The 69,632-nt window shown below is 38.2% G+C and overlaps 1 protein-coding gene and 1 non-coding gene across 3 annotated transcripts; one reads left to right on the top strand and one right to left on the bottom strand.

The window, feature by feature from the left end:
* Window positions 1-20,146: 20,146 nt before the first annotated feature.
* CUL4B (cullin 4B) lies at window positions 20,147-55,910 on the bottom strand. 2 transcript variants are annotated; one of them, XM_011229100.3, is made up of 21 exons: window positions 55,845-55,910; window positions 54,565-55,107; window positions 52,367-52,482; window positions 43,108-43,211; window positions 42,347-42,416; window positions 41,481-41,554; window positions 40,525-40,687; window positions 40,296-40,385; window positions 39,915-39,997; window positions 38,712-38,779; window positions 37,621-37,739; window positions 36,822-37,014; window positions 32,034-32,138; window positions 31,437-31,547; window positions 30,891-30,976; window positions 29,689-29,796; window positions 28,482-28,595; window positions 27,533-27,638; window positions 25,849-26,021; window positions 24,136-24,288; window positions 20,147-22,420 (listed from the first exon to the last, which is right to left on the bottom strand). In XM_011229100.3, exons 1-21 carry the CDS (start codon window positions 55,870-55,872, stop codon window positions 22,325-22,327), a joined length of 2,703 nt encoding a protein of 900 aa, XP_011227402.1. In that variant the 5' UTR covers window positions 55,873-55,910; the 3' UTR covers window positions 20,147-22,324. The 2 variants fall into 2 exon arrangements, with proteins under 2 accessions (XP_011227402.1, XP_011227401.1); XM_011229099.3 differs by having other exon boundaries at window positions 30,885-30,976.
* On the top strand, window positions 34,493-34,594 carry LOC117797545. Its single transcript, XR_004622558.1, has one exon. It is a non-coding gene; the product is annotated as a U6 spliceosomal RNA (small nuclear RNA).
* Window positions 55,911-69,632: the final 13,722 nt, after the last annotated feature.

Below are 69,632 nucleotides of genomic sequence, written 5' to 3' on the forward strand. Positions count from 1 at the left end.
TTCCCAATTTATTTGTAGCCTCTCTTGTCTCTTTTTTGTATGTGATCACTCAAAATCAATGGAGTATTCTAAAAAAACATATTTCATGAAACATAGATCTAGTCTTTTTCATTTTAAAAATGGAAGGCCCAATCGTGAGGACTTTCCCGAGGCCACACAGTAATAGTGGATTCATAGGCCTTGATCCTAGGTCTCCAAATCCTTGTGACTTTTCTCCTAGGAAAGGCATTTTGTATGTTATAATCTTTGTACCACGGATGTATTAATGCGGGCTATATATTAATTAGTAGCTGTATGATACCTTTGAAAGGACAAGGACAAGAATATTTTATAATAGCCAGAGGTTTTCTATCATAAATCTACTGCTTTAACAGCCTCCCATGCTCTCTGGGATCGAGGGTCTCTGCTCATAGGCCGGAGGAAGGGACCTTAGACCACAGTTAATGGGACGTTGTCTCTTGAACTTACACAAGATGAACGCCAGAGGGCGCACTTTCCTAAGGATAGCAATTCAGATTCACAGAGCCAGAAGGCATAGAAGCAGCGAGAACACTGAGGAAGACAGAAGACACTATCACTGTGGAGGCATGATGATGTTTAAGATATTAAAGTCATGGAGGACTAATTAGAAAAGAAAAGGAGGGGCGCCTGGGTGGCACAGCGGTTAGGCGTCTGCCTTCGGCTCAGGGCGTGATCCTGGCGTTGTGGGATCGAGCCCCACATCAGGCTCCTCCACTATGAGCCTGCTTCTTCCTCTCCCACTCCCCCTGCTTGTGTTCCCTCTCTCGCTGGCTGTCTCTATCTCTGTCAAATAAATAAATAAATAAAAATCTTAAAAAAAAAAAAAAAGAAAAAAAAATAATAGAAAAAGAAAAGGAATCCAAATACCACAATGTCAGTGTATAAAACTTCTGTTTCATAATCAACAAAACTAAGGTAAAAAATGTAACGTGAAAAAACGTGTGTATGTATGTATATTCATATGCAATATATACATATACCCTGTCCAAACCTATGACATCAAATCTTCAACAGCCAAAATATGTCAGCTTCACAGTAGAAGAAATAATATAGAAATAATTGCTAATGGGGAGCCTGGGTGCCTCAGTCGATTGGGCATCTGTCTGCCTTTGGCTCAGGTCATGATCCCAGGGTCCTGGGATTGAGCCCTACATCGGACTCCCTGCTTATCAGGGAGTCTGCTTCTCCCTCTCCCTCTAACTCTACCCCTTCTTGTGCTCTCTCTCAAATAAATAAACAAAATCTTTAAAAAAAGAGAGAGAGATAATTGCTAATATTTATTGAACACATATTATGCATTAGGTATCTTCTGGGCACTATCTCATTAACACTGAAACAGGCCTATGAGACAGATATTATTTGAATACTGTCCTCATTTTACACATGAGGAAACTGAGGCTTAAAATTTAAATAACTTGTTCAAGTTCATATTACTAAGTAGAAGAGACAGCTGAGCCTCCTAGCGTCTCCCTCCAGATCACCCAACTACTCCCTCCCTCCCCATGGCTTATGAGGCCCTGTGTGGCCTGGATCTCACTTACTTCTCCAGCCTGCCTTAACACAGTTTGTATCCAGCAGGACAGAAGTACTGTCAGCTCCCCGAACAGGCCACATTCCCTACATAGGCCCCTCTTCCCTTCATCTTTACCTGACTGAATCTTACTCATCCTTTCGGTCTCAGCTTAGACATCACTTCCTCCAGAAGTCTCTGCTCTCCAAGTCCCGGTTAGGTGACCTTGCTCTGTGTTTCTATAGCTCCCCCTCACTTCACCATACTGCAGGACAATTGCCCATCTCCTGATCTGTCCCCTCTGCTAGATTGAGAATTTGGGAAGAGCAGAAACTAGGTGTGTCTTGCTCTCCACTGCATTCCCAGCTCCTGATGCAATGCCTGGCATATAGTAAGTTCCCTATCCACAGAAACCTCTCTACTTGGGACATTTCTCAGTCATAAAGCTGTATGGAGAGCAAACATCACCAACTCTGTCTGCCACATGCAGATGGTTATTGACCATCATTTTGGTCTCTGGCATTGGTGTTCATCGGCATGTTTGCTGTGGTTTTGCTTAGGTTTGAACAGTTTAATGAACATTATTAACATATATCTGATACATACAAAAGCAGTGGGAGTGTTGAAAGCTCCAATGAGAAGTGATGTAGGGTTACAATAGAAATGAAACTAGAATATGAAAGTTACCAGGGTTGCACAAAAATGTACATAAAGAGTAGTGAACATTCTTTTTTTTTAAGTAGGCTCCACACCCAGCATGGAGCCCAACATGGTGTTTGAACCCACGGCCCTGAGATCAAGACCCAAGCCGAGATCAAGCCAGATGTTCAACTGACTGAGCCACCCAGGTGCCCTGAGCAGTGAACATTCTGATGGGTAAATACGAGATCATGCAATATGTGAAGTATGCTGTTCTTATGAAGAACCCCCTCCCCCCAGATCAAGAAGAACCATCTATCTCGACTGAGGAATTAAGTGTCCTAGGCTAATTCCCAGAGAACCTTATTTTGGGATGTGCGTAACGCTAGAGGTCTTTGCCCACCTTCCAAGAGTCTTTTTTCAATCCTTTTATGACACATTACCATCCCGAGCTTCTCTGAAAACCATTATTGTGAAATCTTGAATTTAAAGATGTTATAGCAATAAGCCAGGATAATCAATCTTTATAAAGAAGGTTCGCATTCTCTTAAAAAAAAAAAAGGCAGTGACTCCCTCCCATTGTTTATCCCCTTGCTCCATCCACATAGAATTTTACAAAATATTATCATCTAGATTTTATATTACCATTTTTGAGTGCCCATTAGCGGTCAGGCACTTCTTAACATTATCTCATTTAATCCTCACAATGTTCCTGTGAGACAGGTGTTATCTCCTTCTAGATTAGGAAACTAGGACTCTGAAAGGTTAAGTAACTTCCCCAAAGTCACACAACTATGAAGTGTTTATATTGTTGGATCCATCGTGCTCTTTACACTGCACCAGCCCGCCTCCCCTAAGTTCATCCTTACAACAATCATGTAAATGAAGGTACAAAAATTATTTCCACCCCCCCCACTTGAATGAAAGCAGTGAAGTCCAGAAATGCTTAAGGTTCCACTACTAGGTAGTGGTAGAGATAGAAGTAAACTCAGATATTCTGTCTCAGATCACCATACTTTTACTTTACTGATTCGTTAAAGGCTAATGGTCAGAAACTTTACAAGGAGGGGGTACCTGGATGACTCAGTCAGTTAAGCGTTTGCCTTCAGCTCAGGTCATGATCCCAGTGTCCTGGGATTGAGCCCTGAGCCCTGCATGGGCTCCTTGCTCAGCGGGGAGCCTGCTTCTCCCTCTGCCTGCTGCTCCCCCTTGCTTGTGTGCACTCGCTTGTGCACGCGCTCTCTGATATATAATTAAAAAAAAAAAAGCTTTACAAGGGCTGGACTTTCTTAATGACCAAGGAGTATGTGCCTGGGGAGAGCTGCGGGAGTGCAGGCTTACTCTGTTGGTGGGATGAGGAAGGGAACCAGCAGCAGTGGCTCTAGCCTGTGGATTTTGTTCCCCAGCTGCTAGGAGCTTCCCACTGCCCTGGCTTTTTGGCAACATTCCTAATCTGCTCAGTGGAAATTGCCCATTGCTGACTTTGACTCTGCGAAGTGCAATCCTGGCCAAACTGTGTGGGGCATGATAGGTTTTGTGTGTCCTTTCAAAACACTGTGTTCTGGATTAGGCCTTTGGACAATTGGTTTGGACAAATTGGTCTTGTATGACTAATTGCATCTTGTCCCATGAGTCTTTAGGGAAGTTGAACAGAATGACCCATTTGAAGATTAACTCTTCATGTGCTGTCCTGGAACCAAGGGCTGGCTGGGAGGGGCCGGGGTGCTAAGGGGAGATATTAAAACCTGAGGACAGATTCTGGTCAAATTTCCTGAAATGATTTCCCTGGGAGTTATAGGTTTTGAATTTTGATAAGATTGGACCCCCTTTCTGATGTGTATGTGTGTCTCTCCCTGTGGATTCCAAATATTACTATTGAGTTTAGCTTGCCATTAATCTAGTATTAAACATTTTTTAGAGTTTTTTTAAAAAGCATAACACTGATGCCAAGTGCACAAAGATAAATGTATGAAAATGTAGAGGACTTCCGCTTCCAGCCAAGAGGAAGTAAGTAACAGGGACTGGATTTACCCTTTGCCTGAAACAACCAACCAAAAAAAAAAACAAAAAACCATAGAAAATTCATGAAACAATAGTTTTCAAGACACATCAGGCAATGCAGGAAAAGTGATCCCTGAAAAATGGTTAAAAAGTAAGGTGAACCCTCCAACCCAGGCTGGATACAAAAGTTGTGGGGCTCAGTACAAAATTTAAAAAGTAGGGATCTGGGACACCTGGGTGGTTCAGTCAGTTAAGCGTCTGCCTTTGGCTCAGGTCATGATCCCAGGGTCCTGGGATCAAGCCCTGCATCGGGCTCCCTGCTCAGCGAGGAGCCCATTTCTCCCTCTGCCTGCCGCTCCCCCTGCTTGTGCTCTGACAAATGAATAAATAAAATCTCAAAAAAAAGTAGGATCCCTTATTCAAAATGCAGGAAAAAGTTTTCCTTTCTTCCAGTCTCTCAATCTGTCATGGTGATTTTGATGTGCTATTTAATGTCGCATTCCTTCAGGCATGAGACACTTTCAGGGCAAAGGCAGACCCTCAGAGGTGCCCGGAAGCTGCGCCCTCTGACAAGGCATGCATGCACTTGCTTACCGCATGCCCGCTGCTGTAACGGCGCCCCAGGAAGATGAGCAAGGAATTGGCACTTCCCATACATCTGACCCCCAAATGACTGTGGATGAGCAGCCCCAGGGGTACTGAAAACTCTGGGCCAGGATGATTTGGTACCTGTGTAAACGTAGGCAAGAGCTTCCTCCCTGTGGAATGTACTGCGCGGTGCCAGCCTGCCACAGGGATGGTTACCACCACAGGGACAGACATCTCATTCTGACTCTCCCTGTGCCCATGCTCAAGTTCCCACTGGAGACTAGAGGGGGGCGTTAGTTGCTGGGCAAGGAAAGAGAGGGGGAGGCTGAGGTGCCAGAGGGTGAGGGGACCTATGCCAGAGAAGCAGTGAGACAGAGGGGAAAAGGGCCATGTGTGAACCCCGGTCCCAAGACTTTGGCGCATGCTCTGCAGTCCCATGGGAATCTGCTTACAAAACACAAATTCAAAGATAAAATTATTAGGAATTTCAAGATGGTGACCATAGAGCATTAAATCCAAACATGGGCCTTTTGGAGTTTGGGGCCCTGTGCTACTTGCTTGGGCCACCAGTCGGTGAAGCTGTTCCTATTTACCAGGGAGGAGGAACCAAGACGGCCGGGCAGTCTTCCTGAATTCAGGAGACACGGCTGAGCATCTGGAGACGCCAAGGCAGCTAGAGCACGTAAGAAAGAACAGCAGAGAGGAGAGCCCTGCACAGATCTGCAGATGGTGCCCCTCAAATATTCCGCAGAGTACTAAGCAGTGCATTCACGTGAGAAAACTGCCTGAGACAGGGAAAGACCCATCTGAAAGAATTAGAGGACACAGTGCCTGGTGCACACATAAGGCCAGAAATGGGGCCTGATCCCACCAGCCAGAATGGAAAACCTCATGACTTTAGGGCATCAAGTAGAGTACAGAGAGGTCTTGCCTGAGTTGTGCCAAATAATACTAAGAAGCTCAAGAAGATTTCTAGAAATACAAAAAGATTCAAGACCCAACATCATGAAACTGACAGTGCCCGTATCCAATCGAAATCATAAAAGAGGCAAGGAAATACAACCCATAATGAAAATAATTTATCAAAAATAAAGCAGAAATGTTAGAATTAGCAGAAAAAAAATATTAAAACAGTTATAATTGTATTCCATATGTTTAAAAAAATTAAGTAGAGACATGGAAGGTAGGAAAAGGCAAGAAAATAAAAGATAAACAACTGGGACTACATCAAACTAGAAAGCTTCTGCACAGCAAAGGAAACCATCAACAAAATGGAAAGGCCACCTATAAAATGGGAGAAAATATTTGCAAATCATACATCTAATAAGGGGTCAATATAGCCAAAATATATAAAAACTCATACAAGTCAATAAGCAAAAACCAAAACTAAACAATCCAATTAAACGATGGGCAGAGGAACTGAATAGACATTTCTCCAAAGAAGACATCCAGATGGCCAACAGGCACATGAAAATGTCCTCACCATCCCCAGTCGTCAGGGAAATGCAAGTCAAAACCACACTGAGCTATCACTGTGTATTTATTAGGGCTATCATCAAAAAGACAAGCGATAACAAGTGTTGGGGAAGATGTGGAGAAAAGGGAACCCACATGCATTGTTGCTGGGAATGTAAATTTGTGCAGCCAATATAGAAAACAGTACGGAGGTTCCTCAAAAATTTAAAAACAGAACTACAGTAGGCCCCCCCCCAGTTAAGTCAGATCACCTGTTAACAAAGAAAAATGAGGCTAGCAGTAAATTCTTTAGCACAACAGAAGCTGGAAGACAGTGTAGTATCTTCCAAAAGCTGAGGAAAAAATAACAGGCGACCAAGAAATGTGCAGCTAGAAAACTATTTGAAGGCAAAAACATTTTAGTTAAGGAAAAACAAACTTACACACAATAGACTTACATCAAACAAATTCGTGAAAAATGTACGTCAGAAGGAAAAGAATTAACAACTCTGAGATGCCAGAAGGAATGAAGAAAAAAATTGGAAATATATAAACTATACATTGTATAAAATAATTTCTATATATACACAATATAAATATAAAATATATATAAATATGTATTTATATATAAATATATTTTTTATACGTTGTATAAAATAATTTGTTCATTTATTCGGCAAGTATTTATCACCTACTGTAGTAGATGGAATGTCTACTCAAGATAACAGATCCTAATCCCTAGAACCTATAAAATGTCACCTTATGTGGAAAAAGGGTTTTTGCATGTATCGTTAAGGATTTTAAAATGAGATTATTTTGAATTATCCGAGTGGATTTCAAAATGCCATCACAAGTGTCCCTATAGGCGAGAGGCAGAGGGAGACTGCAAAGAAAGCCAGAGGACAGAAGCAGAGTCAGAGAAGATGCTATGCTGCTAGCTTGGAAGATGGAGGAAGGGGCCAAGAGCCAAGGAATGCAAGGAGTGCAACACTAGATATTGGAAAAGCCAAGGAAACTGATTTTCCCTTAGAGCCTCTGGGGGGATGTGGCCTTCCCAACACTTTGATTTCAGCCCAGTGAAGCTGATTTCCAACTTCTGGCCTCTATAACTGTGAGAGAATTAGTTTCTGTGAATTTAAGTCACCAAATTTGTGGTAATTTGTTACAGCAGCCAGGAAACAAATGTGCCTATTATGGCTAGACACTGCTCTTAAGTGTTTGACATAATCAAGGAACAAAACAAAGGCCTCTCTCCTCATAGAGCTTAAACTCTACTCTAGTGGAGTAAACAGACGATATACCATAAGCATATTAAACAAGTAAACTGATATTTTAAATACAGTGGCTATGGTAAACCTCGTTGAAAAAGTGGTATCTGAGCAGACTTTTAATTTGTGTTTATTTTTAAAAAGAGGACAAAACTAAAATACTGGATACTACCATGTAAGTTGGGAAAGAGGTGATCAGTATCTAAAGTGTTCTAACACCCATATATTATTTGGAACGATCGATAGTAACTTGAGACTTTTTTAAGCACACATGCTAACATATCAAGGGTAATCAATGAAAGAACAGAAATAGAACAACTAGGGGCGCCTGGGTGGCACAGCGGTTAAGCGTCTGCCTTCGGCTCAGGGTGTGATCCTGGTGTTCTGGGATCGAGCCCCACATCAGGCTCCTCTGCTATGAGCCTGCCTTCCTCTCCCACTCCCCCTGCTTGTGTTCCCTCTCTCGCTGGCTGTCTCTATCTCTGTCGAATAAATGAATAAAATCTTTAAAAAAAAAAGAAATAGAACAACTAGAAGCATCGAACTTTACATCGGAATCTAGGGATGTACTGTATGGTGACTAACATAATATAATAAAAAATCATTAAAAAAAAGAATATAATAATTTCCAAATTAAGTACTGGGGGGAAAATGGAATAAGAAAATAAACAAAATTTAATTTTTTTTAAGCTGAGAAAGGAGAAAAAGCAAAGGAAATTAGAACAGATAGACAGCAACCACTAAAATGTTAGAAACAAATACAAATACAAATGTGACCACAGAGATGCAAATGAATGTAATTTGCCAGTTGAAAGAGACTGTCAAATAAGGGGCAGAAAGGGAAAATCCACCTAAAATGGAAAGACACCCCTAAAATATAAGAACACAGAAAGGCTGACAGTTAAGCATTGAAGAAATATACCAAGCAAATACTAGCCAAAAGCCAGAGTAGTTATATTAATGTAAGTCAAAACAGAATTTAAAACGCATTGCTTGGGACTCAGAGGGTCCCTGTAGCAGGATAAAGGTGGGGCATTGTAATGCTCTTTTCTCAATTTTTGATAGGTTAAAACTAAAGACAAAAAATTAATAACAATATAGAATATTCAAAGAACCTAGTTAACAAACTTGTTTGGAAACTGCTACAAATATTCACATAGAAGTCTTCTCATGCACATGGAGCAAGTTTCTCCAATGTGAGGGTGGAACTGCTTGATCGTAGGGTTTGTACAATTTTCATAAAACACTACAGATAGAATTCAAGTTCTGTGTACCCCTCTACCTTATTCTCCTTCATCCTCCCCCAAGAGATTACCACTGTCCTGGAAGTGGTGTTTACCATTCTAAGGCAATTTTAAAATTTACTAGTTCAAATGTTTATGTGTAGCCCTTAAACATTATAAAGTATTATTTATACTTTTAAATTTTAAATAAGGAATTTTATTTATTTTTTGTAAGTTATTTAAAATTTACATAAATGGGGGGCACCTGGCTGGCTCAGTCAGAAGAGCATGTGACTCTTGATCTCAGGGTTGTGAGTTCGAGCCCCATGCTGGGTGGAGAAATACCTAAAAAAAAAAAAGAACTTAAAAAAAAATAAAACTTATGTAAATGGGATCATACTGGCTGTGTACTTCACCTTGCATTTTTCACCATTGTTTTAGAGATTTATCTGTTGATGTAGTACTAATACATTCAACTGCTATATAACATTTATTATAAATCTTACACATTTATATATTTTATAAATTCAAAGTTTAAATGTTATATACTTTAAAATGTATCACAATTTATCCATTGTGCTGTTGAACAGTCTGTCCCAATTTTTTTTTTTTTACTAATTACAGATGCTATAGAAATATTCTTATGTACTTCTTTGTACATGATGTTAGAATTACTCTAGGATATGTATCTTGAATTAGAATTGCTCAGTTTTAAGATATGGGCACCTCTGACTTTACAAAACATCACTATATTGCTTTTCAAAGTAGTTGTACCAATTTATATCACCACCATTGAATTTACATTGCTGATCATAACTGTCATCTAGTACTGAGTCTTTTCCATTTTTGCCAACTTGATGCATGTGAAATTGTACCTGTTTTATTTTGCATCCCCATGATTAGACTGATCTTAAAAATTCATTGGCCATTGGGGTTTCCCCTTCCGTGAAATGCCTATTCATATTCTTTGCTCACTTTTGAGTCTCCTGTTTTTCTAACTGACTTATAAAGCTTGTAATTTACACACAGAGAAATTACTTTTGGTGTATACTTCCAAGTTTTAACAAATGCAAAGAACATTAAAATCTTAATGTTCCATTCCCTCCTGAGATTCCCTCTTACCTATCCCCTTTGTGGTCAAGTGCCTCTCCCCACATCAACCCATGTTAATTAATCTGTTTTCCATTCCTAGTTTTGCCTTTTGCACGATGTAATGTAAATGGAATTATACCATATGCAGCCTTTTGATTCTAGCTTTTTTCATTTAACATAATGCATGGGAGAGCCACATTGTTGAATGTACCAGTAGCGTGTTCCTTTTATTTTATTTTATATTTTATTTTATTTTATTTTATTTTATTTTATTTTATTTTATTTTATTTTATTTTATCTTAGAGTAAGCTCTTTACCCAACATGAGACTTGAACTCTGAATCCTGAGATCAAGAATCACATGCTCTACCAACTGAGCCTGAGCCAGCCAGGTCCCCCAACAATTTGTTCCTTTAAATTGCCAAGCAGTATTAGTATTCCATTGCATATACGTACAAACCGGTTGTTTATTCACCAGCAGGACAGTTTGATTGTTTTAAGTTTTTGGTAATTAGAAATAAAATTACTGTGTTTACATACAGGCTTTTGTGTGAACGTAAGTTTTCATTCCTCTTGGGCGAATTAGGAGTGGGATTTCTAGGCATCTTTAATTTTGATATGCATACTTAAGAGTCCAAAGTTAGTCTTTATCCTTCTTCTAAACAGAGGCCTTACTACATTTATATTCCAAACTCTTTCCATCTTCTAGGTTAGCTTGTTTAGTAGGTTAGTGCCAATCTTAAATTAGTCATTTTACTTTTAGTCCATGTTTATTTGAAATATGAACATTTCAACAATTTGATCACCATTGCTTCTTGCATCCCACTCATTTCTCCCAAAAAACACATTTTAATGATCTACTCTGGAATGATAAATTGGAAATTAAGTAAACAGAATGTTCTAGTATTTTGATAGAAACTGATATCCCCAAAATACATATTCTTGGATGATAGAACCTGATGATCTGTTTTACGTAGGATGCTACACATTGGTCCGGAACAACTGACTTTTCTAGTCCACTTCAGTTGTGAAGGAAAGGACCCTCTGTTTATTACTGCCTACATAAGAGTCGAGGGAGAGGCTAATAGAGGCCCCCACGGGCCTCCCTTCAAGATCCTTGAGGCTTTCATGCTATTCCTGTCTGTTGTTAAAACATTTGACTCGTGTATATCTAATTTCCTCTTAAAATAATCAAATGCAAAACCGTGTTAAGCAGAATACTTAATATTCCTAAACATTTTATGAATTAAGTATTTTAAGAATATGAAAGTCAGGGGCGCCTGGGTGGCACAGCGGTTAAGCTTCTGCCTTTGGCTCAGGGCGTGATCCCGGCGTTATGGGTTCGAGCCCCACATCAGGCTCCTCTGCTATGAGCCTGCCTCTTCCTCGCCCACTCCCCCTGCTTGTGTTCCCTCTCTTGCTGGCTGTCTCTATCTCTGTTGAATAAATAAATAAATAAAACCTTAAAAAAAAAAGAATATGAAAGTCAGACAAAAGAGGGAAATGTTTGTGCAGTAACTTTCTTCATCATAATCAAAACTCCTTAACTCAAAGAGTAATTAGAAACAAATCTTTGAAAAGTGCCAACTCCACGGCATATATTGCAATGAGTGTTTTAGGACAGATGTCATGTAGGTCTGATTCTAGGAAAATTTGCCTTTGCTTTTTTTGTGTGTTACCTTTTTAAAATCTAGCAAATTCCATACTGCCCTTTTAGATATATTAACCACTGTGAAGAATTTCCAATTATTTTTTTCAGACAATTATCTTTTAAAAATGTTTTCACAAGGTATTAACATACCAATGATTTAAATAAATTAACAATGAAATAGATATACTTAATAAAAACCAGAAAATGTTTTGTTTTGGTATATATACATACGTGTGTGTGTCTGTGTATATGTATGTATTTATATTTATCTATTTATCTACTTATTTATTTAGTAGGCTCCTCACCCAGTATGGAGCCCAGTGCGGGGCCTGAACTTACGACCCTGATATCAAGACCTTAGCTGAGATCAAGAGTCAGACACTTAATCAACTGAGCCACCCAGGGACCCCTGGAAAATGTTTTAAAAAATAATTTCTGGGGTGCCTGGGTGGCACAGTCAGTTAGGTTTCCTACTCTTGGTTTCCACACAGGTCATGATCTCGGGGTTGTGAGATCGAGCCCCACATTGGGCTCTGTGCTCAGCAGGGAATCTGCTTGGGATTCTCTCCCTCTGTCTCTTCCCACATCCTTGCACGTGCAAGTGCTAGTAATTAAAATCTTAAAAAAAATAACTTCTGACAAAGAGGAAGAAAATACCTTTATGCATAGCAGGGACTTTTTTTTATTATTATTAAGNAAAATCTTAAAAAAAATAACTTCTGACAAAGAGGAAGAAAATACCTTTATGCATAGCAGGGACTTTTTTTTTATTATTATTAAGTTTTTTTATTATTATATTATGTTAATCACCATACAGTACATCCCCGGATTCCGATGTAAAGTTTGATGCTTCATTAGTTGCGTATAACACCCAGTGCACCATGCAATACGTGCCCTCCTTACTACCCATCACCAGTCTATCCCATTCCCCCACCCCCTCCCCTCTGAAGTCTTCAGTTTGTTTCTCATAGTCCATAGTCTCTCATGTTTCATTCCCCCTTCTGATTACCCCCCTTTTCTTTATCCCTTTCTTCCCCTACCGATCATCCTAGTTCTTATGTTCCATAGATGAGAGAAATCATATGATAATTGTCTTTCTCCATAGCAGGGACTTTTAATCAACACAAAACAGTTAATTACCTGAAAACAATTCACTCTTTGATAATTATTTTCAACTTAATGCCTTACTGGCTACTTAAGACTGATTTAGGAAACAAAAAAAAGACATTACCTCTATGTTAAAGGGCATACAATGTATAAAGATATGATTTGTGACAATAACTACACAAAGGAGGAGGGCAGAGTTGTATAGGAACAATTTCTGTATACTGTTGCAGCTAAGTTGTTTACTAATTCATACTAGTTTGTTGTAAATTTAAGATGTCAATTGCAATCCCCTAATCACCAAGAAAATAACTAAAATGATAGAGAAAAAAGGAACGAGAAGGGAATCAATACACTATATTACAAAAAACATTCAAACACAAAAGATAGTAATAAAGGTGTTGAGAAACAAAAGATACAAGATATATAGCAAACAAATAGCAAAATGGCAGTTTTATCAGTCATTATTTTAAATGCAAATGGCTTAAACTCTCCAATCAAAAAAGGCAGAGATCGAAAGAATGGATTTTAAAAAAAACATTAATTATAGGCTACCTATAAGAGAGTCACTTCAGATCCCAAAACACAAATAGGTTGAAAGAGAAAGGGATAAAGATATTGCATGCAAATAGTAACCAAAAGAGAGCTAGAGTGGCTCTATTACTATCAGACAAAATAAACTTTTAAGTAAAAACCTGTAGAAGAGACAAAGAACTGTAATATATATTAAGGGTCAACCCATCAAAAAGATATAACAATCTATACATATAAACACCTAACAGAGTCCCAAATTACAAGAAGCAGAAATTTACAGAACTGAAGGGAGAAACAGACAGTTCCACAATAATAGGTGAAGACTTCAATACCCCACTTTCAATAATGAACAGAACAAGAAGGTCAATAAGGGAGCAGGACTTTAAACACTATGCACATTAAGTCCACATGGAGTATTCATTCTCCTGGAAAAATCTATGTTAGGCCACAAAACAAGTCTCAATAAATTTTAAAAAAAGACTCAATCATACACAGGATCTTCTCTGACCACAATGAAAAAACTAGAAATCAATAACAGAAAAGTGAACAGTTCACAATATGTAAAAATTACACAGCACACTCTTAAATTACAAATATATCAAAAAAGAAATCACAATGGAAATTAGAAAGTGCTGAGATAAATGAAAATACTGTACTAAAACTTAACAAGATGCAGCAAAAATAGTGCCAACAGGGGAACGTATAACCGTAAATGCCTACACTAAAAAAAAAAAAAAATCAAACAATAAGCTAACTTCTATACCTTAAGGAACTAGAAAAAGAGGAGCAAACTAAACTCAGAGCTAGCAGAGGGAAGTAAATAATAAATATTAGAGTGGAAATAACTGGAGAACAGAAAAACAAGAGAAAAGCAACAAAGTCAAAAGTTGGCTCTTTGAAAAGATCAAAATGGACAAGCCTTTAGCTACACTAAGAGAGTAAACTCAAATTACTAAAATCAGAAACGAAGGTAGGACATTACTACCAACCTTACAGAAACGAAAAGGATGAAAAAAACACACTATGAACAACTGTACACCAATGAATTGGATAACCAAGATCAAATAACAAATTGCTAGAAACAAAATACTAAAACTGCCTCAAGAAGAAACAGAAAACCTGAACAGGTCTATAAGCAAAGAGACTGAATGAGTAATTTAAAATTTCCCCATAGAGAAAAGCTCAGGACCAGATGGCTCCACTGGTGAATTCTATTAAATATATAAGAATTAACACCAATCCTTCTCAAAGTCTTCCAAAGAATAGAAGAGGAAAAAACACTTTTTAACTCCTTCTATTGAGAGAAAAGCCAAAGACACAAGACTACTACAGACAAGTCAATATCCCTTATGAATATATAATGCAAAAATCCTCATCAATGGGCGCCTGGGTGGCTCAGTTGGTTAAGCATCTGCCTTCAGCTCAGGTCATGATCCTAGGGTCCTGGGATTAATCGGGCTCCCTGCTCGGCGGGGAGTCTGCTTCTCCCTCTCCCTCTGCACTCCCCAGCTTGTGCTCTCTCTCAAATAAATAAATAAAATCTTTTTAAAAAATCCTCATCAAAATATTAGCACACCAAATGAAGCAACATATTAAAAGGATTATACACCATGATCAAGTGGGATTTGTCAGGAATGCAAGGGTGGTTCAACATATGAAAACCAATAAATGTAACACACCAATTTAATAGAACAAAGGGAAAAAGCCACAATTGTCTGAATTGATGCAGAAAAAGCATTTGACAAAATACAACATTCTTAAATGATAGACAGTCAGAAAACTATAAATAGAAGGAAACTTCCTCAACATGATAAAGGGTATTTATGAAACCCCCACAGCTAATATGATTCTCAATGGTGGAAGACTGAAAGCTCTCCCCCTAAGATGAGGAACAAGACAAGGATGCCTGCTTTAGCCACTTCTTTTTTTTTTTTTTTAAGATTTTATTCATTTATTTGACAGAGATAGAGACAGCCAGCGAGAGAGGGAACACAAGCAGGGGGAGTGGGAGAGGAAGAAGCAGGCTCAGAGCCTGACGTGGGGCTCGATCCCATAACGCTGGGATCACGCCCTGAGCTGAAGGCAGACGCCTAACCGCTGTGCCACCCAGGCGCCCCTGCTTTAGCCACTTCTATTCGACATTATAGTGGAAGCTCCAGAGAAATTAGGCAAGAAAAAGAAAGAAAACACACCCAAATTGGAAAGGAAAAAGAAAAACTCTCTCTCTTTGTAGACAACAAAGATGCTATATATAGAAAATCCTTAAAAATCCACAAAAATATATTAAAGCTGGTAAACAAATTCAGCAAAGTTGTTGGGTGTAAGATCAACACAGAAAAATTGTATATGGGGAGCCTGGCTGGTTCAGTCAGGAGAGCATGTGACTCTTGATCCAGGGTTGTGAGTTCAGTCCCATGTTGGGTGTAGAGATTATTTAAAAATAAAATCTCTTAAAAAATTGTATATGCTAGGGGCACCTAGGTGGCTCAGTCAGTTAAGCATCTGCCTTCAGCTCAGGTCATGATCCCAGAGTCCCAGGATCCAGACCCCGGTCAAGCCCTGTGTAGGGCTCCCCGCTCAGCAGGGAGTCAGCTTTTCCTTATTCCTTTACCCCTCCCCCTGCTCCTTCTCTCTCTCGCTCACTCTCTCAAATAAATAAAATCTTCAAAAAAATTGTATATACTAGCAATGAACAATCCGAAAAGTGAATTAAAAAAACAATTTAATTTGTAACAGTACTGAAAAGAACAAAATACATAGGAATACATTTAACCAGGGTGATATAAAAGACTTGTACAGTGAAATGTACAAAATATTACTGAAAGAAAATTTTTTTAAAGATTCATTCATTGCAGAGAGAGAGAAAGCATGTGCATGCTTGAGTGGGAGGAGGGGCAGAGGAAGAGAATCTTCAAGCAGACTCCCCACTGAACACAGAACCCCACCCAGGGCTCGATCCCATCACCCATGAGATCATGACCTGAGCTGAAACGAAGAGTTGGATGCCCAAACAACTGAGCCACCCAGGCGCCCCTACTGAAAGAAATTTCTTAAAGACCTAAAACAAGTGGTTTAAAAATGTAAAGACATTGGGGCTCCTGGATGGCTCAGTCAGTTAAGCATCTGACTCTTGATTTCAGCTTAGGTCATGATCTCAGGGTTGAGATCGAGCCCCGTGTTGGGCTCTGTGCTGCATGTGGAGGCTGCTTAAGATTCTCTCTCCATGGAGTGCCTCAGTGGCTCAGTCAGTTAAGTGTCTGCTTTTGGCTCAGGTCATGATCCCAGGGTCCTGGAATCGAGCCCCACATTAGGCTCCCTGCTCGGCAGAGCCTGCTTCTCCCTCTCCCTCTGCTGCTACCCCTGCTTGTTCTCTATCAAATAAATAAAATATTTAAAAAAAATTCTCTCTCCCTCTCCTCCTTCCCCCCCCCGCCCTCAATCACATGCTCTTTCTAAAAAAAAATGTAAAGACATCTTATGTTCATGGTCTAAACTAAGACTTAATACTATTAAGATGGCAATACTCGCAAAGAGATCTATACATTTAATAGAATCCCTATCAAAATCCCAATGGTCTTTTTTGCAGAAATGGAAAAGTTGATCCTAAAATTCACATGGAATAGCAAGAGACCTGAATAACTAAAACAATCTTGAAAAAGAAGTGTAGGACTCACACTTCCCGATTTCAACTTATTAAAAAGCTACAGTAATCAAAATAGTGTAATACTGGTATAATGATCCATAGATGGATCAATGGAAAAGTCCAGAAATAAACCCACAGAGCTATGCTCAACTCATTTTTGACAAGGGTAACAAGAGCATTCAATGGGGGAAAGAATTGTCTCTTCAACAAATGGTGCTGGGACAACTGGACATCCAAATGCAAAAGAATGAAGTTGGACCCTTACTTGATGTTACATACAACAATTAACTCAAATGAGATTAAAGGTAAAAGTATAAAACTCTCACACAAGAAGACATAGAGGTAAATTAGAGCTTGGATTTGGTAATGGTTTCTCAGCCATGACAACATTAAGAACAAGAGACTAAAAAAATTAATTGGACTTCATTAAAATGTAAAATTTTTGTACATCAAAAGACACTATGAAGCAAGTAAAAAGATAACCCAAAGAATAGGAGAAAATATTAGCAAACCACTGTACCTAATAAGGGTTTTGTATCCTTAATATATAAAGAACTCCTGCAACTCATCAACATGAAGACAACCCATTTTAAAAATGGCCCAAAAGGAAGGGTGCATGGGTGGCTCAGGTGACAGAGCATGAGACTCGATCTTGGGGTTGTGAGTTCACGCTCCACACTGGGCACAGGGATTACTTTAAAAAAATGGCCAAAGGACTTGAATAGATATTTCTCCAAAGAAAATGTACAAATGGCCAACAAGCACATGAAAAGATAGTCGACATTAATAAGTCATCAAGGATATGCAATTCAAAAACCAGCACTTCACACCCACTAGGATGGTTATAATAGGAAAAGAAAAAGAACAAGTATTGATGAGGGTGTGGAGAAATCTGAACCCTCGTACATTGCTGGTGGGAATGTAAAATGATGCAGCTTCTACAGAAAAGTTTAGTGGCTCCTCAATATATTAAGCAGAGAATTGCCATATAACCTGGCAATTCCACTGCTGAGTTCATACCCAGAAGATTTGAAAACAGGGAGGTGAACAGGTACTTATACACAAATCTTTATAGTGTTGCTATGCCACACAATTGCCAAGGGGAGTAAACAACCCAAATGTGCATCAACCGATGACTGAATAAACAAAATGTGGTACATACATACACTATTACTCAACCATAAAATGGAATGAAGTATTGACACATGCTCTATCATGGGTGAAACTTGAAAGCATCATGCTAAATGGTAAGAAACCAGACACAAAAGGTCACATATTATATGCACGGATATGAAATATCCAGGCTAGGCAAATCCATAGAGATAGAAAGTAGATTAGTGCTTTCCAGAGGCTGGATAGAGGAAGAATGGGGATTAACTACTTAATGAGTACAAGGTTTCCTTGGGATGATGAAAATGTTCTGGAACTAGAGAATGGTGATGGTTGCACAAAAGGGTGACTGTATTAAATGTCACTGAACTGTACAATTTAAAATGGTTAAAATGGGGATGCCTGGGTGGCTCAGTCAGTTAAACGACTGCCTTTGGCTCAGGTCATGATCCCAGGGTCCTGGGATTGAGTCCCGCATCAGGCTCCTTGTTCAGAGGGGAGCCTGCTTCTCCCTCTGCCCCTCCCCCTGCTCATGCTCTCCCTCTCTCTGACAAATAAATAAAATTTTAAAAATGGTTAAAATGGAAAATTTTGTGCAATTCACAAATTTTTTTAATTAAAGAAGAGGTTTTAAAATATTTTATTACAATTAGAGGTTATGGGGCACGAGTGGCTCCATTGGTTAAGCACCCGACTCTTGATTTTGGCTCAGATCATGATCTCAGGTTTGTGAAATCAAGCCCTGCACTCATTTCGCACTGGGTGTGGAGCCTCCTTAAGATTTTTCTCACTCCTTCTCCCTCTGTATCCCCGCTCTCTCACCAAAAAAAAAAAAAAAAAAAGAATTAAAGGTTGGGAGGAAAATGTTTTTACAGCTATTAAGTTCTATTAAGTGCTAATGTGGCTCCACAGCATATTACATTCTACATCGAATAAAAAAGTTCTACACGGGGCACCTGGGTGGCTCAGTAGGTTAAGCATCTGCCTTCAGCTCAGGTCATGATCCAGGGTCCTGGGATGGAGCCTTGCGTCATCACTGGGCTCCCTGCTCCTTCCTCTCTCTCTCAAATAAATAAATAAAATCTTTAAAAAAAAAGTTCCCCAAAAGAAAGTTTACATTTCTTTTTACTGTGCTAGACATAAATTCAAGGGATTGGTTTTTTTTGTAGTATATTTAAAAAATTTTTTAAAGTAGGCTCCACACCAAATGTGGGGCTTGAACTCGCAACCCCGAGATCAACAGCTGCATGCTCTCTTGACTGAGCCAGGCAGGGAACCCTAGGGATTGTTAAATATAAAACTATACTATGTGTTCAAAAAAAGAAATACCTATTTTATAATAGCAAGGAAAAGAACTGAACAAAATGTTATATCTGAACCAAGTGTTTCCAGGTGAACAAATCTCTTCACATTCAAATGTAAAGCAAATTTTTGTAGGAAACTTAAAAAATATTGATTAATGAAGCACTAGCAAGGACATCATATAAAGCCTAATTATGCAAATTCCCATTAGTACCGCTCTTTTTAATGAACAGTATGTTTGGCAATTGTATGTACATGACAGAACAGAACATGTTTATAACACTTCCTGCCGTTCACAGCATTAAACAGAATGGTCATTAAAAGAAACAAAAAAACAGCTAATGTAAAAGATTTATGGATACTAAGATTAAAAAAGAAGCTTCTGAAAATCTTGAGACCCAGATGCCTAAACAGAATAAACTGCTTTCTTCAACTGTACACACATGTACAAGATCAGAATTCTCAAGAGTGTGGCTAGACATCATGTTCAGACTGTTCAACAGACTCAGGAACTGGGTTAAAAAAAAGCTTCCTGATTCCTGATTCCTTGGTAAGGTCCTTGATGTGCATCTTACAGTGACAGTACACAGCAGAAGTCATTATTAATAGCAAAGGAAGATCAAGTGCCATTACTGAAACAAAAGCATTTCATCTTTTATTCTTCCCTCAATGTAAATCTAGTTTCACATTGACTTTATGCAACAATCCGCCTTTTGAGAATTTGAATGAAACCGTGTTTACACTTGCACTTGATTTTTCTAAAATATGACATTTAAGAATGAATACTCACCTTGAGAATTCCTGGGAATTTGACTCACCCTTTACCAATACCCTCCTCCACATTCCTATAGCATTATCACCAAACCACCACAAAAATAAAAAAGAGAAAATTTTAAAATAACAAAATTGACAGATGTAAATTCATTAAATCATTAGGAAGATTTAAAGTTCTGTTGTCTCATAACTTTCTTTAAATGCTTGAATTTTAAAGATCTTCTCCAGAAACTTTTTTTAAATAAAAGTTTTATTGGAGAAAAATAGAACCACCACGTACACAGGGAAAAGAGCACAAAAATTTAACTGATACAGAACAACTGAAAGTCACAATTACCCAATGTTGTTTGCAATTATTTTTCAATGTCTTAAACAGCTCCCCTCGACTTGTTTTTTAATATTCTTGCCAATTTTTCAGTTGAAACAGCATCAAGTTTTCAAAAAATTAAGAGCCTCAGGGAAGGGACCGGCTTTCAAGATAACAAAAGTGACACCAAGAGTCTCCTCCTAACAGGGACCAATTCTACCTAAAAAATGCCTTAAGAGTAACTACTGAGTCTTGTGGAATAGTCTATATATCTCAGAGACCATCAGGGATGAATTAGAACACTGACATAAATGGTCCAGTGTGAAGAGAGGATGAACAGAATTGGCGCATTTCCTTGTCAGATAAGCTCATGCAAGGAAACCAGGGAGAAGCTGAGAAAATATAGGCAATGGCTGCTCAAAAAGAATTAGGAAGGCATTCTAAATACCACATATTGTTAACAGTGTGCAAGTTGATGCAATCAGAGAAACAGGCAACTTTTTTATAATAGCTGGTCACAGGGCTTGAGAATTCAAGAAAACAGTCAATAATAGACACAAGAGCCAAAAGTCTCCTCAGTTGACAGTTAGGACCTAGGTATTCTTCCTAATGGCTCCAAATAGTCAAGAAAATACACTGTTGCCAGAAGCATCAAAGTAATTCTGATTTTAAAAAATCCACACAAAATTTTCTGCTTCTCCTCCAAGATCGATTCCCTTCAAGGAAAAACAAAGAAGCAAAAAACAAAAAAACAAAACAACCCAACCACCAAACCCACAAAAGCCAACCAACCAACCAACCCCCCACTGATGCTAAAGAGAAGGCTTTCTACTCACATTACCAATTTGAGTAACAATACTTCTGCTATTGTCTATGTATGAACAATCCTAGGACATTCCCCTGAAAAGCAGATGTCCAGTGGCTATGAGAACTCTTCAAGAAATTTTGAAAGGAATAAGATCAGCATAATACAGATTTTGAAATTCCCACTTAGGAGGTCTATGGAGAAAATAAAGGAAGACCTTTACTTTAGGTCTTTAGGAAGTTAGGAGGATGATAGTTTTATTTAGCAAAATGGAGAGTTGGGGTGCTTCCCCCAAAAAAACTTTGGTAGAGAAAATAGGAATGCTAAATCCTAGGAAGCGTGTAACAATCTAACAATTGGTCCAAGTTGAAGACAAAACTGTCCAAACAACATTGAAGTCTATAGGAAGTTGAAAACTAGTTGATGAATTTTTGCTCTTGTAAAAATTTATAAAACACATGGGTTTTGGTCTCTTATGCAATGTTCATATTGTATTCATTTTTAATATGAAGAGTTGGGTTTTTCTCTCCTACCATGTTCTTCTAATACAGCTGATCAGCAATTTTCTATTTCATCTATTTTTATAAGTACCTGTTAATCAGAACAGTAAACTCAGGGCTAAGCCATATACACACATCCCATGGTCATAAATAGAATGTCTTAGGATGCGTATATACAAGAGATTATGTAAGCAACTGTCCCTCTACTTGAAAACTTGTTTCCAAATAACTTTTTTTTAAAACATCCCTTTCAGTGTAACAGAACATTACATAGTAAAATATCAATAGCTATGACAACTTATTTTTCTTTTCAAGGGAAATCACAAAACAGGTGAACAACCAAGTCCAGGGTGGTTTTTCTATTTGATAAATACATCCAGAACTCTGTACAGTAAATAAAGTTTGCATGCAGTTTAAGTATCTTTAAATGACATTTTAAGCAAATAAACCTTTTGCTTCATAATTAATGGTGTATAAGAACCCCCCCTCCTTTTTTAATAGCCATAGGACCTCTTCCCCAGTTCCAAACAGGAATCATGAAGACCAGGTACTTTCTTAAGAATTTTCTGCACATCATACTAAATAACATGCAAAGAGTTCAACAACATTCTTCTTAAAGGTTAAGTATTAACTCTTTAAATGGGCATGTTAACCACTGAAAAAGTCGACTCAACTATTTCCATTACACTGCTTCATTTGGTCATTGGTAGTATAAAAGAAGTCAAATAATATAGGATCAACAGGTTAGTTTATCCACTGGGTACTGCATATGATACCAAATACTCGGAGGCCAAGGTTTTATGCGATATAATTGTATTGGTTCGGATTTTCTTTATCTCTTTCCATGTAATCCCGATCAATTAAGGATTCTATTCTCTTCTTAAGATCAGCAGGCTGTAAGAGAAGGCAAATTTTCAGTGCAAACCTTATAATCATTGGCTCAAGCCCATGTAACAATACCCCATTAAAAAAAAGAAGTTTTGGCTCACTGATTTAATGTATTTAAATATCCTTATTTTTTTAAAGAGAAAAAGTATAATGAAAATAAAACCAGATTAAGAAATGTTTTTATACTATACATATACCGTCACATCTTGTCATATTACACAATACTTTGTTACTTTTCTACCTTAAAGAGGTCTTTTGAGAACCAGATACTCTCCGCACAAATACAAAAAACTAACTTATCATAACTTCACATGAGGAATACGTTATAGTTTAGGGAAACAGAATTGCTATTTAGTTTTGCCAACAGAGTGTGAGAAGATAAGTAGACCCTAAATTTGGGCAAAAGCTAGTTCTCACAGGCAGGTTGCGTTTTTATGAATTAAGGTAAAAAAAATGTACTACAGAAAACACTATTTACAAGAATGCTACAACAAATGGTCTGATAAGTGAATTACCTCCTAATAAAGGTCTCTGTATTTTAGGTTTAATTTAAGATTTACCTGTTACCTACTATAAACAATTTGGATTTTTGAATCCTACTTATGGTTGAAAAATTGAGACAGCTTCTAACTTGTTCTCATGATTGCATTCGTAGCTCTTAGATGACAAAATTTCACTGTGTTTTGTATCTAGCCCATAAAAAGAATATAATCTTGCTGACAGAGTTTTTCAGATAGTGTAAAATGGCCACTTGATTTGAGAAGAGTAAAGAGCAAAAGTAGTTTGATGGGGTGGCCAAAAACCAACATTTATTATAATGATCCTTTAACTGCCTCAGTGACCTCTCTGGCTGGAGATGAAATAGTTGTAAGGCAGAGCATAAGGGTAAGAGTGTGGTAGTGAGAAGGCAGTATTAGGTTTGGAGAAGAGAGAAAACCTGCCTTATTAGCATTAATCACTTAACAAGCACCTACAATGCCAGGCCCAGTGCTAAGTTTTGTACATAGATCACATCTCATTTAAGCCTCACATTATCATCCCCATTTTACAAAACAAGGTGAAATGATTTACCTAAGCCCAAAGCTGCTGAGAACCTCAAGAGCCAAGAGTCTATCCAAACTCTACAAAGTGTTTATCATCACAAAGGTCTGAGAACCTTCTAAAAAAACCTTGGAAAAAAGGCCAATAAAACACCACATTGTCTAAGCCTCTTTATTACTGGACATTTACACTGGCACATGTCCATTTAAATGACCAATTTCAGGTTGCCAGAACAATTGTTAAACTTTTCAAAAAGATGCCTGATGGCTAATTATCTGTGCAGAGTTTTTAATGGACACTTACATAAGCTAACTAAACAGAAGATTAAAATAACCAAATCTGTCAAAATACCAAGGCATTTCAAAAAGAAAAAAATAACAAAAATAACAAAGCTCAAAGGAAATATTGTGAATGAACCTGAAAATTTCACACTCATTTAGCAGCTAAACTTTCAGGTTTAAGATCCCTTATGACTTTCCCCTTTGTCACAGTTACCCACATATGCTAACAAAGGGTTTTTCTGGGGGGGGGATCATATATATGAGCATGAGAAATGAAAACTTTTGTCCCTCCAAATGGTCTTGAGGCTTTAATCTATGTTTTTAAGATTTGTGTCTGAAAATGTAATGTGTTCTCTTTTATATATTATAAGGTCAATTCAAAAACACAGAAGTACCTACCTTCACTGGAAATTTCAGCTGGTTGTACACCTCTGAAACAAGAAGATTGTGGCTAAGCGTCTTTCTCATCTTCATAATCCGAACAATTGCAGCATCAATTTGATACTGTCTGTCTTGAAATACTCTTTCTGTAGTGCTTGCTTGTTCCTCAACCTAACAAAAAAGTTTTTAAACTTAGGAAATGTACCTGAAGTGAAACTTGCTTACACAAATTTGTATGTTTTAGGGACATGACACACTATTAACGGTTTAAATATACTGAATTATTTAAAGAAATCTTATAAATACAGATGATGATGGGAAAAAACCTACAAACAACTCTTTTCTGTCCTAATTATATTGTCCTGTACCACTGAAGTAATGCCAATATTAGTTAATAGAAAAATACCACTTAAAGTTGTCTTTTTATAAGTAGAGATGGCTGATGGAGCATTTATCATTTTCTTTTACTTTGTCCTCAAAATCTTCTAAATGTGTCACAAGGGGTTACTGGCCAGATTTCTGTAGGACATTAGCTTATCTGCAAAACAGATTGACTCTGATCTCTGACTTAAAGTATGGTACTAGCTAAGCTAGAGTCAAACTTTTTAAAAATTAATTTTTATTTTATAATACATAAATCAGAAATGCAGTGTTAGCTATTATTTTTGCTCAAGACTGACAGAAATTTAGGTGTTTAGGAGACAGTTTATCAATTTTAATGCTAAAGCAAAAAAAGGCCATCTTTAGCACCTAAGTTAAAAGAATAGTTTGGGCTTCTTGTAGTTAATTTCTTTCTGATACAGCATAAATGTTTTAAAAGAACACAGTACTCTTCTAAGGGATTATCACACCTTTAATGTGAATGTAAAGAAGACAGGAACGTGTCTGAGATACCGACCGCTATCTCACATTAAAACTTTTCCTCATGTACTGCATTAAACCTTTGGAATTGAAACCAAATGGTTTCAGGAAATGCTGCAGTTGTTTCTTTCTGTAATAAAAGTCTCTTACAAATTCAAATGGCAAAAACAAACAAAAACGTCACTGTTAATCAAAGAAATACTAAGTAAATTGGAGTTTTCACTCGACAAGTTGGCAAAGATTTAAAAAAGAAAGTATAATCTTCAGTGCTGGTGAGGGCACCATTAAGACAGGCATTCTCACTGCTAGACAGAGTGTAAATTGGTCCAGAAGTTCTGGAACACAATACGACATCATTTTTAAGACTCCTACAATGTTCATACTCTTTAACCCCAAAGAAGTACTTCCGTGAATTTATCATAAAGGAAGTCTCAGAGAGATTAAGATTTAGGTACAAAGATGTTTCTTGCAGTTTTATTGACAATAGAAATTATGACAATAGAAATGGAAATTTATTGACTAAGAAATTATGAATTTAACTGCCCAACAGACACTGGTTGAATAAATTATAATGGCCATGTTAAAGAACATCGTGTGGCCATCTGCCATTTTATGAAGATACTTAATGGCATGGAAAATTCTAAAACTCTAATATTAAGCAAAAAAAGCAAGATATAAAATTATCAAGCCCAACTGTGTGCACTTCCCCCCAAAAAACTTCAAGATCAAGTACTGAAATATACTGAGCTAGATATAGGCACAGAAAATGTTAGTTAGTGGTTGTAGTACAGGCATAAAATCTTTATACATTTTTATTATGAACACGTATAATTCCAGTGCATCAGAACAAGGAGAATGCAAAAGAGATACCGTTTCTTTCATCTGGATTTGATTGATCTTTATCCTGAAAAGTTTGTGTTTGAAATCATCATTACAAATGAACTTGTCACCATCTTCAATATCTTTGCCCTTTGGATTTTTTGCCAGAACTCTAGCTTTGCCACAGGCCAATGACTGCAGTGTTCTCCTTAATTCTCCGTCCTCTGAAGAAGAAATAGTGGATTAGTTATTTGTTACTAGTTCATCAACACAAACCACTACATTCACCTCAATCTACTTCTACCCCATCCCTCTATTAAAACAGTTTCCTTTTTCTCTGCAAGGTCATCAATGACTTCCTCTTTGTCCTAACCAATGGCTTTTTTCCTGTGGTCCTCTAAAGGCTCCAATTATTCCACGTGGATAACTACCAAGTCTTCAGAAAGGACATGTCACTTCCTTCTAATCCCACATTCAAAAGACACCTCCAGGGATGCCAGGGTGGCTCACTTAAGCATCTGCCTTCAGCTCAGGTCATGATCCTAGTTTTGGAATCAAGGCCTGCATCGGGCTCCCTGCTCAGCGGTGAGCCTGCTTCTCCCTCTGCCTGCTGCTCACCCTGCTTGTGCTCTCTCTGACAAATAAATAAATAAATAAATAAAATCTTAAAAAAAAATCTTACAAAACATACCTCCACCTGTTTTACTATCATCAACTCCAATATGTCCAAAGTTTAATTCATATCTTCCCCATAAAACTGTGTCCTCTTTCCAATTGTTAGCCCTGAAACTACCAATCCACTCTGGTGAGAAAACCCTGCAATCATCTTTTTTTTTTTTTTTTGACAGAGAGAGACAGCCAGCGAGAGAGGGAACACAAGCAGGGGGAGTGGGAGAGGAAGAAGAGGCTTACAGTGGAGGAGCCTGATGTGGGGCTCAATCCCACAACGCCGGGATCACGCCCTGAGCCGAAGGCAGACGCTTAACCGCTGTGCCACCCAGGTGCCCCTGGAATCATCTTTTAACTTTTAACTGTTCCTTCCCCTTCATCCTTCATGTAGCTAGTAGTTACTTCCTTAGAGATAGAGGCCTCTTCATCATTCTCACTGGCCTCATTCTAAACTAAGTCCCTTATCACTTTATGCCTGAATTACCCCCACTAGCTTCTGGATTGGCATCTCTTCAACCTCCAAGCTGCCCTACCATCTATTGATTCCAAGTAAGTTGTCCAAATAAGCCACCTCTAGTATGTCTCACACTTGAAACCCTACAAAGGTTTCATTTGCTAGATTTGCAAGGCTTTCCATGATCAGGCTCTATTCATCTTACCTATCTAGCTTTGTATCTCACTATTTGATGCTGCAGTTAATACTTCGGGACTCCTGCCCACACTGTGCTCATTCCTAGCACTAGGCCTTGTCTCACACTATCTCCCCTGGCAGCTTATGCCATCTCCCTAACTAAAATGGGAAGCCCCACCTCAAATATCACCTGCTTCATGAATGATTTCCCAATTATGCCAGCCCACAGACATCTCCTGCTTCGCTAAACTCCTAACACATTCCTAGTCAGCACCACATATTGGTACTTACTGGTTGTGAAATTCCCCCTTTCCCCATGATTATATGAGTGCTGAGGAGAGGGATTATTCCTTTGTATCCCCCCCAAAGCTCTTAACCTAGTGGAATGAATACAGTAGACATTGAATAATGCTTGCTAATTGATTCAATACAAACCTATTCCGGTAGCCTGCTTGATCTCCTCCAAACTGAACTCCTCTCCCTCGTTAAACATTAGCAGCACCAGGGTTTGGAAGAGAGAGACCTGGAGTTCTTTTTTACCCTGTTGAAGAAACAGCAGTTTAGCCATCATTTTTTAAAAAAAATACATGAAAATTAATCAAATAACTAATCTTTAACAGGAAAAACATTTTTTCAATTAGTAGATTCAGAAACATGGATCAACGTTATCCAGAAAAGCTAGTATGTTCAGTGTAGGGTTTATGTGTGATCCTACCTAAAACAGGAAGGAGGACTGGGTGACCTTTCCACAGGTCTTTTTTTAAAGCCTTATAATTAAAACAGAACAACAGAATAATGAAAATTAATAAATCAGCCTCATGTGTCATTATAGATTATTTTTCAGAAGCAGCAAGAAATCACTATTTCAAATGCATTTTCAACTTGTTGGATTCAAATCAGTCATGAAAAGCTGCAGGGATTTTTGGAAATTAGATATGGGAACTGTTCTCCTTTACGCCCACTCTATTCTCTAGCTCCCAGCAACAAGAAGTTTCCTGTCAAGCAGCAGCAACAAGAATACTGCATCCACAGGTGGGGAAAGGATGGCAGAAAAATGGTTATTGGTTTTGGTCTTGCAGTAGGGCCAATTCAGCCATGAAGAAGACCACATTCTTATAATACACACAAAGCTGTGATAAGCAATCAGTCTGTCATGTATTTAGGATAAACTTGTAAAACAGCTTAAACCTTCAAGTTAAGAGGAATGACCTGTTGGTGAGCACAGCATAATATGGACAGAAGTTGAATCACTATGTTGTACACATGAAATTAAGGTAACATCGTATGTCAACTTTACTCAAAAAAATTTTCTAAGGAAAAAAAAGAGGATGACCTCAACATCAAAGATGAAGATGAAAACTAAGTTTGGGGAACATCTACTTACCTCTTTAAATTCTGCCTTTAGCACACAGTGTCCTAGGGTTGACTGCCACTGAAGTTTCCTGCCACTATGTTTGCCTAGGTAAAATGTCTTGAAAATCTCCTGAAGTTTTACCATCTACAATAAATAAAATACAGCTTTATTTAAGCTCTGTATCCAGTATCACTTTCACCATTCTTTTTTTTTAAAGATTTTATTTATTTGACAGAGAGAGAGAGAGGCAGCCAGTGAAAGAGGGAACATAAGCAGGGGGAGTGCGAGAGGAAGAAGCAGTCTCCCAGCGGAGAAGCCCGATGTGGGGCTCGATCCCAGGACTCTGGGATCACGCCCTGAGCCGAAGGCAGACGCTTAATGACCGAGCCACCCAGGCGCCCCACTTTCACCATTCTTTATATTTACCTTATGTGTAATAATTTCTGGAAGTTTTTAGTATCAGTTTTTATACCCAGTAATTCCACTGATCACTCTGATGTAAGGTAATGGTCTCCCCACTACCAAATCTAATGGCATTTATCAGTTTTTATACTCTTTGATCTCTCTGCAACATCTAAACGTCCCCTCTTTTGAAATATTCACCTCCAGGAGCTTTTGTGCCTCCAAACCATACCAGTTCCTTTATCTCACTATTGCTTCTTTGCTGGTTTCCTTCACAGGTCCCTCTTCCTACCATCTGCCAAATGTGAACCTTTTCCGAAGTTCTGTCTCAGCCCTTTTCTTCCTATTTCTATATTTTTCCTCCTAATGAGGGAGATCTCTACCCCCTTGGCTTCCATGATCATCTCCACGAAGAATTCTCAATATCTATCTCTAGCCTTAACCCCCTTTCTAAGCTTCAGTCCTGAGTTTAAGACATTTCCCCAAAAGTTAGGATGGATTTACTCAAGCCCACTCACTCAGCAATCCAACCCCCAGGTGATACACAAGCAAAAATTTCTGACAGCTGGGCAGAATGATGGGTACAATCTGGAGAACTAAAAGAAGAGTCAGAGAAACTGGCCCTGAACCCAGAAACCTGACATCGTTAACTAAGCTCTAATGATATATATACGAGAGTCATATAAAAAGAAGAGCAAAATATTAAAACAATTGGCATTTGGTGTTGGTGTGCTTACTGACACAAACTTTTAGAAAGTATTTATTTTTCAAAGACAAGCAAAATAGAAGCTTTATTTCTATGCTTATAACTCAAGTCCTGAACGGCAACTCTTACCTCTGGTGGTAAATGGACTTCCATAGGCACATACGTTGGCCAATAACCCATTGTCAGGATGTTCACAGTTAATTCAATATTCCCAGGTACATTCTGGTTCTGCATATACTACAATAAGATCAACACATACACTAAGATCTTAAAAACGAAAGCGCATACATTTCATGTCATAATAACGACCCATTCAAGAAGTTCCCCATTACAAAATTACATGCAAACTTTGACCATCTTTAAGATAAAAGGCAACTGTTATAAAAGGACTATAAATGAAGCCTATATTAAATGTACTAGATAATATTTTATTACAATGGCACACAAGGATCATGTGACCTTGTTAGAGGCATTATTGACTTAACTAATTTCTCACTTATGGCTGGGCTGTTATAGGTAGAATCTCATTCTCCATTCTTTTCCCCCTACCACATGCAGTCCCCATCTTTGGAGACCCCTATGTGGCTTGGGACACCTTGTAGCAACCCCCATTCCTCACCCCACCAGCTAGCCCAAGTCTCCAGTTTTTCACTTGCTCCACTACCTGTCTGCAGGGGGTGACCTGAAGTGGGGAAGGAATAAGAAGGGGAAAGAGCAAAGCAGATAAACCCTATTCTGTCACTACTATAGGACCATGATTCTACTGATCTTTCTCTTGTGTTGTCCATTCTCGGTTCCCACTACAGCAATATGGTGGTAAAGAAGTCATTACTAAAACCCTGAGAGGAAAATCTAATTTGCTATCACTATTACCTATGCTCTTAAATATTTCAAAACCACCTTCTACCAACATCTGCAAAACTGTGGATCTAGCTTTTCATTCACAATGTCCCCAAAGGCCTTATACAACCATTCTATCACCTCTCCTCCCTCCCCACTGCCAGCTTTGAACATACAAATCACCAACAGCAATTAGATGCTAGTGACAGCCCTGGTCTCACAATCTAGCTACAGTTTTTCTTGTCGTGACTTCAGTCAATGCATTTTATCTGGTTTTTTGTTACCTTGGATCTATATCAGGAATAAATTCTGAAGTAGGTCAAATATATTTTGTTGGTGATTTTTTCCTCTAACGTGAATATCATCTAAGCTCCTATGATGTATTTACAACAAATATAGGTTTCTATTTATCCTCTTCAGTGCATATCACAGCAAGAAGATAAATATATTTAAGTCTGAGAAATTAAGTTAAGAGTTTAACTCACTTTTACCTGTTTGAACTGAATCATGATGTCTTTAGAAAGTTCCATGTCTTTAAACATTCCTTCAAGTTTGCTGGTGAAAGCAGCTCCACATTCTATCAAAGATGTTTACACATTTATGATATTTTAAAGTGGTGAAAACAAAGAATTGAAAATTGAAAACATGAAATATAAAACTTACTTTAGCATGAAATATGATCTGTAACTATTCACAAGAATGAAAAAATCCTTACCCCAAAGTGTATGCCCCACTAATTCAGAGCCAAACTCTTTAATCCTGTAGTAACCTTATCTACTATTTAGGCATAAGATAAATGGAAAATATTTATACAACTAATAAAAACAAAAACAATGTTTTATTTTTTAAAAAACTGCAACAGCTCTGGATATGTAGAGATGTGTACAATAGGTTGGAAACCTCATGAGCTTACTCAATTTACATTTTCATCATATGAACAATGATTAATGAAAGAGGCAATTTAAGAGTAAACATTAAGCTAGCATTTTACCTCAGAAATCAAAGGAGAAAAGGAATAGAAAGAATGATGATCATACCATGTTTAAGTTTGGACAGCATTGATTTTTCAGCATCTACAGATGCACTCTTCCCAACTAACAGGCGCTTGGCTAAATCTTTCTTATAGAAGGCCTCAAAAACATCCTTACCTATGTTAAATAATAAAATACAATTCATGAGTCCAATAAAAAGTTCTGACAAAATTGCTCCAAAGTGCTTAATAAATCACACCATTATTCCAAGTTATTTAAACTTATACATTTTATCCACGTTCGTTAAATGCAACAGACATTAGAGGTAGATATTTAGGCTGGAAATTTCAAAAGTTCTTTGTTGTAAAGAATTAAGACTGCATTAACTTTTCTTTAAAAAAAACTTTAGTCAACTGGTGGTTTTAGCATCAATAGAAATTAAAACAAGCAGCAAAAATAAGGCTCTTAATAAGTGGAAAAGACAAAGCACAAGGCAATTAAGTAACATTCCTCAAGTACCCTAATGAATTAAATGCAACAAACATAATACAAATTTAAATAAATAACTCCCAAATAAATAGTCCCTCCTGGTTGATTATACTTGATAGTTTCTCTGCTGAGTACTCTGTTTTAAAAGAAAAATTTTGAAACAAAAACACTTACCATAGATAAATCTAAATATGATCATAATTTTATCCAACATTTTTTCAAGTTCTTCATCTGTAGCTTCTTTGTTGCCTGCGCGAAGCTTTGAATCTACATACTTAGCTAAAATGGGGGGAAAGTTCATTGTTTAGTGATCATATTTAGTGATCACAGGTATCCATAAGGTGCTAGGCACTATACATACCGAAACAGGAGTATGATACACTGAGTTTTTCAATGTTTCAGAGGTATACATGCATTTTTTAAAGTCTCCAAAGTCAAGGTCAGTAAGTGACTTATTCAATGTCACAGAGCTAATAAACACCAGAGCCTGAACTCAAACCCAAGCCTTCTGGCTCCCGATCTAACGTACTTTTCACTTCCACTATCCTGATGCTTATTAAAATGGGGTAGCGGTATCCTGGGGGAGGCAGTGTATACAGAAGCATGCTGGAGTCAACAAAGCCACTGAAGATGGGAAGGAGGTCCAAGACGGCAGCATAGGAAGAGCCTGAACTCACCTCCTCCCATGAACACACTCCCAGCTACAGTTACACAGAGCATTTCCTTTTGAGAAACTTCTGAAAACTAGATGAACTATTCTCCACAACAAAGGATAAAAGGATCACACCAAGATGGGTGGGAGAGGCAGAGCCAACGTAGGTATAGCCACACACAACAGGGAAAGATTTCACCAGACAGGTGCTTCTCTTGGAGGAGTAAGGGGTTGGTGCCTTACTTCAGGCACCCTGGCCCCAGTGATCTGTACCACAGAGATGAGCCCCCTAAACATCTGACTTAAAAAACCAACAGAACTGATTTCCGGGGATCCCAAAGTGCTGTAGGAAATAGAGATTCCCTCTTGGGGGACTCTCTTGTGGCCTGGCTCACCCCAAGACCCAGTAAAAAAAAACCACAGTTTGAAAAGCACCTAGACTGTATGTGAAAAATACATTTGCTGATCTGGAGGCATATCAGCTGGAGGGGCGAGATACAGCTAATATGCTCCCTAGAGATCAAGGTGTTGGCAGACACCATCACTGCACTTTCCACATAGCCTGCGAGCACAGATAGGGGGGCTTGGATGTGGTAACTGAATTCAACAATACACTGAAAGGATCATATACCATGATCAAGTGGGATTTATTTTGGGGCTGAAAGGATGATTCAACACCCACAAATCAATCAACATGTTACACCACAGTAACAAAATGAAAGATAAAAATCATATGATCATCAACAGATATAGAAAAAGCATTTGACAAAATTCAACATCCATTTATGATAAAAAACTCTCAACAAAGTGGGTATAGCAGGAACATACTTCAACAAAATAAAGGCCATATATGACATACCCACAGCTAATATCATACTCAACAGTGAAAAGCTGAAAGATTAGGAACAAGACAAGGATACCCACTATTACCACTCTTATTCAACATCGTAGTGGAAGTCTAGTCACAGCAATTAGGCAAGGAAAAGAAATAAAAGGCATATAAAGTGGAAAGGAAGAAGTAAAACTGTCACTATTTGTACATGACATAACACTAGACATAGAAAACCCTAAAGACTACACCGGGAACTATCAGAATAAACAAATTCAGTAAAGTTGCAGAATACAAAATATACAAAAGTCTGTTGTGTTTCTATATACTAATAAGGAGCTATCACAAAGAGAACTCAAGGAAACAATCCCATTTACAACTGCATCAAAAAGAATAAAATACCGGGGCACCTGGGTGGCACAGTTGGTTAAGCAGCCGACTCTTGGTTTCAGCTCAGGTCGTGATCTCAGGGTCACAAGATGGAACTCCATGTCGGGCTCTGTGTTCAACGTGGAGTCTGCTTGAGACTCTCTCTCCCTCTGCCCCTCCCCCTTGCTCTCTCTCTCAAATAAATAAATCTTTTGAAAAATAAACAATAAAAAACCTAAAAGTAAACTTTTTAAAAAAGATTTTATCTATTTATTTGAGAGAGAGACAGAGCACAAGCAGGGGGAGGGGCAGAGGGAGAGAGAGAAGCAGACTTCTCACTGAGCAGGGACCCCAACACAGGGCTCGATCCTAGGACCCATGAGATCATGACCTGAGCCAAAGGCAGCCACTTAACCGACTGAGCCATCCAGGTACCCCCCTAAAAATAAATTTAACCAAGGAGGTGAAAGACCTGTACAGGGAAAACTACAAGATACTGATGAAAGAAACTGAAGATACAAAAATAAATGGAAAAATACATCGTTTTCATGGATTAGAAGAATTACTATTGTTAATATGTCCATACTACCTAAAATAACCTACAGATTCAAAGCAATCCCTATCAAAATTCCAAGGCATTTTCCACAAAACTGTAACAAGTAATTTAAAAATATGTATGGAACCACAGAAGATCTCAAATAGCTAATCTTGAAAAAGAAGAACAAAGACAGAGGTATCATGCTCCCTGATTTCAAACTATACTACAAAACCAAAGTAATCAACGCTCTCTTCAGCAGCACATATAACTAAAATTGGGAGGATACAGAGATTAGCATGGCCCCTTGCAAGGATGACATGCGAATTCATGAAGCGTTCCATATTTAGAAAACCAAACAAATAAAAAAAAAACCCTATAGTAGTAATCAAAACAGTATGGTATTAATGTATAGAGAGACATACATATCGATGGAACAGAATAGAGCGCCCAGAAATAAACCCATGCTTATATGGTCAATTAATCTATACCAAAGGAGGCAAGAATATACGATGGGAAAAAAGACTCTTCAATAAATGGTATTGGGAAAACTGGACAGCCACATGCAAAAGAATGAAACTAGACCATGATCTTACACCATACAGAAAAATGAACTCAAAATGGATTAGAGACTTGACTGTCTTTTTAATGGATGGATGAAGACCTGAAACTGTAAAACTCCTAGAAGAAAAAACATCGCTGTAGGCTCCTGGACACAGGTCTTAGCAATGTTTTTTTTTTCTGAATCTGACTCCAAATGCAAGGGAAACAAAAGCAAAAATAACTAAAAAGCTTCTGCACAGAGAAGGAAACCCATCAACAAAATGAAAAGGCAACCTTTTTGGGAAAAGACGGAATGAAGATATTTGCAAGTCATATATCCAATAAGGGGTTAATACCCCAAATAAAGAACCCATACAACTCAGTAACAAAAAAATCCAATTAAAAAATTGGCAAAGGATCTGAATGTCTTTTTCCAAAGACATACAGATGGCCAACAAGCACATGAAAAGATGCTCAATATCACTAATCAACAGGGAAATGCAAATCAAAATCATAATGGGATATCACCTCACATCTGTCAGAATAGCTAGTATCAATAAGACAAAAAATCTGTTGGTGAAGATGTGGAGGAAAGGAATTCCTCGTGCGCTGTTGGTGGGTATGCAAATTGGTGGAGCCACCACGGAAAACATTATGGAGGTTCCTCAAAAAATTAACAGAGCTACCATATGATCCAGCAATTATACTACAAAGATAATACAAACACTAATTCAAAAACATATGCACCCCTACGTTAACTTCAGCATTATTTACAATATATAAGACAGGGAAACAACCTAAGTGTTCATCAATGGATGAAGGGTGTGTGTGGGTGTGTTGATGGAATATTACTCAGTCATAAAAAGAATGAAATCTTGCCTTTTGTGAGAACATGGATCTTAAGGGTTTTATGCTACGTGAAAAGAAGACAGAGAAACAAGACAAATACCGTGTGATTTCACTTATATGTGGAATCTAAAAAATAAAACAAAACAAAATTCAGACTCAAATACAGAGAACAGATTGGTGATTGCCAGAGGGAAGGGGTTGGGGTGCCAAAATGGGTGAAGGGGATAAAGAAGTACAAATTCAGTTATAAAATAAGTCACAGGGATATAATGTACAGCATAGGGAATACAGTCCATAAATATTGTAGTAACTTTGTAAGGGGACAGATGGCTTACTGTGGTGACCATTTCACAATGTTTGTATACAAACACTGAATCACTACGTTGTACATCTGCAACTCATGTAATATTGTATGTCAATTATATTTCAGAAAAAAAGAGCCACTGAAAGACCTGGCACATCCTGGGTGTCCATTTTACACTGATGTTAAGCAATCTTAAATACTACTTATTATAAAAAAAAAAAACAGACACATCACAGAGTAAAAGGCAAAATTTGCCAAAAAATTAAAGGGTAAGTAGCAGACCAACGAAATTTCATCCTTCTGGCAGAAGACCCTAGACCTTTATCATAGGGTACCTCTCCTTCTGACATTAAAGGGTAATTTGGTAGGGAAATCTGAGAAACACTGCTGTATACCACAGCCTTACAGTAAGTGGGCCCAGATTATTAAGCTTATTTTTGTCCTGGACATTTTTCCTTTCTCTCTAGCAACTGTAATTTCTTGCTACCCTCTCTTGTAGCACTAAGGGTGGGCCTCTAGACGTAGCACCCTGCCCCACCTCTAAATTGCTATAGGCTTAGAAAACAGATATCCAACTTAGTATAAATAGGAATAAATAGGGTTCTTACAAAGAAAGAATGTTATGTTTGACATGTGAACTTGAGATGTTCTTTACCTTGAAGATACAAAAATAAATGGAAAAATACATCGTTTTCATGGATTAGAAGAATTACTATTGTTGAAGGACTTATTCCTTATATCTGGTTCTTAGAAACTACCACCTAAGCAACCCCACATAAATGTGTTAATAAACTACACAACCTCGTCAAAGTCAAATTGACTGAAATTCTATGAATAAAAGAACACTAAATAGCCAGAAAAAAAAAAGACTGGAAAAATACCTATAAGTTCAGCAGGTTTGTTTGGTCTTTTGTTAATGAACGTTTCAAATGCTTCTTTCATGGCATTGATAAATTTTTCATTTTTCAGAAAGCAAATATCAATTATATGGTCAACCTTATCTTTAAAATCCAGCAATTCTTGAACCATGGTTTTATCTTTTTCAGGATTAATTACAATAGTGCTGCCAAATGCCTAAAAAACAAAAATGACCACATTTTAAAATTGAATTATCTCTGAAGAAAACAATTCCCAAATCATATTTTAAGTAGGTACACATATTTTTAAATTTCAAAATATTAAAATAAAATAAAGCTGTTTTCAAAGTCAGGAAAAAAAAATAAAGTGATAAAACATCCAGACTGATAACCATTCATCTATAATCACAAAATAAGGAATGATCCACTGGGTATACAGTATCATAATGGGGTATTATTATAAGCCTCTAGGCTCTTGTCCCTACTTTTAAAGAAGTCAGGTTTCAGTTTTTTTTTTAAACGGCAATCTGGCTTCACTGTAAAAGTGAAGAAAGGAAAGAAATTTTGGGCCCCCAAAAAGTCCTCTTTTTCCCCCCACATTCACTATTCTAAATATTGGTGCTAGAAATCCCATCAGATGTCAAGAAGATAACTTTTACTGTTGATCTGTTACACAGCTATCATTCTCTGGTTGACTGGCCTCAAAACTCCTATTACTTAAAAAAAAACTGAGTCTAACAAGTAAGAAATGCTTGCTGATGTGTACTCTGAGTGTATAGATTTAAGACATAAGAGAAAAAAACTACAAGTTAATTGTTAATACCTTAATGTATTCAATCCACTGTTGTAAGAGAACCTGAACTCCACCTCGAACTCTACTGAAGAGCTGATACAGGAGAGATAAGTCTTGAATTCGGTTTTCATCAAGGAGGCTATTTAAACCTGAAATTTCAAACATTTTGGCATTAAAGACAGTGAACAAAAATGCCAGACATTTTAATGAAAATTCAGTTAAATTATTATTGTGATACTGGTCTAAACTATTACTAATCTATGAATTTTAATATAAAGATTTGTTTTCTATTAAATTCAAATAAATAAATCTCCTTTCCAAATGAAAACTAAATATAGGGAACTTTAGTTTATATAAATATAAAAACAATTCTGTAATGATTTGTGCCATTTAGCACGGTAGATCAGATGTATAAACCAATTTGCAAAAACTGATTTACTTAAATACACATTATAAATAACTCACTCATATGTGCAGTAGCCATATTACGTCTGGCACTAATTAGTATACAAAACTGTATTTCAGAGTATTGGATATGGTCTGTAGTATTTCAAAAACCATGCATTAATAGGCCAAATTTGAATAAGATACTAATATATTTGATTTTCAGAATGAACTAATAATGTAACTGCATTAAAGTTCTAAAATATATCCATTTTATATAAAAGAAAAGATGGCTCGAGAGAAAGGTAAGGCTTTTGTCTATTTCTGGCACTGTCAAAGTAAAATTCAGGGTTTACCCTTAAGATCACTTGGGATTAGTAGAAGTGCTTGGTTTTATATGCTATGAACAAATACACTTTAGTGTAAAAAGAAATTCTTTTCCCTACCATAATCTTATAAATTAAGTCAAGAATTCCCACATTCCCACTGTTTTTTTTGTTTTTTTTTTACTGGTGTTAGTGGACCCCTCTCATTCTCAGTTCCTATACCTTTAAGTTAAGCCAAGAAGCACCTCCTCAAAGTTTACCATGATAAATAGGGAAAAAGGGTTATGTCCATCCTCAGAAAAGCAGCCACAAAGTCTCAAACTTCTTAAGAGGGTAATCTTTGAGAAATTTTTTTTTACTTATTTGCCGCTACCATTTTAAAAGTGATCTCTTTATAAACTGGTCAATTACCTTTCTGAAGAATTGCTGTTAAGTGTTCACCTAGAAGCTGTTTTTCTACAGTAGCAATTAATGACTTCCTACAAGGAAAAAAGGTTTAGAATTACTGACATTTGACTTTGCTGAAACTTTAAAGCCTTTGGGAGTGGAGGACAAATAGCTTGCTGGTGCTTTTTTTTTTTTTTAAAGAAAGAGAGCAACGGGATGCCTGGGTGGCTCAGTCAGTTAGGTGTCTGACTTGATTTCAGCTCAGGTCATGAGGTCGGGCTTGTGGAATTGAGCCCACATCAGGCTCCACACTCAGAGGGGAGTATGCTTGGGATTTGCTCTCACCTTCTCTCCCAGCTCTCTCTCTCTAAAACGGGTGAGTAAATCTTTAAAAAAAAAAATAGAGAGATGGGGGGGGAGAGGGAGAGAAAGAATCCCAAGCAGGCTCCACGCCCAGCGCCTGAGCCCGACTCAGGGTTCCATCTCACAACTCTGAGATTATATATGACCTGAGCCAAAATCAAGAGTTGGGACGCTTAACTGACTGAGCCACCCAAGCACCCCTCAAATAGCTTGTTTTATGTTAATTTCAATATTCCTATCCTATGTTTAAATGTATTGGTGCTCAGAGTTACTCACACCATAAGAAAGAAAAGTGCATTATTTCAGAATCTGATTTACATCACTAAATAAATATTTCCATGGTCTTGCTGTGGCTGGCTTTTTCCAAGTTTTTCTGCTTTTATTAGGAAGGCAGTTGTCTATGCTGCTTACAGGAACTCCTTGGTTGGTAATATTTAGGAAAGCACAGAAACAGTTTCTCCTCCTAACATCTACTGAATTTTAATCAGTCTTAAGATTTCAAAGATCACATCAGCTTCTAACACTATTTTTTTTCATTTTTTTTTTTTTTACAAAGTAAGCTCTACACCCAGTGTGGGACTTGAACTCATGACCCTGAGATCAAGAGTCACATGCTCTAATAAATGAACCAGCCAGGCACCCCTCTAATAATAAATATTATTTTTAAATTACTTAAACACATACACATATTAGATTTATTAAATCTAATTAACTGGGGAAAATGAAGTTTACATCAGGAAAACAATTGTTAAAAATCTCAAATCACACCTGAAAATAGGTACTAATAGGTTTGGGGACACAAAGTGCCTTAAGTGATTCAACACTACTGGTTAAAGTCTATTAGGCTGAGCATATAATACTTACTGGGTGGTCTGATCTAAGTAAGTAATAAGTCTGTCTGCTTCTTCTTCTAGACGTTTGTTAACATGATGAAGATATTCAGGAACCTACAAAGACAGTTTTTTATATTATTGTTTTCCTCCCCATAAACCATTCAGAAAATGTAAAGTCCAAAAGATCCCGGGAGCAGCCCTGTCAAATGTGACAGGGTTGAATTTTATGTAAAATTATAGGTAGTTTATGATCCAGAATTCTGGCCTTTAAGAAGAGAGAAAAGAAAGGAGCACCTAAGTGAGAAAAAAGCATCACAATGTTGGGAAGATAAATGCAAAGGGCAGCTTATGTTCTAGAATGTAAGGTCTATTGTGAGACACAGTGGATTTATTAATCATGATTTTTAAATACCTCTCTTTCCTGCATTAATTTTTGGCCTTCAGCTGCATAGAGCCGGTTAGTTTCTTCCAAAAATCGTTGTTCAAAAGAATCCTGATAAATCTGGAAGGAGGGATCAAAATAAAGGAGTTCATTTATTCAATAAATATTTATTAAATGTCCTCTACGTGAACAGCACTGAATTTGGTTTTTAAACATCAAACTAGGAATAGCAATCATCTCTTAAGTGAAGTTAACTTACTTGCAAATCAGAGAGCATGCTTAAAAGGCTTCGGAGTAAACTTCTATCAATTGCTTCACCATTCCTTTCCCTCTCAATCAAGAGAAGAATGCCATCAATTGTCTTATTCTGGACTTTCTGATCACTTATAATATGAGCCCTAAATAACTCCAGTCCCATGTCCCTAAAATAAAAAAATATATAGAATCAAAATTAAACGACAACAATACCAGTTCTAGAGAGGCCTGCTTAACTTCTCACCACATGTTAATTAGGGTCCAGATTTGAAGCTGCAATTGTAAAAAGATAAAATCCACACGTTTAATTTTACACAATATTATTAGAGTTAAAGCATACAGGAAACTCATTTAGTCTTTAATGAGAACTGAAGCTAAATTCCTGTCTTCCTCCATAACTAAGTTTTGTTGTATTATTTCCTTTGGTGGATTTCTTCCTTGGTCAAATCAAGAGACAAAATTAGTTCAAAGACAAAATGGCTTTCACTGTACTGGTAATGAAGGCTTAACTGGTCATTTGTCATCTGGCTTCAGTACTCAAAAATCAGTAAACTCTGGTAATTGCTGTAGGTAGATGCTAGGCATAAGGTGGGGAAAGAGCTCATTATACTATTCTATTTTCGTGTATATGTGGAATTTTCCATAGCAATGTTAACAGATAATGAATGAGCAAACTCTTGATAAGCAACAAAATAATGCACACTCCTAGACAGTCCAGAGCAAACTTTAATCCCCTTGGCTAACAAAAAAACTTCTTCATTAAGTTATACGCTCAGAGAATGTTAGTTATCTCCAGTATTAGAACAGGCAAAACATAATTAAGAAGGTAAAACTGCTATAAATACAAGTCTAGAAGCCAAATTTGAGTTTTTAGGAGAATATTCACAGTATCACTCTCTTTCCTTTAGTGTAACTAAGATTTGACTATGATTTGTAACAATTTTTTTCTGGCATCCTTACCAAATGGAGGGTAGCATTGAATTCTGTAGAACATAAGTTCTATCCAGAAACAGAAAAATACTCCTGATCATGATCTGCCAACAAAAAAGAAATCGATTTTTAGATTTTGTTAAGCTGAAACATTTGCTCTTGATAAAATAATAAAATTGCAGGGTTTACTTTTATATATAAACTAGACTACTACATACAGATAAAGAAATCTACCTGAGAATACGCCCATACCATTTTTATTAAACTATTCTATTGTCTTAATCCTCGCTGTAGTTTCTAGAAAACGGACACTTAAAATGGTCCTATGACTTCTCTGCAACTTGAGATGTAACTGAAAATAAAAACAGGGAATTAAGGGGACATACATACAATTCCTCCTCAGTAACAGAGCTCATTCAGGGTGAAACTGACCTAAATTGTATATGTGTGGTTTTGGGTAGGAGGATTTTAAGATTTTTAGTTTGCAGAATATAAGTTATAAAATAAATACCAGATTAGGGAGAAAGGAAAAGGTGGTGATCTGAATGAACTAAAATGCAGGACCATCAGGCACCTTCACAGGCAATCACGCAGGTGGGTGGGACATCCATCAAGACTAACAGACAAAAATGTAACTTTTTTTAAAATGAGATACTTTTTGGTTAAATGTAACAAAAATAAAAATGATCCTAAGGTGCAAGTCATTCTAAAATGGTGGTTTCCCTATAACTTGCAGTTTTAAAATAGAAAACCAAAATTAGCATTCAATTCAGAGTAAGAGCAGATATCGAGACAATCCCCCCCAATGCAAAGCTTTTAAAACTAACATCCACATATTTGAAGGAATTCATTTAACTATAATATTTAGCTGAAACATAATAATTTTTCCAGCTTACCATTTGTCTGCAATGATTTTGCCAGCATCTATCAATTTTCTTTAGAAAAAGAACACTATCCAATGAATCCATGAAATATGTCAAGGATATTTTTATGTGCTTAGTACAAGTAACATAAGCAATGTAAGAGCATATTTGATTAAATATGGAGTATTACACACTAAATAAAAATAGGGACCCCTGGGTGGTTCAGTCAGTTAGATGCCTGCCTTCAGCTTGGGTCATGATCCCAGGGTCCTGGGACCGAGTCCCACATCAGGGTCCTTGCTCAGCGGGGAGCCTGCTTCTCCCTCTGCCTGCTGCTCCCCCTGCTTGTGTTCTCTCTCTGGCAAATAAATAAAATCTTAAAAAAAAAAACACTAAACTAAATAGCACTTAATTATAGAAAAAAAATGCTATTTCTTAAACTATAAAAAAGTTTTAGGTCCCACTAAATACCTTTTAGAACAAGTCTTACACATAAGTGAGCATTATGTTGTTTATGATTTCCCTTAGAAGATTATTTTTCCTTACATGGACATTTATTAGGACAAAAAGAGTAAAGAAATAAGGACATCTTATTTGCACTAACATCACAATGTAGACTTGGAACCTAATTAAAGCTGAAAATTCAAAAACTCATTTCTTCTTTCTCCAGAAACATAGGAATAGTAACAACTCTACAAAACACAGTCATTCCATCTCAAGTTGGGTTAAATAGTGAGGGATAAGAAAGGAGGGAACAGATAAAAATACAGTATTTTTGGTTTTTAAAAGGATATTCTCTGAACTGATGAATCTGTGCTTTGATGTGATCTTCACAAATCTGTCTCAGCTGTTTGTACAAGTTTGCAGAAATCTTGTAGGAACAGAGATTTTCTACAGCCTGCAAGATTAAACACATACTCGCTTAAGGAGAAAATGGGGTTATTGATTATTCATCTATTTAAAACACAAACATCTATTCATCTATTTAAAACACAAAGTAACAAAATATGAATGCTAGTGAACTTTTTCATCATCTATGTACCAAAAAAAAAAACCCACTAATATATTTATTATGGCTGTTCAGGTTAAGGATGGAGGGAATCAAGCCAAGTTCTACCCTGCAGAGACATCCAATTTATAACAATGACTACATATAAATGCTGTCTTGTTTTTAAAAATGTTAATTATTTTCATAAGCAGAATTTCATTTTGAGTTTAAAAAACAGTTTCACCAATTGTTTATCAGATGGATTGGGCAGTCTGACCACCACTGCATTAAAACTTTTACTTTCTTTGGTTTTCCTGAACAGAACAATGGATAATTGCTAGCAGTATTATAATGAGCATGATGCAAACACCAAGTATTTTTCTCTAATATTTGTTTATGAATATTTAATTACAGAGGCTTTAAAATTTGCACAATTAAGTAAACATTAATTACAACAGAAATGACTATTTTTACTTCATTCTAATAGTTGAATTGGTCTTCTTTTATACTCAGATCCCAAAAGGACAAACTTCAGATTTCTGTGAGTTTCTTGCTATGTGTATCAAAGACTTTCAAATTTAAAACAATAGGCATGGTAAACTCTTTGGATGAACTCTGATTTAATCTACAATTCCAACTAATAATGACTTAAGTATTAACACCAGGATTCCTTCCTCACCAGAACAAAAGGCAGAAAATCCATTAAAATTGACTCTAAGGGAGGATCCAAGTTCTGTAGGTTGGAGTGTAATTTTATGAATACGTACTTGGAAGTCACATTCCCAGCATGCAGGTCCAGTAAATAAATTAGCAAATGAAAAGAAAGCTGAAAGAAAACCACTTCTATCATTGCAGGAAAGTCACTGCACCTCACCAGGAAACAGCAGGCCAATTAGATCCAGTAGCTAAGGAGGAGTAAGAAAGCTGATTCTCCTCTGGCCACATTCCGTGGGGCCTTGGATTAGGCCACAAAGACCTAAAGGGTTTATTTATGCTTATTTCATGAGCCGTTCTGTTCACATTGGTTCTCTATGGACTCTTCCCCTTCCTTCTTTAGTATTTTTCTCATTGTATCTCATGTTCCTCTTGAATGACTCATTTTCTCAGCATTTCTCATTTCCCTGCTTGGATTCTGTCTTTGTACTTCATCTTATCCACATTTCCCACTTCCAGTACTTCTCCAAGTCCTATTTCTCCCATTCCCTTCTGCTGTGTTTCTCTTTATTTATCTTCTCACAAAAGATACCATATTCCCTTACTACTCAACTGGGTCCCACCTCTTCCAATAAGCTTTCCTTAACTGCATCACCTGGCACTATCATCAATCATAACACACTGATTCGTCACTGAGTAAATACTATACCTTTTTAAAAATACTATACCTATTTGTGTATACTCCATCCCCCAATTCTCCTTAATGAGAAAAAGAGACTACGTGCTTGTTCATGTTTCCACATATTCTTTTAATGCTTTTTCGGGGTTTAAACCAGGCAATATGGTAAATATTAGAAAAACTAATGTACTTACAACTAGCAATGTGTGCTGCACATAGAAGGGGCTTATAGTGTAAGGAGAAAACTAACCAGAAAACACAGAATTACAAAACACTGCATTAGGTGCTAAGATGAGAATAAGCATAGAAACAAAGTTTCCAAGAACTGATACAGTAATAAAATCTAAATTATCTCAGCCTCTTTAGGACTAGAGCAAGTCAGGGAAGGCTTCCTGAACAGCAGTAAAAAGCTGGAATCCCAAAGACCAGAGGAAAATGAAGAGCTAGTGGGAATACTGAGAAATAGAGAATTAAGCTGGGCTTCATATGCATACACTCTCCTCCATGTTTAGTTGGAGAATTACTTAAGATGTCAGAGGTTAAGAAAAGCAGGAAAGGGAGCATCTAAGGTGAGTCTTGAAGGTCAAATTGGAACAGAACACTCTGCTTCTTTAGTTAGCCTTGACTGCTTCTTAACATATATAGACCAGATCTAGTAATTTCCCTTCCTTAACAACCTTTCATCTAGCTCCTCAAGTACTGTTATGGAGAAATTCCATAATAGGTATAAAAAAATAGAGAGGGCTGGGGCACCTGACTGGCTCACTCAGCAGAGCATGTGACTCTTGATCTTGGGGTTGTGGGTTTAAGCCATGTGTTGGGTGTAGCAATTATTCAAAAATAAATTCTTTTTTTTTTTAAAGATTTATCTATTTGACAGAGAGAGAAAGAGCACAAGGAGAGGGAGTAGCAGGCAGAGGGAGAGGGAGAAGCAGGCTCCCTGCTGAACAAGGAGCCCGATGCAGCACTCGATCCCAGGACCCTGGGATCATGACATGAGCAGAAGGCAACTGCTTCACTGACTGAGCCACGTAGCTGTCCCTCAAAAATAAATTCTTAAAAAAATCTTTTAAAAAAATACAAAGGACTGGGGCACCTGGGTGACTGTCGTTAAGCGTCTGCCTTCAGCTCAGGTCATGATCCCAGGATCCTGGGATCGAGCCCCACATCGGGCTCCCTGCTCAGTGGGAAGCCTGCTTCTCCCTCTCCCTCTGCTGCTCTCCCTGCTTGTGTTCCCTCTTTCGCTGTATCTCTGTCAAATAAATAAAATCTTAAAAAAAATTTTTTTAAATACAAAGGACTGAACCATGTGGTGCATGGTCTAGTATCATTTATGTAAAAAAGACAAAATAAATAAAAACACACATAGTTGTTTTTACATACATAAAACACTGCTGGAAGAAGATACTCCCCAAACTAATAATGTTTGTGGATAAAGGAACTAGCTGGAGGGGAGGAGGGTAGAGGATAGGATGGAAGTGAAACTTTTCACTACATACTCTGTAATACTTTTTGGGCTTTGAACCAGATGAATATATTAAGTACTCAAAAAACTTAAATATTACCTCACCCAATAAACCCTTTCTATCTTCTCCACCACCACACTTTTCAGCATGGCATTCAAGGCCCAATTTTACTATTTTAGTAGTCTTATGTCTGTATATAATCTTCCATACACACCATGATCTAAACATTCTGCTTTCCTTACTTTTTAAAGCAAGGTTTGTTTGGAGCAGTCATGTGTGCTTAAAACAGGGGCTTCCAAAAATTTTTGACAAGCCACAGCAAGAAATACATCTTATGTCACAATCCATTGTATGTAAAATAAATTTATGTAATTAAAACAAAATCTTCATGAAACTACACTTATCATTACTATGTGTGATGTTCTCCAATTATTTTCTATTTTGTCTTTTAAAAAATGCTGGTCATTGGGGTGCCTGGGTGGCTCAGTTGTTTAAGCATTTGCCTTTGGCTCGAGTCATGATCCCAGGGTCCTGGGACACAGCACCACATCAGGCTCTCTGCTCAGTGGGGAGCTTGATTCTCCCTCTCTCTCTGCAGCTCCCCCTGCTTGTGTGCTCTGTCAAATAAATAAATAAAATCTTAAAAAAATAAAAAATAAATTAAAAAATGCTGGTCACAAACTTCTAATTTCATGAACCTACTAGAATATAAGTACCTAAGGGGCAAGGCCTAAGTGATCTCTATATCCCCTGGCATCTGTCCAGCTTTGCACAAAGGAAGCAGTAACTGATTCAACAAGGACTGAGTGTTTACTAAGTAAGTACTCTGTACCCTGTTAGGTGCTGGGATAGAAACATGAATAGGAAGGTGTTAAATCACTACTTAAAACTTTGGGATAAGCTCTATTTTATTCCAGATCTTTGAAATGCACTATTAGAAATGTATTAAGTATTATTTTATATCTCACTTCACATGCAACTATTTTTATCAAACAGACTCTACATAGTATTATAAGTCTCTTAAATAAAACTTTCTTTTTACTCAAGCTCCCAATCATTACTGGTAAAATATGCTGCCTTAAATCCTTTTTGAAGGTAATCAGATATAAAATAGAAACATTCCAGCAAGGTTCTAACCTTTATTTCTTTAAATCCCAGTCCCTACTCGCCCCACTAAAATCCATACACGTCACATCAAGAAACATGTTTGATACAAACAAAACCATGCACTCCAAAGAAATGTAAACACGTAGCAAATGAAATATAAAACTATAGTTCCTGAAATTTGATGCTTTGAGGAATACAGGATTTAAGAAACAGCAAAGGCACAAAAGATTGCATCTGGGACAAGGAAACGGAAATAAGGGTGAGCAGTAAGTCTAGAATAAAAACATGAAGAGAATTAAAATAAGAATAAAAAACAAAGACTACAAACATAATTAAACATAAGGGAGAAAATCTAGAAATTTTCCTGACTTAACAGTAACAGACACCCAGAGAGATAATTCTGGTCATTGGCCTAATGGGTTGGGTCTTATTTTTCAAACCATACGTTTAAAGAAAGGAAAGCACAACACAAAGTTTCCAAGAACTGATACAGTAATAAAATCTAAATTATCTTTTTACATTTTGTAAAAATGGTTGAAACAAGATACTTGAAATATATCAACAACTAAGAACTCGCAGAAAGGAAGCCAGACATGAAATCTAATTTTTCTTTTTCATCTAGTAAAAAGGGTTTAAAAAGACTAAAATTACCAAAGACTGAAGTTCTAGTTGCAGCTTTATAAATTGCAGGGATAATACTGAGTACTAACTCAATAAAGAGAGAAGCAATACATAATATGACAGACTTAACATCAAGAGTGACAACAATTAAATAACCTTACACAGAACACAATTAGCTACTCGTCAATACAGAATACAAAAGGTGAACCTGGGTGGCTCAGTCCTTGAGCCTCTGCCTTCCGCTCAGGTCCTGGTCCTGAGTTCTGGGATCAAGCCCCACATGGAGCCCCGCACTGGGCTCCCTGCTCAGCGGGGAGTCTGCTTCTCCCTCTGTCTCTCCCCCCTGGCTTATGCTCTCTCTCACTTACTCTCTTTCTCTCAAATAAATAAAATCTTTAAAAATATATATAGAAGACAAAAGCTAAGTCATCTCTGCTAAGAATCTAACTGCTCTTCTGTAACCTCTAACTGCTTAAACAACCAGATTTTACAATGGGTAATAACCTATATTGAGATGGACCAGTATTTGCTTCCAGTCTTATGGTCATCTACTTGATAAATGAAGCATTACTAGAAAAGTTCATTATTTAAGAATTATTTCACAAAAAGCTAACCAAAATGAGTTCCCATTATTAATAATAAATAAAATTATTTTCATCAGAATTAAAGTATGGACTAGGCTTGCCTTCAAAGAAAATAGCTAGACATTTATCTTAAGAATAAATGTTATACTTTCATATATAAACAACCAGCCGGCTCCAAAAAAAGGTAGCTGATTTAAAAACACTACACAGCTACTTATACAAAGGCTGACAACATGAGGAAAATAATCCCATTATTTACAATACCCAAAATTCCAACGATTATAAGATACCACATGTAAAAAAACAAGACACATTCTTGAGAAGTAAAGCACACTGTTCCTAGAGAGTTCCTCTCTTTTTCTACTATTTTTTCAATTTGGCTAATGGTGTCTACTGACACATATTTGGAATGTAATCTATTTATCAGCCAGCTGTTTTGGCCCAGTGTGGATTTAGAATCTTAAAACATGTGTGGCTTTAGAGCTGTATAATAAAACATAATCTTAAAATAAAGGTATCTTTTTAAAAGATTCATTTATTGTCGTCATCATCATCATCGATGACACCAATAAGTAGCAGACATTGTACTAAGTAGTTTTTGCAGTATTTTGCTTACAGCTCAACAACCCCGCCATGTAGGTAATGTTGGTCTTCCCATTTTACAAATGAGGAAAATAAGGCTTAGAGAAGTAACTTGCCTAAAGTTATGAGTGGCAGATCTCTCATCTAAGGCAGGCTGATCAACTCAAAAGTCAGTGCACTTAACCATACTATCTGTAGTCAATCAAAAACAAGCAAACAAACAAACAAAAATCCCCCCAAACCAAAGCAACATTAACCACTGCCTCACACTTTGGATTTCAAGGTTGTCTAGGAAAGAGAATTTTTTAAACTCAAGTACAACTCTCATTTAAAATCACTTTTAAAAGACATTTTGTTTCTTGCAAATGGACTCAGAACCACATGTTCTTTTCTAGAAATTAAAAACTTAGGGAGGCAGTACATGCAATCCACACTAGGGACTTCCATGCTTAAGATTTAAAACATAACGGTTTTGCATGCACAGAAAAAAGTTCTGCATAGACATATGCCAAATAAGCGTTTACTTCAGAGACAGAGGGTAGGATGGGGGAATGAGGAGTTTGGTGAACTTTTGTTTGGTATACTACATACTTCTATAGTTTCAATTTTAGGAGAGTTAAGAGAGTACTTTTTTTTTTTGCCATTTCTCTCCCCTACCCCCTCTTTAGGAGAGTACTTTTAATTTACATTTCAACCAGTCAAAATTAAACAAGCACCTGAAATCCAGATGGTAAGAAATAATTTTACTCGCTTATCTTTTTATTTCTTTTTTGAACTTGAACATCTCAAAATAAACTTTCTGAGAATAATCCAAAGGAGCATTTATAAAATTAAGGTCAAAAACACCAAAAGAGCTAGAAACAAATGCTTTTGAATTTATTACAGCAGAAACAGTAAAGTACTGTGAAAAGTGGAGAGTAAAAAGTTGTAACACTGACTTTAGGCTGAAGAAATCCAACTGAACAATAGCAGGTAATAATTCTGAAGTAGAAGAAAATTAAAACAAAAAATGTAACTATGAACTCTTGAAACATAAAAGAATTTAACAGAATCAATTTATCAGGAAAAATATTTTTGAACCCAAAAGCTCTAGAAAAATATTCAAGGTAAAGTAAATAGGGTTCATTAACAATCACAATCAATATGCTATAAATATAAAACATATAATTTTATTGAAACTAAAGATGCTGTATACTATACCACCATATCCAAATAAACACCATATATATACACAAATGAAAAAATTAGCTTCTTTGAGGATAGTTTTTTTCCTTAAAGTCAATCTATTTGCCTCTACACTACACCACAGAGGTACTCTAAGTGCTGTGGTGTATTACTGAAGAAGCATAGCAGTGAAGGTGCGCTGGACTTGAAACCTGGGCATCTCAGTTTGAATCTGGGCACATTATTTAACTTCCCTGAGACTCAGTTTCCTCATCAACAGAGGAATATTAACTACTACCCTGTCTACTTCACAAAGGGTTTCTATAATGCTTAAAAGATAATAAATGATAAACCTAATTTGTAGAGGACCACCTGCACTATATGAAGAAAAGCTATTGGACTACATGATCTTATGGCCTTTCCAACTCTTAATTCCGTAATTCTACTTTTATTACCGTACAACTCAGGAGCCACATATGTAATATAGCAACATAGCCAAGTAAGGTGGGCTTCTCCTTAATAGCTTAGTACTGTTACTACCTGACACATAGTGTTATAAAGATTATATTGTCTAACATTATTCTTATGTGTTGGGCATTGTTCCGAGTGTTTTGCATGCACTGATTCTCACAGCAACAGAAACTGGTGATCTTAATTGACTTACTACAAGTGAAAAAGCCACACTGTGACTTATGAAAGAGCTTTAGTAGTGATAACATCATCTTATTTTCTATAACATAGTGCTTCAAGGTGTTTTTCACATCTATTTGATTCTTAGAGGCAACCCCGTGAGGTAGATAGGACAAGTATTCTTTCCCCTATTTTACAGGGGAGGAAACTGAAGCTGAGGGAGGTCTAGTTTCTTGCTCAAGATCAGAAAGGTAATAGCCACCAAAAGAAGATCCCAAATTGTCTTCCGACTCCTAATCCACAGTTTGTCCATTACCATACCACCTCTGCAACTAAAATGAATAGTTAAAAACAACAAATTCTGATAAATCAAACCAACTTAATTTCTTACAAGGTACTTATCAATATGAAAAACACAAAAGGGTGCCTGGGTGGCACAGCTGGTTAAGCACCTGACTCTTAGTTTTGGCTCGGTCATGATCTTGGGGTCATCACGACCCCGAGTCCAGCTCTACACTCAGCACAGAGCCTGCTTGAAATTCTCTCTCCTTCTGTCCTCCTCCCTGCTCAATCGCACATGGCCTTACTCTCTAAAATAAATCTTAAAAAAAAAGCACAAGCTATTGGGACTCTGAAGTATTTTTTTATATGAAACTGCTTATGCTATAATGGAAAGTAACTTCTTGAAGTGGTTGTGTCAAAAATACAGTAGGGCAGGGGCCCCTGGGTAGTTCAATTAAGCATCTGCCTTCGGCTCAGGTCAAGATCTCAGGGTCCTGGGATCAAGCCCCACATTGGGCTCCCTGCTCAGCAGGGAGTCTGCTTCTCCCTCTCCCTCTGCTTCCCCCCTCTACCCCCGCTGGTGAATGCGCTCTCTCTAATAAATAAAATCTTTTAAAAAAATACAGTAGGGCAAAATACCATGGTAGTAAGTAGTCTAAATCAGTAATTGCTATTAATAGTATATTTAAACTAAACACTTCAAGTATAGACCCATTTGTTAAGCAAAAGAAACAAACCTGAATCTCAGACCAAGTCACTGGACTACAACCTGAACCTCATTTTTTGGCTAAGGACTGTCTTGTAGTCCAGAAAATAAAACAACCATAAAGAGCAAGAAAGAGAAATGGCAAAAGCCTACTAATAAGGAGGAAGAAAAAAGTAAACAGAGAATATCTGCATTTCTTGAGGCCTTTCCTACAGGCAAGTAACACCACTTAGCAAGAAGTACCATAACAGAATGACTTGTCACCAGAAATCGTCTTTGGGATCCGGGTTGCAGGATTCCATTATAGGTAAAACCTTGATTATACCAAGATACTCCTCACTGTAAATCCTAATCAGAAGGGTCAAGATAAACCCAATATATACCAATATGACTGTACTCACAGTTTGTCAGAATGTCAGAGTATGTCAGAATATGTAGTCTGATTATAAAACAGAGTGCATAAATTAATCAAGAAATTTTCATTAGAAGGAAACCAAAAGTCTACATAAGGGCTCATTTCAAAGTAAAATCCATATACGTACCACCTCAATTTATGCTAGCAAAATCTGGTTATCCACATTAATACATACCTGATAGAGTTCTTCTAAATTGTACTTAATCGAAGTACTATTCTGGATAGCTTCCACCGCTTCTTTCAGTTTCTGCCATGTTTCATCCGTGTAGTTCTCTGGTAATTTAGGCTTATCTAGATAATATGTACAAGGCTGATATCAGAATATATGGCATATAGTAATGGAAAGATCCATTAAAGTACAATAATAGTATTACTGCTTTTTAAGGGTAAATTGTGATTTTTGTAATAATTACATCTAAATATTAAAGTAGCTACTGTATCTAGGCTTAGCTTAAAGAATAAAATTTGAAATGCCAGAATACTGTTTAATTCATTTTGACTCACCTATTAAAATTAAAGGTGAGGTTTTTCTTTTTTTCAATTGACTGTATTGCTTCAAAAAATAAAAATTCAAGCATCACAGATAAAAAATAACAATCCTGATCTTATTCCATCATACGTAAAACCTAAATCAGTTAACGTGAATTTTGCACCTGAGATTTAAAATACTCAATGTCTACTATGCACAAGGTACTTTACAAACATCTTAATCTCCCTAACAATGCTCTAAGGAAGGTTTTATCCCTATCTTGCAACCGAGAAAACTCATTTAGTAAGGGTTGCCCAAGGTCATCAAAGCTAATCAATGGCAAAACTGGGATTCTAATCCAAGTCTGTTTGATCCTCACATCTATGGACCATCTACAAATGGAGAGCAACATCTTGACTCAGGTTTTAATTAAACTACATCTATGAGCAGAGTGAAATTTAAAAAAATTAAAACATCCAAATGACTCCAGAACCTATGTAGCATTTTCAGAATGGAAAGGACTATCTTCACCCAGGCTTTAAACTTCACTGACCAGCAATGAGTATTTTTTTTAAATTAAAACATCCTAATACCTTCATGATATGTTTTTAGTTTAAGAGGGAAAGAAAAACCCAAACAAACAAAATCTCAGAAACCAGTATGCGAATGAAATTAGGATCATAGCTCATTTCTTTAAAAATTCTTGGCTATTAAATTGATATACTTTGAGTGGAACAGTGAACACATTAGTCAATTACAATTCACATTTACTTCAGAAAGGTCTACTATTAAATCAGAAAGATTACAACACTCTTAAGAACCTGGGGATCGGAGAGGAGTGACAGGAAAAAAAGAGAAGGTTAAAAATAAACACTATAACCCTCTGCTTTAAACAAAATAGAGCATATTCCTGATTTCCACACTGATGTTGAAAACACAAGTATTGAGAATCTAATTTTCTCAATACTAATATTTAGCCACAAGGCACTTATCTGGTAAATATTACTTCAGTTCATTCATTTACTTCTCCATTTAATAAGCATCTTAACATCTATCACCCACCAGTTAAGGATGCTGAAAAACCAAGTCAGAAAAATAGAAACACAGTCAACAGAAAAAAGTAATTCAGCTCAATTATGTTTTAAAAAACTGTTGATTTTATATACATCAATGCATTCAGAGTACTCTCAATCACCTATCTCAAACATAAAAGGAACAAATTTTCCTAAAAGCTGCAGGTCAGTACTTAAAAAAAAAATAGATGTAGTAATTGTTCCTATCTTTAGACTAGTGGTACACAGAGTTACTACTTCTGTATATACAGTATTTTTCACTTCCAAACCCTACCTTTGGAAGAAATGCAGATATCACAAATATTTTTCTCCAAATACTGCTTCCACAATGAGTTTCAGGAATATAGTATCCAACATGATAAATCTAACTATAAATCATCATTGAGCATGAAAAGATCACCATTGCTACCTGCATTTCTAGGGACTAGAGAATGTGGCCTACTGAAGCATAAAAATAAAAATCCCAGCAGTGCCAAGGCTCACTATGCACCTGAAATAAATAAACCTCTTCAGAATACAAATTTCTCACCTGTATAATCCAGATCAATCATACCGATTGTCAATGTTATAATGAATAACAGATTAGATATAAGCTGAGCCAGACATCAAAATACTGCACAGTAACACTCGGTGTATGCTTCAGCACAAGAATACTAACCACCCCCGGAAAATGAACCCTCCACCCAAAAAAAGGACCTCCCTCCACCTCATTGATTATGCATAGAACATTAGGCCACCTCTATACTGTTTAATATATTAACATAAATAGAGCACGTGACCGCTCAAGTGTCAAATCCTTAGTAGGTGATTATGGATTTTGGCCTTGGTTACCTTTAAAGTTCTTGATCACTAACTTCTTAGCAGAGCCAGGCTTGCTGTTAGCAAAGCTAGAAGTGGTGGTAGAAGATTTGGCTAGGCCGTTTGCGTGATGCACCGAAGCCACAGAAGAGATTAATATACTCTTATTTTTAAGTTGCTGCTGCTGAGATGTTGCAGCAGTTGGTGAGGAAGAGGAGGAAGAGGAGGAGGATTCCTCAGCCATCTTCGCATCAAACCCTACAAACTCCAGGGTGTCTTCAAAACGCAGCTTCTTCTGTATCGGTACGTGGCTGGAAGTAGCCACTGAAACCCCCAGGCAGAAGGACGAGGTTGAAGGGGATGCCGAATCCCTGGGTTGTAAAGGAGGAGTGGAAGAAGAGGAAGAGGTGGAATCAAAGTCTTCTCTCTCGTTACTACTGTTACTGCTGCTACTGCTGCTGCTGTTTAACTTTCTCTTCTTGGCAGAGGTGGGCGGAGTGGTGCTGGTATTACCATCAGTGGCAGATCTGACCTCCTGAGCAGCAGCAGCAGCTGAGGGATTGGGGGAAGAAAAACCTGTTGGAAACATGAAAATAGCGGGGTCAACAGGCAGAGGAGCATCAAAAACCTACGTTTATATGCCTGCGTGCGTGTAGGAGAGAAGGTGGCAATGCTAGAGGGGGAAGGGAAGAAAGAGAGGAGAAACACAGAGGACGAGAAGGAAAGTGAAGGGGGGGCTACACCGGGGGAATGGGAGGGTTTGGGAAGGCGGATAGGCTGACACCAGGAGTGAGCAGAACGAGGGGGGAGAGCGAATGAGGAGGCAGACAGGTAAACGGCTGTGCCGTCCCCCTCCCCTGCTTTTCGGTCTCTCTCCCCCCTTTCTGCAGGAGCGACTCAGTGAGTCTGTGAGGCTGCAGCTCCTCCTCCTTTTCTCCCTCTCTCTGGGAGGGGAGATGCCGTGGTTGGGGGAAGGGGGAAGGGGGAACCAGGGCTTGTTATTGTCAATAGCACAAGAGGCTAAAGATGGCGCCACTTCCGGGCGGCGAAGGAGGGGCGGTGACTGTCCTCGGGAGCGGGGGGTGGAGAGAAGCACTGCAGGCGCCCGGGGGGCGGGGGAGCCGGCTCCAGGGGAGGCGGCGGGGAAGGGGCGGGGGCCCAAGACGCTTGTGATCCTTCGCTCGCTCTCGCTGTCCTTCCCCCTCCCTCTCCCGCTCCCCTTCCCTGGCAGCACTCTCCTCCCCCGGCCCGCTGGTAACTCCCACCCCCTCCTTAACGGTCCCGCGGGGAGCTTCGCGCTGCAGCGCCCTTACCGGAAGTGACTGGGCAGACACTTTTCATAGCGCCCAGATCCCGAAGCCCCCAGGTCCGCAGGATTTGAGTGAGAGAAAAAAAAAAAAAAAAAAAAAAAAAAAAAAAAAAAAAAAAAAAAAAAAAAAAAAAAAAAAAAAAAAAAAAANGGAGTAAAAAGTTAGGGAGCCGAGAATGGAAACTTTGAAAGAGATAAAGGAATAAGGAGGGGTTGCAAGGCTAGGGGAGTAACCCGAAATGAAGGAAAACATAATTATGGCATTATGCCTGGTGCTATGGAGAAATGTCATGATGTTAAAATAGGAAAGGAAAAGATCCTAGATACTAAGAAAACGAGTTTTGCTTCGGTTGAGCTACACATTATTTTTTTTATGGCAAGGACACCCCTGGCCCTGAGTTTTGATACCTTTCTCAATAACGTAGCAGCAAATCTTTTTACCTTCCTAACAGGAGCATTTTCTAAGATGGCTGGCCAGAGTTAAGGGTGCATTCTAAGGCCCAAGAAACAGGAAGCTAACTAACACCTCCCCCCAACACACACATACACAACACAGTTCCCAGTACCAAGCCCAACCCCGATCTCCCCCGTCATCAGTCCAGCAATTTACAGACTAAAATATAGCCACTTTTACCAAATCTCAGTTCATAACACTGTTTCGAAGAACACATTTTAGGAGAATGACATTGGCAAAAATCAATGCTTTCTACCAATGTATTCCACAAGCTCAGATTTCAAATGGATTACTTATAAGAACAAACCTCTAAATTTGGTTAAATTAGCAACAATAAACCTTGTAAATTTTCTGCTGGGAGTTTTTATTTAACCCGAGGGGATGGGGGGGCAGCACAATGTCAAATAAACTAGATCTGCCAACCTGTTGATCATTCTAACTGCAGAAACATTCAACAAACATGTACTGAAAAGACTTTATGCCACACACTATGCCAGGTTCCTGCCATTGAGAAGCCAGTAGGGGAAGACAGTTTCAAAACTAATTTCTGCAACAGTTCTATAACAAATGTACAAAGTGCTATGGAAACAGGTGAATCAAGAGATTTGGAGGTATTTTGGAATAGTCAGTTTCACAGAGGAGTTGTTTATGCTGGGTCCCAAAGTGGGAATTGCCAAAAAGACAGGAAGGGAGAAGGTGAAAGGCATTCTGGGGAGCAGAGATGGGCAACGCAGGGAGTTGTGAAAGGGCCTGTTTATGGGAATACAGAGAGTGCAGTGAAGCTGAAAAGTAAGATGTCTAGTTGGAAGTAAGGAAAATGAGGCTCAAGAGTGCCTGGGTAGGTGGCCAAGGGCAGGTGGCCCAAAATGTAACACAATGGCATATTGATTATTTTGAATTGAAGCTACTTAGGAAGCAACTGTTGCAAGGACAGGAAGACCCTCTGCTGTCCCCCTGAAAGCAAGAAACAAATTTCGCATAAGAAAAATATCCTCCCTCGGGCGCCTGGGTGGCTCAGTCAGTGAAACGTCTGCCTTGGGCTCAGGTCACGATCCTGGGGTCCTGGGATTGGTCCCACATCGGGCTCCCTGCTCATCGGGGAGCCTGCTTCTCCCTCTCCCTCTGCCTCCCTCTCGCTTGTGAATAAATAAAATCTTTAAAAAAGGAAAAGAAAAAGGAAAATATCCTCCCTGTACTAAGATGTAGAAAAAAAAAATCCATATCACCAGAGACAGAGACTTTAAAGCCGAGAAAGCTGAAGAAACATTTTTCTAATGTACCTCAATCTAAATTCTGCTTAGAATTCCCTACTAAGTAAAGCTCCCAATCACCTGTTTATCCTGTCAATCCCTCACAAATTTGTTGTCTCATTGTCTAAAATGTATAAAAACTGCCTGTCTTAGTCATTTCTTGGGGTCTCAATTTTGTTATTGGTCCTCTGTGCCCACATAATAAAACTTTGGGTTTTTTCTCCTATTAATCTGTCTCATGTAAATTTAATTTGTAATCAGATGGAAGACCTTGAAGGGTAGAGGAAGAATTTTTCCTTCCCTCTGGCACACAAAGCCAAAAATCTGGTCTACCCTGTAGCCTAGAGTAGATAGCAAGGAGAGGAGGGAACAAGCTGGGCTTTTAAAAGCAGGCAAGTAACAGGATGGTGGGTGGTGTAAAGCAGTTTGTATTGTATAGTTTGAGATAGACAAATCAGAACTCTAAGAATAAATCCATTTTCTAGCTGTTTAGACAAACCCACGTTTTATTTATGTATTTATTTTTAAATTTTTAGGTCTTCAAAAGTCTTTGGTTAAAATGCAAATCCTCCTAGAAAGAGGTACCACCTTGAGCCACTATGGCTTTGTGCTGTTTGATGACAATTGGCCGAGAGCAAGGCTCTAACGGAACTTAGGCCCTAGGGCCACAGAGAACTGCAGTAGACGCTGAAAAGGGGGGAAGATGGACTCCTATATGTTTTGAATGTACCATTTTGTTCTTGCTGCCTGAAATGAGACTGTAAACTCTTAAAGCAAAGGAAAGTACCCTAAAACATCCTCCTTTATTGTGTCTCATATTTCACACGATGCTGAATAACTGTAAATGCAGAGAAAATACTTATTGAATTGAATATCTCATTGAACGAGAATAAAATAACACCATGTCTTTACAGGGGAGGATTAACTGGCTAATTTTCCAGATTTAATGAACAAGGTTGTTCTAATTTGTATAGTTATATTCCTTAGAAGGGTGTATGGATGGGCCAGCTGATAATGGCTCAAATTGATACCTTTTCTAGAAGGATTGGCAATTTAACCAAAGACTTCTCCAGACCAGAAAAATGGGGCTTGTTCTAATTCGTGTAATTATATTTCTTAAAGGGTATATGAAAGGGCTAGCTATTTTTAAAATTACAAATATCAGTACAGCTGAAAGGGAACGGACATAAAGACAGAAAACTGCTTTTGCCATTCAATGATAAACTTTTATACTAACATAAAACATAGCTGAGTCTTGTTAATATTCAACCACATTCTAATAATAATAGCTCCCAATCTGACATGATTATCTAAGCCCTTCAGTCTTCCAAGTTACATGTTGGCTCTAAAAGCACAGATCCTTGGCTCTTCAGTGCTAGTTCACTTTGAATGACCTAATAGTCTAACTTACTATTTAAGTTTTCCATGAAGTATCCTTAAATGAGTTTTGTGGAAAAAATATTTTTCTTTTTTATCTTGGTGACTAATAGTAATCTTCCTTTTGATATCCTAACAACCTTATTTTATTTTGTGCCAGGTCAATCCTCACATATTTAGCATATCTTAATATGGATATGTAATTTTAACAATGATTTTTTAGTTTAACATTTAGATTTTGTGGCACAAACCAACTTAGATATTACTATATGATGTGTGAAGGCCAGAACTTTGTGCTTTCTTGGACCCTTGGACCAATTTAAAAAGAAGAAAAACTTTCCATGCTTCTTTGTAAATCATCTTTTAAATCAAGAATCAAATAATTGGGCTAATCAAAACATAAGCATATATATTCCATACACCTAAACATTTGCCAACCAACGTTAAACAGATTCTCAACATTAAAATACATTTCTCAAGGTTGAACTCACTGAAACCACAATAATCAAGACATGCAATGTAGGACACCATACAATTATGGCCATTATCAGACTAAACCAGATTGGGCACTTAACATATATTCCATATATAGAATCTTTCATCTTGTGAGTTCAACTCATACCTTAGAAACATTAATTAAACTTTACAGTGCTGCCAGATGAAGTATAGTTATTATTGGTATTCTTTTAAGCAAATAAAATAAATCTGTAGCTATTTATAAAGGTAAATATACACACAAAGGAAGAAATACAAAGACAGGACTAGTTTTTCTCATGTCCCTTCCCCTATTTCAGCAGTTATGTCTCTAAAAAAGAGTGTGACCTGTTTCCTTTTTTTGATCAGGGGGATTCCCCAAGGTGCTTGATTCTGAGTCTTCTCCAGACATCTCAGAGCAGGGCCTTGTTAGTGGATAGACACGAAAGCCTTGTTATCCATGGGTGGGATTTTCCTTAAATAGAGGAGATACTGCTTGCTTAGGAGAATACTAAAAATGTTTCTGCAGCAAGCATTGCTTAGGAATGTGTCTAGAAAACACAACTGGTGGGTAAAAGGTAGTCCATATTCCCTATCTGCCTTTCTGAAGGATCATCTTTGAAGCAGGGAAATACAGAAAAGGCAAACCAAGCAGTGGTGAGGTAGCCAGCATTACATCATAATAAGGGCCTTGTGATGCTATCAACAGCAAGGGGCGGCTAGGAAAGGCTGAGGAGGTCAAAGCTTAAGCAAAGATGATCCAACTACACGATGTGAATTCACTCTTTGCCCATCCTAGAGTTTAAAGCAAGGAACTTGATAACAAATGCTAAACCCGTGGTGCTCAGTACAATGTAAATAAATAACATAGATCTCATATTTTTAACAAAATCATTTATCTTCTTCATAAAATATCAACCAAAGACTTACTGACTTGGGTACATCAAACATTTGAAGACTTAGCCCCTTATCTCAGAGATTTTACCTACAGTTGTACCTGTGAACCATCCGGAAAGCTGATTTAAGGACTAACAGTTAGGGCCAGGCCATTTTCCCTGGGGGTTTGGGGTGGAGAACTAGATCAGCCACAGATTACTTCTTTGGTGCTGCCAAGCACTTGCTCATTGTGGAGTTGCTGGGCCTATTTTTAACCTTCCCTTCACTTTATCAATGACTCTCACAGTCCCTCCCACCCTGCTTTATGATTTGATCTTCCAACGGCAGTTGGCTTTTCTTTTTCTCAAGAGCAAGGCCATTTTAGGTTTAAATCAGTAGTTCCCAACTCCAAATAAACAACAGAATTGCCTGGGGACTTTAAAGAAAAAAAACACCTTTGCCCAGGTTTGAAACTAGTCCAACTCAATTAGAATCTCTGTGAGTAGGGCCTCAATTACCATTATTTCTAAAAAGCTCTTGGGGTGAATTACATACCTCCAAAATTGAGACCCCAGCTGTAGGTGAACTAAGTACCATCATGATTGGAATGAAGCTGATAAGCCCTTGTACTCTTTAATGCCTGAAATTTCACAATTATTTATTCATTCCTTTTGATAAAAATAGTCTCCTTCTCCAGGACTCCTTTTTTCAAATGCAAATTAGCCAGGGAGACTCAGTTCCTGACCCTTTCAGGTAAATGCTCCTTGAAGAAAGGATAATACAAAAGTCCTAAGTGCCTGGAGGTAAACAGAACTAGGACTAGGCCTGGCAATGGGAGTTGGGGGGGGGTAACGTTACCATCAAGGGAGCAAAGATTTCTGAGAGTACATTTTGCTGACCTTACAGTATTGCCTGGGGCCAATCCTGCTTTGTGATGACTGCATATTTAAGATGTAGTCAAGTTTATCTCAGCTGCCAAAAGCTTATTCAAAGAAATTTAAATATTTTTATAAGCAAAACAAAGACCAGACATTGGGAATGTAGATTTGGGGCTATCTATAAATGCCTAACTCTGAACTATTCACCATATGGATGTTTCTATTGCCAAGTGATCTGTTTTCCTGGTTCCATTAAGTGTCCTTTATTCCCACCAATAGCATTATTTTTCTTGCCAATTCATTTGGTCATTCAACAAAAATGTATTGAGCAACTACTCTGGGCAAGGCATGGTGCTAGATGTCATAAGGGAATACAGAACTAATACAAAATTCCATTTGTGGTTGATTTTACAGTTTTTCAAAGCACTTTCACACACAATCTTATTTTCTCCTCATAACCACACTACTAGATAGGTCAGGTGCCATCCCCATTTTACAGATGAGAAGCAGGCTCAGGGAAGGAAGTTAAAACGATTTGCCAAAGACACAAAGCACACAGACTTAAACCAAACCCACTTTTTCTGTAAGCCCAAATATGGTACTTCCCATAATTTCCAGCTTAGTAAGGAGACATGCCATAAAATTGTCTCAAGTAATAGACAAGTTAGGAAAAGATGTTCAGGGCCCCACTCACCAGAAGGAAAAAAAAGAGGAATAAAAATATTACTTCTTTATTGAGATGAGCCAAATCATGGTGCCCAATAGGAGACCAAGCTTGGATTCAGTTCAGGCAGGACCCAGCAGCAAGCAATGCACATTCAAGGAGACAGTAGCAGTTTGGTTCTAGAGAATCAGAATCAGTCCATTCTCTGTGACGCTCAGCCAATGGGTGATCTTCACCAGAGGCAGAAACTAGCTCCCTCTCCCAGCCAAATCCAGACAAACACTGAACATGCCTTGCCCGAGGACCTGTTAGGGATCCAGTCACTGAGCATACAGAGACAACCCTTGACCTCAAACAGTTCTCAATTGGTCTAGTGGGTGAGGCAGACAATTAGAGGACAGAGTGATAAAAGCTGCTGTAAGAACACAGAGAGACACCTGCACAGCCTAGGAAGGTGGGGTGGGGTAGAGAAAAGGTGGGGGTGGGGCGTTACAAAATAGCTTCCGGAGAAAATAATAGCTTCCAGAGAAAGTAATTCCATTTAAACCTGTGAGGGTAAGTGGGAATTAACCGGCAAGAAGAGTGGGAGGGGGCAGGGGGCACAAAGAAGGAAAACAGGTGCAGGTTTAAATCCTGAAGATGAGAAAGATGAAGACTTATTTAGGATCTGCAAGGAAACAAGTTCTCAGGGAATCCTTTGTCCTAACCAAACCCCCTGGAGTGTTAAGGAGGGAAATCAAGGCAGCATCCCAGTCTCAAATCTGATACAGTAATGATGAGGGAACGGAAGGCAAGCTGAAGACAAAGCAGAAGGACACCCTGCAACGCCCCCCTCCACCATGGGATGTATGGGACATTCCTCAGGCACTCCTGGCTGCCCTAAAGGACAAAGAAACAGTCCTTACTACCTACAGCCCATTGACAAGTCCTTGAAACAGGCATGGTGACATTCCTCTAGGAACTCAGCTGCCTGGACATTAATACTTCGCTAAGGGCAAAAGGCAGTCCTGGCCTGATCCCCTCCCCTCCACCAAGACCCTGTAAGTCTACTTTAATGTATAAAAATTCCTTTGGAAACTTTCTTTATCTCTAACCGCCCCCCCCCCCCCCAAGATACGTGTTGGCAATCATCCCCCAAGCATATGGCCCACCGATATACATCTGAAGGGTCTCATGACTGAGGTTTTATTAGATGGTAATAAATGACCCTTTCCCAACAGTAGCTAGCCCCCTCAAGGTCCTGGAGACCTTGCTTCCAAAATTCCTTAGAGACTTAGGCTATCCCTAGCCCCCTTCCCACTTGAGGGTATAAAATAGGCCATTCCTCACAACCCCGGGGCAGCAGCTCCTTCTGCCCACAGGTCCTGTCCCCGTGCTTTAATAAACCACCATTATGCACCAAAGACGTCTCAAGAATTCTTTCTCGGTCGTCGGCTCCGGACTTCACCCCACTGAACCTCACTTATATTCCCCAACTTCATCAGTAATTCTTAGGCTTCTTAGCACCAGGCCTTACTCCTATCCCGTACTTGCTGCTGGAGCTGTGGCTACTGATAGTAATTCTTGCTTTGAGCCACACTGGTTCAGGAACTGGGGGGGGGGNCCTCACTTATATTCCCCAACTTCATCATAATGGCGCCCGAACGTGGGGCATTGAGCTTCGGTGCAAAACTGGTGAGTACTTTCCCTTCTCCTCTTTTACTCTCCTTTCTGGAGCTCTTCAAGGAGTACGGTCTTATTGGAACACTTTCATGCCGACTGCTCAGGCTGTAGTCCTCTAGCCCATGGCTACTCTATGGGGAGGAAAAGGCCTGCCTTTTGGCTGGAAGTTAGTACCCTGGCCGGGATGGTAATAAGACCCAGAAACTTGATGCCCCCTCTTTACTGCTGTCCTTATACAAAGTTGTCTGTCTTGGGCATGGGACAGCCGCCTAAGTGACTAGCACAGCTGTCAATCTTAAGACTCCCGTGTGAGGTTTCCTCCTGATGGATCTAATGCGATCCCCTCACATTGCTGGTCTAGATGCTTCTGGCCGCGGGACCTCCCCTCGGAGCCTGCTGAAAACCAGTACCCAGTGGAATTACAACCCAACTGGGGACCGTTTCCCAGGGAAGCTGGCTGTAAGGACCACCTGTGTTGGAATGTCGCTTAGACCCTGATGGACTTCTGTCTTTACTGTTTTCTGTCAATGTCCTCTACTAATTACTTAGGCTACAAAATTAGGTAATTTCCCCTTGTAAAACTTTTCTAGTCTTCTCCATGGGTTAAAAACAGCTGGTTCTTGGGGCGCCTGGGTGGCACAGTGGTTGAGCGTCTGCCTTCGGCTCAGGGCGTGATCCCGGCGTTGTGGGATTGAGCCCCACATCAGGCTCTTCTGCTGGGAGTCGGGGGGGATTTGGTAATGGACCTTCTTTACTTTTCTGTGCATGGCCTCAATAGGCTGCTTCTTCGATTCCCAAGGACTCTCCCTTGGAGTGCCTTCTAACCCATTGGAAACAATTCGGATTGCAAAATTTAGGAAAGCCCTGAGCTCCTGTAACACTGCTCGGCCTCAGTGGGATCTATTGGTTAGATCTCTTCTGTAAGGAACCGAGCAGATAGACCTAGGGTACTTTCATTGCTCGTACCTAGGCCTTCATTGCTCTACACCAGGACCCTGACATAAGGGCCTCTTGCAGAATGTGTTTGCCCGGATTGGTCAGCTAGTAAACACTCTCCTGACATATTGGATGATAATTATCTAAATAGGCCGCCTCCGAGTAAACCCAGGTTGCTGGAGGAAACACAGGCCATCCCACGCAAAGGGGACTCTTGACTCTCTTCTCTATCACTGTTCCTTCTAACAGATGTGGGGGCTTCTCCCTCACTCATTTCCCGGGTTAATGGCTATAACTGGAGCCACCTGGTTAGTCTCCCTTGGGACAGGATCTTTAAGGAATATTCCCAAGCAGCTGCCGAAACTCCCTTTGTTTTGGGGAAATTCTGTCTTCTCTGGCCCGACATGGACTGCCTATTCCCCCTTGTTGGCGGGAAAACATGGCGTCTGCTCCTGTTGGAGCTGGTGAGCTCGAAAACCGGGAACCCTTTCTCTGCCTTCTGGCAGCACTTTGTCTCCTCTGTCTCCCCCTCCTCCTTCTTTCTACACCACCTGGGGTGTGGCCGGCACAACTGGCTTCTGTACCATCCTCGTGCCTCTGGCACCATGGCTCCTCCTGCCCTCACCATCAAGGAGCGAAGAAGAGCACCCCCTGGACCTAACGTTACCCCACTCCAGATTTCCCCACCTGTGTCTCAGGTAAAAACTGAAAATGGGGTGGGCCCAGGTGGAACGTAATTCAGTATTTAAACTAAGTCAAGTTTGTTGGTTTAGTTAAGATAGACCTGTCTTTAAACTTATCGGCACTAAATGTAAAACTTTTATTCTATCGAGGTTTACTGAAGGTCAAACAAACTTGTGTTACCGCCATTGTGAGTTGTCAGTAAAAATATGACTAAAATGATTGTCTCAAAGTTTTCATGGGTAATTGTTGAAATAGCTTTCGAAGTCTTCGGTAACCTGAATCTTTATTGCTTGGATGGTAAATAGGATTAAATTCGTTGGCTATCTAGGTCTTTTTCCAAATAGGATACAGTGCTGAAGCATTGAGTACTGGATGTAGGTTTGTGCTTTTGACTACTTATTGCAAAAGAACTAAAGATATATAAATCTGTTGGTAAACATGTTTTGTGCTTAATTGATTCATAAATTTGCCATCTAAAGAATTCTGGTGTAACAGTTCACAGTTGGTTACTACTTAGTTTTCACTGGAGACTACGATTTCTAAAAAAAAAAATATGCGAAACTCTACTAAACGTAATGAAGGCTGATGGAAATAAGGGAAGCAACTCTGTATGTAGAAAAGTAGGAGATACGTAAGAAGGATAAGGAATGGGAACACATTTTTGTTGAAGGTAAAAGAGGGCAATTTTGTCCTAAATAAGATGGTTGTTTGGAAAGATGGCATGGGATAAATTCTGAGTGCAAAAGAAAGTTGTAGAAGGAATTTTAGGTGTGGTCAGAAACGACTAAGAGTGAAATGAATGGATTTTTAAGATACAGTGGTATAAGATCTATGTCTGCTTTCTCTCTGTTCAGAAAGACAAAGGTTTCTTGAATTGTTCATCTGCTCTGGATAAGAAAATGTAAACAGTTTTCTCTTTGCCCAGAAAACAAAGTTCCTATGTTTTGTCATTAACAGGTCTTCAATCACTTAGTTAAAACTTCTCTGTATTAATCTAAGTTTTGCTGGCAACTATAGAACCCTACATATTTGCCTTCAAATCTCGTATTGTCACCTTGGTTAAATAAAAATAGTTTTGTAATCTGTAATCCTATTCAGGCTTGTGCTATAATTTTAAGGTTTTAACAAACTTTACCAAGATTTAAATTGTACATGAAGTCTCTTTAACTCATTAGGCCTTTTTCTTTGGTATGCTGAGTTACTCTGGCAGCACTGTTAAACAAATGATAAGCCTTAGGTTACATTTGGGTAAATGCTGTAACTATTCTAGAGATAATATGCAATTCCTAAAATTTTAATGTTTTAATATAAGGTTGTCATCACTCTTTTCTGGCTATCGAAGTGTTGTGTGTCACAGAAGGAACCTGACTTCCTTGCCAGCTATGCTGTAAACTCATCAGTTACTAACCATGTCCATTCTGTGTTTTTGTTATTTATAATTTTTCTTATTGTCTTGCAAAATGAGTTTCATCTTCAAGGAAGTTCATATAAAGGACTTTTAGGACAGATACAGGTTTTTGATATCTTTATAGAATCCTAAAACTGAAATGGGTAAAAAATTTCCAGAACTAACTAAAGCCGCATTCAAACTAAACAAGAATTAGTAACATAGGACTAAATTAACTAAAAGATTATAGTGTTGTGACTCTTGCTTAAAACATTACTGGTTCTCTAATGTTTACTCTTCCAGATTGAGGAAACTTTCTCTTAAGACATCAGTGATATACAGCAATAATAATAAAGCAAATTATTTAACTTTTCTCTCTACCTGAACCCTCTGAGATTAAAAAGGTCTCAGTAAGTATTCTTTCTTCCATGGCCATCACAATCATTTGCATAAGTTCAATAAGTATTGTTCTCCTTGTAACAGGACACCATTGGAAACACTGGTTATTTTACCATAAGGCTTTGACTGGAATGTCATATTTGAGAGACATGCATAGAATCAGATATGACCGAACAGCTTTCAGGAACTAAGGTTGACTTTATGAAACCTGGAGCCATAAATCCCCTGGAAATGGTCTGATACCTTGGTTACAGAGTTCCCAGCGTCCTCACCAGGTGAGTAAAGAATGTCACTTCCTGGCAGGTGCAGGAACCTCAGGATACTTTGGGGACCTCATGGAGAGGAATCCTCCCAAATCTACAGGTATCGCAGGCACGTCTGATGGCAAGTACTTGCCTTGGCTTCTGGCCTGGAGAGGCTATTAAAGTTCAACCTGGAGACTCCTTACAAAAGTTCCAGCAAAGCAGATTCTAAAAGATCTAAGCGATCAGTCACTATTCTTGCTGAACTTATGTAAATAATTAGTCCAAGTTTGTTAAAACTGGACTTGTTTTGCAAACAAATTAGTCCTGATTTGGCTATCTCTGGAAATGAGGGTTATTTTAGAGAGAAAAATTATGTTTAAATAACCCACCTTTGTGGATGTTAAATTCTAGATCTGATCGTCCTTAAATGTTTGCTTAAGCTAGACAACTTGAGGTAAACTTAAGAGAAATAGCTTTTTTCTATTCCTATACAAATAGCTCATGTGTAGATAATCTTCATGCTTTTTATTCTATGGGGCTAATAACAGGACCCCATGGGCATATAATTAATTATTTGAACAACTGGGAAATAAGATAGATTCCCCAATGATTGTATAACTCAGCTATCACCTTGACCAATGTGGCTGGGATGATGAAATCATTCCCTAAAAGCCAGAGCATACCCCACTCCATAGGGTTAACTATGGGCTTGTGGAGATAATGGATGACCCCACTTTCCTTGTGACTGGACTGGATGATGACTTGGGGATGCCTTTATCTCTTGACAAGTCTTCTCCCCCACTCGCCAGTGATTCCTTGTTAAGATATTAAGGCTAGACCTCAAACAAAGAAGGCTTCTTAATGCTTTCATCCTGCATAGTTACATTTAATCCTAGAAGCCACCTCTACAGATGTACAATTACAAGGAGAGGCTTTAGCCGAGCAGACAACAGCCCTCCTGGTAAAAAGGAGCCTCGAAGCTCACCATGGGACAGTCTCTGACTGTAATGACTTCATATCAGGTCCAGAATGTTTTAGAGACCAAAAGCCACCAATGGGTGATGGGAAGCCGGCTTATTAAATACCAGGCTATGCTTATAGGTACACCCGAAATAATACTTAAAACCTGTCAGACTTTAAACCCAGCTACCTGGTTTAAGGTAAGCCTGGACCTGACCATTGTACTTCTATAGAGCATAACTGTTCAGAGGTTACTGATCTTGTCTATTCTAGTCAACCAGATTTAAGATGTCCCTATTGAAAATACAGAGGACAATTGGTACATCAATGGTAACAGTTTCATGGAAAAGAGGGGTAAGAAAAACTGGGTATGTTATAGTCAAGTCTAACTCAAGACTGTTGAGGTCAAAGCCCTATCAGCAAACATGTCTGCCCTCAAAGCAGAATTAACAGCACCCACCTGTGCTTTGCAATTGGCAAAAGCCTTAAAAATATTTATACTGACTTCAAATATATTTCCCTGATCCTCCATGCTCATGGTGCAATTTGGGGAAGAAAAGGGGATTATTATCAAGCCATAACTCCCCAATCAAATAGGGGCCTGAAATCATTGCATGTATGGCCCTCCAAAACCAAGTAGCCCTTGCAATCCTGACTGCAGTTCAAGGAGGCCCAGTGTTATATGACTGGCTCCTGGCTGGGACCCAGTGGCTCTGCAACTTAACCTGTGTCCATAGCTTCCTCCTTGCTGGATAAGCCACTGTACTCTGGGTTTTGCCTGGATGCATGGATGCATTATTAAAACCGTTACCAACCCAGCCAACCTTCCAAATTTAAAACCATGGTGGACATGTTCTGTGTCTCACTGGTATGACCACCTAGCATCTATCTTTTTTACCTCTTTGAGACTGGAGCACGTTGAGTTGTTTGGCACATGGAAACTCTTGAATACATGGTCAAAGCCCTAAGTGATACTCTATAGAATAGAGTGATGTTAGATGTTTTTAACTGCTATACAAGGTGAAATATGTGGTAGCATAAAAACAATGTTGTGTATACAGTCCAGATTACCACAAAATACTTCTGGTTTTCTAACTGACAAAAATACTTAAATTGGCACTTTAAATGATCTCTTTCCTTTAGTGATTGTTTTAAACTCCTGGACTGGAGGAAAATTATCAAAGGTCAACTATCAAAGGTCTTTTGTTCAGACCTCTCTTTCTCCTTATAATATTAACCTTGTTTTGTCATGTGATGTCTCCCTGCCCAGTGCAAAGACTCCTTCACCGCGGTAACTTCCAGCTAACAGATAATCCCTTCTACTCAAGGAGATGTTGTCCACGTTGGATTTGGCTGCCTCCCCTTTCATAACTCCCCTGTATGTTTCCCAACTGACCGATGTTGACCCATAGGTAGGGACATCTCTACGCCCCTATTCAGCAGGAAGAAGTTACAGAAGATGAGACCTTCCACCTTCAACAACCTTAAAGATTTAAGGGTCAAAATTGTTCAGGGGGGAAATGATGAGGGAACAGAAGGCAAGCTG

This window comes from Ailuropoda melanoleuca, chromosome X (assembly GCF_002007445.2).
Source record: "Ailuropoda melanoleuca isolate Jingjing chromosome X, ASM200744v2, whole genome shotgun sequence".
In the NCBI taxonomy this organism is placed as follows: Eukaryota; Metazoa; Chordata; class Mammalia; order Carnivora; family Ursidae; genus Ailuropoda; species Ailuropoda melanoleuca.

Coding starts and splice junctions, on each gene's coding strand:
- CUL4B (XM_011229099.3), bottom strand. CDS start 55,872: ATGAAAAGTGTCTGCCCAGTCACTTCCG. Junction 43,212..52,366: donor ATTTAGAAGAACTCTATCAG/GTATGTATTAAT, acceptor TTAATCTTGCAG/GCTGTAGAAAATCTCTGTTC. Junction 26,022..27,532: donor CAAGCAGGCTACCGGAATAG/GTTTGTATTGAA, acceptor TTTCTTCTTCAG/AGGACGGAGAATTAAGGAGA.